The sequence below is a fragment of the Drosophila gunungcola genome, unplaced genomic scaffold, assembly GCF_025200985.1.
Source record: "Drosophila gunungcola strain Sukarami unplaced genomic scaffold, Dgunungcola_SK_2 000001F, whole genome shotgun sequence".
NCBI classification, from domain to species: domain Eukaryota; kingdom Metazoa; phylum Arthropoda; class Insecta; order Diptera; family Drosophilidae; genus Drosophila; species Drosophila gunungcola.
The window spans coordinates 11,259,601-11,331,397 of record NW_026453197.1 but is presented as its reverse complement, the minus strand read 5'-3'; the positions used below and the strand labels follow the sequence as shown (position 1 = coordinate 11,331,397).

The following is a 71,797-nucleotide window of genomic DNA, read 5'->3' as shown; positions in this document are numbered from 1 at the left end:
TTTTTTTTTAGCCTCGTAACGAAGGCGAGCCAGGAAAACTTGGAGCAGAGCACTTCTCATTAGAATGCTTCACAGCGCAGATTTGACAAGACGTCCGCCTAAATACAGCCAGCATTTTTCCTCCCGAAAACCACACCGCACCTCGCATCCATTCCCCTGCTTATTATACCCTTGCGAGAGGTCTTGTAATTTCGATAACAAGTTTGCTGTCTTAAGAAAACGTTGAATAAACATTTACATTTTTGGTATTTTTTTTTAGTGTGGAGACAAAGATTAGTTGTAAATCATCTTGCAATCTTTCATTCTGAGACGTTAACAACCCAAAACATATATTTTTTAAAATAAAAAGTAATATATTGAGATTAATCAGAATTTATTCATATATTATATTTAAAGGTTTTTAATTTGGCAAGAAAATTATGCTTTAAAGAGTATTTAAGTCTTCGAACTCTTAGGTATATCCTTTCTTTGAATTTAAGTCAGTTGCCTCACCTCAGCACGCAAGCACGCATTTCTCGTCGCTGTCGTTGTTGTTACAGCTGCGCATTTTTAAACAAGATTAAAGCGCGCACGTCGTCAACATTTTAGAGTGTGAGCCAAATGGGTGCTGCGAAAATGCGGATGGCGGTTGAGTGGTGCGAGGTGGTTCGTGGTGGTGCGGGGAGTGGTGGGATTGCTGCCGGCAATTTGTTGACTTGACTGCAAATGTGTCGCATCTTAATGCGCTGTTATTAAATATGCCACAGCAAATGGAAACAAGAATACAGAAACAGCACCAACGAGGAAGCGTAGGAAAAATTGTACAATGTTGAATCAAAGCGGAGACTTCTCCATTTTGCGTTCTGCATGATGGCCGGGATGATATGATCGGAACCAAAATATATTTTATGAAGCTTCATTTAAGCCCGAATTATTAAAAGCATTAAATATAATAATTGGTTTTACAAATTAGATCATCTGTTATTTTTTTTAAGCAAAGCACTTCAAAAAGGTTACGAAGTTCTACAAAATAATTTATATTTTTCATATGACCTAAGTTATTTATAGTTTCAGCTTAACCTTTTTTTAAATTTATTCAGCCCGATGTGTTTTCTGTTTTTTTTCTCTACCAATTAGTTAATTATACCAAAGTAAATTATACTACTAGCCCAATGAAAAATGGCTTAAACTTTCGCTTTGGTCTTCAGCTCCATTGTGCAACACAGTACGACAGCAAATGGAAAATATAATTGTGTTAACCGCATTTCGAGTCCCCTTTTATAATTTGTTCGAATACCGTTTCTGTGATGATTATTTTCGTATGCTGATTTTATTGAAATAATTAAGCGCGGAAAATGCCGAAGGTGCGCAATTCATTGATGACCCAAAAGTGACACTTGCACATTCATTTGTTGCACTTTTATTCGATTTTATTTTTTTTTTTGTGGGCGTGTGCGCTGGATTTAAATTGCATTCTGTTCGAAAGTGTCCGATGGCCGATGCCTGCTTGTAATAAATTCGCTTAATGAAGTTTTAAAAAATGCCAACTGCTTGTGGGCACGGTCAGTGCAATCCACGTGTTATGTAGGAAATGCATTTAATGTAATTATTTCTTTAATTAAAATATTTAGCGCAACAGCAGGAGCAACAACAACAACAACAACAATGTCGCGAGGAGCGCCGACGTTAACAATTTGCACAAAAGTCACGTCGTTGCTGTTATTATTGTTAATGTTGTTATAATGCCTCGAATCGACCATTCAGCTTAATTGAAACCATTAAAAATATCGTTGCAATCGGCTGAAAGTTGCATACTTCTGAGGGATCACGTGATTAAAATTGAATTCCATTAAGAAAACATGCATACATTTTTTTTAATTTCCTACTCTATAAAAGCTTTGTTATCTGTTGATTTGAATACATTTCAAGCTTATTGGATAACCCTTTACCTGCTGATATTCAACTACTTGAAAATTCCATTCACAACTTCAATTGCATCATGGCAGACATAAGGGGGACCCTGCTGCTAAAAAAACCTCCCCAAATACCCATTCAGTTGGACGAGTGCCAGGCAAAGGTTAATTTACTTGAAAAATTCCAGAAAGCTTACTTTTAACAAATATGCGAGCAATTGCTTAGCTTACTTTTCAGGCGAATTGAATTGGCTTGGGGTACAAAAGAAACTGAGATGGAATGAAGGCAGGGGCAAAAAATAGCTACGTAGCACTAACAACTGCGCTGATTTATCTGCACAAATTGCCAACTGAAATTAATAAGAGAAATCAGTTTACCATTTCCTGTCGACTACGACGATGAGGACGAGGACGACAAAAATACTAGAAAAATGCCAACTAATAGTCCATTGTCGACGTCGTTGCTAGAATTCTTGAGAGTGGGGAGTGGAAATGAATAGACATTCCAATAACTGTACAACATCCGGTTGCATATACACACACACACACACACATACACATACAAGGCCAAAACACAATGGCGAAAACGTTTCCATTTTCAATGGGAAAATATTTCTACTTCAACATGAAAATATTTTTTAGCAGCCTTTTGTGTGGGATATCTAAACGACTCTTCACCTGACGAAGACCAGATAAAAATTTCTGCTTCAGCAGAAAAAACTGATCACAAGTAATATACAAAAAAAAAAAATAAATAAAACCAAAAAACCAAGAAAAATTCAATCTTAATCCAGTGGCTCAGCAGGATATTTTTTATAGACAGAAAAGTAACTAACAAGAGTAGAGCAACGAGAAAAGTAGGAAAAAAACCGAAATGGATGCCATGCACTTAGACCTTAGGTATGGCTTTTCTGAATGGAACCAGTGACGTATGCACTTGACTTGACTTGCACATTTGCGGTGGCAGAAAGCCTCTGGAACTCAATTCGAGCCACAGCCCAAGCCAAATCCGAAGAAAAATAGTTATTGTTAGAGCAACGAGGACATCGCCTGCGACGAAGGCAGTAAGTAGCTTTATTATGGGATTTTAAGTTATTACACCGGTGGTTCGATGGCAAAGGGGATGCTCGGGGCGCAGGGAAAGAGGATCTGGCAGCGATGATAATCGGGGTGCCATTGCGAACACTCACATATGCGACTCCTTGCACTTGAATGCAGGACTTGGCCCATGTGGTGACGTGATGCCTTCTGGCCTACAGGCGAGTTTGTCATCATGAATTGTAAGAAATTCAATTCGTCTTACTTTCCTTTATTTGGTATTTGGTATTTGCATTGATATGCGGATAAGATTGCGGAGTTCTTTTTATTTGAAGCTAATTTAAAAAGTAGTTTCTTGTGAACTTACAAAGAGTAGATAAAATCACCACAGTTTTGAAAAGGTGATCAAATATATGCAATAACCAAATTAACATCATCTTTCGAAATAAACCTTTAGGTCTACTAGACTTAAAATACTTATAATTTATATTTATTATATTTTTAAAGAAACCTTGTTTAAATTTCCTGGTTATACTTGGAATGTACCGAATCAACTTTAAAGATAATTTATAAATATTTGTTCTTATAAAGTTTTTAGTTTTTCAAGTTTTATTTTTACAACGTTCAGTCACTTATTGTTATTTTAATGCATGTTGGACATTTCTTTACGCCCTAAATAATTTGAAATTCATTTACAATATTCCCTAGAGTATACAAATGGTTCGTTTTGCTAGCCAAACACTCCAAACCCCCAAAGTACCCTTAAAAGCCAACTGCCAGTCTTTTGACAGTTTGTTTCATAAGATTCGGATACTGATACTTTTTATGTGTCCTCCCGCCTTGACCCAGTTAATAATTCAGTACAATACATTAGGCGACAACGAGTGTCCTGTCCGCCCCTTGGCACATCAGTTTGGGTGTCAGTATTTGACACTAAGACTAATTTAATGGAAAATTTCCGAGTGGAGAACTTGAAATTTGTGTTTATCGCGACACGCAATGGACGCGTTTTTGCCGCGAGCCAACATTCAACGTTTCGAAATACAGGATATGGCACCCGGCTCATGTGGTTCATATTTTAGCTGACATATCCATTTATCTATTTATATGCAAATGCCACACCTCCCGTGATGCGAAGTGAAACCCCTCACCTGTCGCCTGAACTACTCATCCTGTGTGCGTGCCGTGCCAAAGTCAAAGTCGAGGAATGTTCCTTTGTTGTTTCGGCATTCTGCAACAATAAATCACGGCACCTATGCTGATGGCGCGGGGGCACGGCGGGGTAAAAACTAATAAATCTAGGGCCAATTAATTGACTTAACTGCTGCTGGCAAAGGCAGAGACCAAAGATGAGGCAGCGGCAAAGCCAATGGCAAAGGCAAAGACTCCAAAGGGTCGCAATTTATGGGCCCACCATCAACTTGAACCCGCACATAATAAATCATAACATTTTACAGATAATAGAAAACCTCACACATGTCCAAACAATCGGAATCCCTTAGCCCTTCTCCCCCACGAAAATTCGTAGCCTCAACGAGTTTGTTAGCCCGGCGGCTAGAAATTTTAATAAACCGCAAAGAGTTTGCACGAGCAGTAGTGGGAATAAAAATTGTTTCACATAATTTATGCCGCCTTAGAGGAAAACTTAACACGAGGCAACACGGGGGCGGACCCAAGGAACAGAAGGATGCTTCCCAGGATGCGTATCCGCCGGCGTCTTTTCGATCAAATCTAACTTTATTCCGTTCAGTTTGTGTGGGATTTCTAATAGTGTGAGTGCTCACTCGACCTGGCAGTCAGTTTTGTTGAACTTCATATATACCCTAATCAGTTCACATTCTAAATTCTGCGTATAAGTTGTAAGCTTAGTTTATCAGTGAAATAAGTGAATAAGTGTGTGTTTTTATAATACCATTACCAAAAAGGTAAGTGTAACGAAAACATTTATAAAGAATTTACTTTTCTTTTTAATTTTTTTTTAATATTCTGATTTTTTCCATGGATGCTTTCTTATACCATAATAAATTAATAAGCAATGGCTTTAAGCATTTGTGTGACGAATTTATCCAAATAACAATGCTTTTCAATTAAAACGGGTTTCTTATATGTATGACGTAATTTTTTACATTATAAATCAAAAGTAATCGAATTTTTTGACAGTCGTCCAACATTTTTCAGATCTAGTAATCCTTGACTATGCAATCGTGTTAATTCATAGCATAACTTGCTTTTCGAATCAGTAATCGTCAACCCGTAGAAAAGCGAACACCTTCGAGTCTCCATAAATTTTTCGGTAGTGTGTAAAATTTCAAGTTTTCAAGTGGCAAGTGGAAGTTGCAAGTTTACTAAAGAAAAAAATAACAGACGCAGTAAGTCAAAGTGAAAAGCGAGGTTGTGGGGCGTGTTGCACAAAAGTGTTGCAAGTCGGAACGGAAACTCACCGGCCACGCCTCTTTTTGGCGGTCCGCGTGTTTGTCTAGATGTCGAATGGATGTGGAAGTGGATGTGGCCCTCCTATCTGGCCTTAAGCTAATGCCGGGGGCAGCCCGTCGACAGGCGAAGGCCGACCACCTTGCCACGCCCCACGCCTTGTAATGACGTCATTTACATGCTGCTGCAACAAGACTGGCAATTACATAACTCATAGTGTGGGGCTTCGCCGGAAGATAGTTAATCTAGGGCCGTCACTCTTGATTTCTTTCTTTGGCTTTCAAGGAATCGTAAATAAATTACACACTCCTGATTGATCAACTTTTGGTCCGATGACAACCATAAAGGGGCAGCAGGCAAAGTGGGGGCACTGTCGTTGTGGCCGAAAACGTCGAGGCAGCCGCTCGTAAACATAAATCCAAGTGACGCTAATTGTTTGTTGCAATTACTGCTGCAGTTGTTGCCACCATTCAGTTACGTGTGCAGTCAGCAGCCAGCAGCCTGCAGCCTGTAGCCAAAATGGGGGCAATAAGGGGTTAAACGACAGTGAGGGGGGACTGTGTTTGCATGCAAATTTTAGTTGCATCTGCAGTTGCTGCCGCTGTTGATGCTGCAGCAACGGCAAACAATTACTCAAACATTGTTGCAACTGCTGCTGCTGATGCTGCTGATGCTCATGTTGCTGGCGTGCATCTCGTTGTGCGTGCTAAATGGCAACTACTCTGGCGGCTAATAATAATCACTCGACGCCCTCGGTTCTCCTGCTTTGCTTTGGCCTTTATGGCCATTTTACCTCTTTGTCAATGGCCTAATAAAAATGGTTTTTCTTCAGTCAAGAGATCCGGTTGATAGCGCATTGATTAAAAGCGATTTTAGGGCTCTTTGCATTATTCCCACTTGGGTGGGGAATGCATAAATAAGTGGTCTTACCTCTCAAGTTGTCATCTCTCGATTGCCCCAGCACATCTCCTGCCAGGCGGAGAATAATGCCATTTAATATTCCATATAATTGGCTATCCAGAAGATGAATTTGAAGTTTGCATGCTGAGGCACGGGCAGCCTAGCTCTCAACAAATGAGGTATAAACAAAGGAGATGTGGTTTGCAAGTGGCTGCTTAGTGGGGTTGTTCGGTTCGAGAAACATCAACAGGGATTGGGATCCTATAGCGCACAGCTGGTTAGAAATTTGAGTTTATGCTTAACCACAAGAATTCCAAATTAATAGTTCAAATTAATATTTTTGATGCAACCAATTTCAGATTTGAAGTGGCACAGAAGGCAAGCAGAAATGGCACAACTAATTATAAAGAATTAGTGCCTTTAACCGATTTGATAAATTCGCTTAGCTTTTGTTTCTTAAGTTTCCAAACCAATTTTAAATATTTAAATTCCATACCCAATTGCGGTTAAACATAAAAAAACAACGTTTAAATGCCGTTTTTCTATGCTGATTTTTCGCACACCCCTAACCATTTGCTGACGGTGACTAATTTGGGCTACAAAACCATAAGAGGACATGAAAATTTTGCCGACAATTAAATAAACAGTACTTAATACCCCCTGGTCTTGGGTCTCAACCGACACTTCTAGACCCCCGCATACACATGGTGACTAAACTGTCGGCTGTCGAGTGGCAGTTTGCAACTGCAAAGTGATATTAATTATGGGCTTTGTTGCAGTTGCAACCGCCTGTCGCCTGCACTCCAGGTTTTGGTCCTGGTCCGGGCTTATACGCTTTTGGGTAGGGATGAGGCGCTCCTCTTCTGGTTCCGTTCTCGGGCTCCTCGCTGATTAAGTGACTTTTCGACAGGACACAACTCTGCGGTCTCTGGGGCAGGCACCCACTACATCAGTTACCCTTCATGCAGGACAAACTAATTTTATTGCACTTAATAGTGGACATAGTACACAAATGGGCAGTTGAGAGGGAAGCGCCAAAAACGTTATATTCAAAGTTGTTACTTGCTACATTTATATATACAATATATTTCTATATTTTTCATACTCAGATTGAAGATGTCCTTCACCAAGTCAGAAGAAGTGGGTGAAAACCAGAGCATGAGTAACGGATCGTTGGTAAAGAATGGATTTTTTAATTATTTGCGCGACTTCTGTCAACGCAATAGTGCCATGAGCTGGCCGGAAATCGCAAGGGAAGGTGCCCGGTCCTGGAGACACCTAAGCGAAGAGGAAAAGAGTCACTACCAAATCATGTCCAGCACCGACACGGCCATCGTTGCCATGCATATGGACAATGAGATGTGCAACCATCCAATGGGCAGAATGGGCGGCGGCATGAAGGAAGGCAAATCTTGCGCCAAGCCCTCAACGGCCCGTGCTAGGCAAAAGAAGTCCTGTTCCATGCAGCGAAGAAAGATGGCCTGTGGCAAGCCCAAAATAAGGGCGGTCTGTTTCAAGCCCAGAAAGGCGGCCTGTGCTAAGCCCAGGAAGTCGGCTTGTGCCAAGCCCAGAAAGGCGGCCTGTTCTAAGCCCAGGAAGTCGGCTTGTGCCAGGCCAAGAAAGTCGGAATGCGAGAGCAATTGCACCAAGCCGGGTCCAGTCACCAACAACGGGTATCTGAACTTTGTGCGTGAGTTCCGCAAAAGGAACTGTGACCTCAAGCCCCAGGAACTGATCGCGAAGGCCGCCCGAGCTTGGCAGAATTTATCCGAGGAGAATAAGAATCGCTATCGCCGCATGGTAAGTCGTTTTTGTAAGCTTGGACTTAAATATAGGTTTTATTTCGCACCCTTATAGGCCTGCAGGGTGACTACCAGTTCGCGTCATAAGCGTCGCCGTGTTTGCAAGATCCGCTGAAATTCCCTCGATCGATCGAGTCATGCCATAAAATCCATGGAAGTCCACGTATCCTGTTTGATAAGTTGATCATGCGACTTCTGTCTGTAACTAGAAATAATTTTTAGAAACATAATATTTCGATAATAAATGCGCGATAGAGAGACGAACCTTAAGTCCATCTTATAACTACAAGGTTATATACATGCCAATTATGTGACTTTATTCTGTTATATTTAACTTAAATAATTGTTTTATTAATAACAATTTGATTATTTTTTGTGGTATTGAAAAGAAAGCAGTTAGGGTTGAGGGATTTAAAGAATGCTTTAATAAAATATACTTTTAATGGCTTTAGAACAAGGAGTATGGTTCAAAGGCATGTAATAAAAAATAAATCAGTGAAAACAAACAATCCCACAAAGTTCCAATTTTGGTTTAATGCAGTGTAATTGAAGAATGTAAGATGAAATTAAATAGTATTAAAAATGCAGCATAAATAATGAGTTTTTGTAAAACAGCATGGCTCCACGAATACCGAGCATTAGATAGATTTGTACCTCTCGGTTCGGTTAAAATAGCACGTGTAACTGTTTATGCAGCTGAACCGGCTCGTGCAGGAAATTCAATTTATTATTCCACTATATGAGCTTTCGCACTTAACTTGCATGAATAGATAATGAGCTATCCGCCGTGTAAGTGGAACGGGGGTGGCTGCCATCGCTGAACAGTAAATGGGAATGGGAATGGGAATGGAAATGGTAATGGGGTTTTCGACGGCAGAAGATTGGAGCCGAAGGTATCGCAGTTGCGTGCTGGAAGCTTTCCCTGAGTTCTCTGACCCGGCGCCTGTTGTGAGACGGCTAAATTGAATTATTAATAACACGCAGCGCGCGCAATGGAACGGATGCTATAACCCCGTTTTCTGCGAATATATATGAGTATATAATGCATTTTGTGGTTTTGTGGAGACAACCTTGGGACAGTTGGCCAAATAATAACAACGAAAAGGGCGAAGGGAACGGACTAATCGCACCACTTACGACCATAATTTGTCAATTTTCGAAACAATTCCCCAAACTGGCATAAATTGTCTGCTGGCCTCCTGTCTCCTTTTCCCTGTCGCTGGCTTTTGGCACCCATTACAGCTCATTTCTCTTACTCAGAGGGACATTGCGCAGTGAAAAATGAAAGTGAACCCGAAACAGCACTGACGAACTGAAGCGGCCTTGTTTCGTAAAAAAAAGACGAAAAAAAAGGCATTTAAATGCCGCTGTGTGCATAAATTACTCAGGAGTTGACATTTTCCCACATAAATGTGTAAATGAGTCTCAGTTTTCGCGGTTTTTCCAGTTCTGTTGTGAACAAAAAATTGAAATGCATTCGGGTATCGAGTCGGAGTCCTTGGGTTTTTTCGGCTGTAACTTGTTGCTTTCGCTGATTGAAGATGTGGCTGATATATGAATTTCAACGCAGGGCCAAAAACGGAAATTGTATATTCTGAAAAAATGCGGGCATTAACATGTCGACATACACACTATATTTTTTGGGCTGTTTAAATCACATTGGTTCTCTTAGATTAAAGTAAATTTGTAATGAAATCAAACATGTGTCACTCAATATAGTCCCCAATCGAATAAGTTTAATGGGCACTTACTAAAAGCCATGTTAAATAAAAATTCACTTAGCTAACAAGAAAGGAAAACGAAAAAAAAACGCCAGTCTTTTGTTTTTTTCGGGCAAAAAGGAAATGAACGGAAAATTACCGCCCCTTTGTGCATTTGGCCCCAAGATAACTGCCGGCCAAAATGACACACATTAGGGCCAAGGTGTACCATATTTGGAGAGAGGCTGGGTCGGCCTATGTGTGCGAAATCAATTCAAGCTCGATTTCCTTTGATGAAATGGTAAGTGAGCGTGTGCATGTGTTCAGGCCGTGGCAGTCGTACGTGACAGTTATTCTTAAATGGCCCAAACACGAACAAATTACTAAAAATAAAAAGGTAGCTACACTGAAATGTGGAAAGTGTGGCATGAGTGTGGGCGCAGCTCTCAAACGCGAGCTGTAGAATATTGATCCGAAAATCGTTCAATTAATAACGAAAATCCTTTATGGTCAGTTACCAGGAACAGTTGGCCGTTAATTAATGCACTTGTCTGTGCCAGCCCCCGATCGCCTTATCTCACCCTTCCCGCCTGCTGCTATGATTAATGCTTAATTAAGTTTGCAGCATTTAAAAAAAAAAATTCCAGAATCGGCAGCCCTGCCGAAGGATTACATCATATTGAATCAGAGTCATTATTTATAATGATACCGCTTGCATGAGGCATTATAGTTAGTGCTCCTGAAATATGCCACAAGTTATCAAAAGCCTGAAGTAAGCCCCATTTCATATAAGCGTCAATAAGTGAATTTCATGGAAGCCCCGTAGTTGTTCTGAAAATTAATTTCATGGGAGATTTGAGTTTGCATGTTATTAAAGTGAATATGTCTTACTCTTTATTTATCTCAATAAATAATTTCGTAATGATATGACTAGACTAGTTCGTTTATGGGGTTAACTCCTACAGAAGTTTCATAAGTGGTTGATTTTACTTTAAATATTTTATTGTCATATTGAAATTAAATTAATCACTAACGAAGACTATTCAAGAATTGGGAATACCTTTCCATGAAACTCGTGCATGCAGAAAAGCTAAAGCCATCCTTATCGCTGGAGTAGGCCAAAGTGCAGTTTTCCGTTCGAGTTGAAGTAAATTAATTAACAATGTTTATTGTTTGTTTAATATGCGAATATTCCCCTGCAGTTGCCATTGTGTGGTCGTTGTTTTCGTAACTCTTATTGCTGCTGCTGTAGTTGTTCAGAAGTTGTTGCAGTTGTCGCTGCAGTTTCTGATGTTTGTGGCCGCTTTGCCTGACTGACAGTCAATTTACAGCCGCACTTCAAATGTGCAGAAATGTTTTACATTATTTGCACATGCTGGAAATTTAAATTAAATTATTTTGTTTTGCCTCAACTATTGCACAGCTTTGATTCTGGCGTGCATCTTCATCAAGCACTTTGGTCAATGGAATAATCTGTTAATTGGTAATTGTAGGCCATTAGCCTGTGAATACCTGCGGCCAGATACTCTTAATTATAAGCATAATAATTGACGTGACCCCGAGGAAAATCTGGGCTGCTCCTTGATGAATGATGACCTTGCCAGAGATACTGTAAGTTAAAGGGATTCCATTCAATAGAAAGCTGGGAAGGCAATTTTGAATTAAATCAAACAGTTAAAGTGTAATTTTGCTTTGACTCTGGGCAAATATGTGAATTCTAATTATTCTGAGTTTACAAAGGTCACTAAATTTATGTTTATGGCATGAAAGTGCACCTACGCTGTGTGTCAACACATTCAAATTATTTAAATCAACTCAATGATTTTCTTGTCTATCAATCTAAATTTTGTGTTAGAAAACCGTTCCAAAATTAGAAATATTTTTCAGGCCAGCCAGTTACTATGACCGATGTGCATGAGTTAGTGGTGACTTGCATAATTTTTCTTTACCAAATACTCTTAGTTTTCGTAAGCCATAATATCTGCTTTATTTTGGGAATCTAATCTTAAGTTAACGCTTACAACTAGCGATCCATTCATCCCTTGAAAAAAGACGCCCTGCTGATTATCCTGCACAATTTCCTGCTGTACTATGTGATCAATATGTTCAAGCACCTGGCTCAGGGTGTGTTTTTATATAACTACCGGTTGGCATAACCTTCTGATCCTTTTTATAAACAGCTTCCGTTGACTCGGACGGACCGGTGAACACCTTCTACTATGTACCTCTGGTTTACGAAGAGAGCGTTGCTGTGGGATCCCAACGGAGGTGGCATGAGGTCCTCAGGTCAACCAGCTGGCAGTTCTTTGAGGTCCTTTTCCGACATCATTTGGCCCTGCTGTTGCCGTTTAATTTGGCTCTCCTGGTGCCGGTAAGATGTGGTTATTCTTTGTCTTTGTGGCCACTCTCCTTCGATTTCGTTGCAGCGCTGCAAGTTGGCCTTCATTAGCACCTTGGTGCTGGTGTCGAACTTCCTGATGTTCGTCTGTTTTGTCTCGGCCATTTGTCAGCTGGTGGTGGCCCATGGCCACGCCCACAGCCTGCGCCTCCTCACGATCCTGGCCTTAGGTCCCGCATGCCAAGTGCTTGTGGTGTGCCGCCTCTTGTGCCGAATGTGGGTGAGTCCTTACCATCCGCATTCCCATGTGACCACCCCATCTTTAATTTGGCCATGTTCCTTTAGCTCAGTCGGTGGATTGTTGTTTGAGGCATGAAATTTGATTTGCCGGCACTGATTGCTGGCCAAAAGCGACCGAAAACACACAGCGTAATCAGCAGCCAAGAAGTTATGAGCAGCAAATCAAAGCAATAAACCAACTGAACCCATCTGAAAATCACTTTCACTGCACAAACTGCCAAACTGCAGGCATTTATGACAGGCCATTCGGTCGGTAGAAAGCGGGGGAGGGGGCCAAAATCGCATAACAAAATTGTTGCTGAAAAGTTGAACAAATATTGAGGTCAGCAGAATGTCGAGCAGAGTCTCGAGCCGAATCGACTGGGCATTGTTGGTGGTGCAAACTGTTTGCTAGCCTTTGGCACAAACTCCCGACACATTGCGTCCCGCTGTCTGGAAGCCATGACTCTGACTGGGGCTCCAAAATTCCTCGTTCGGGGCCTCTCCAGGCCCAGCTCCAAAAATATTCAATGAAAATCGGCAGTCGACAGTCGGTAGTCGGCAGTCCCCTCTTTGTCAATAATACAAAATGGGAAAAAATGAGTTGTTGCTGCCGCAGCTCGAGTTTGCATGGCGCAATGCAGACGTCGACGTTGCCCGGGGGTCCGGTTGCGATGCCGTCTGCCCTGACAGCCCACCACCGTCCCTGCCCTTGCCCCGCCCCCTTTTGGCGCTTCTGGGCCACCCTCCAAGCACCCAAGCCCCCCGAAATGCCAGCTGCCTCCACTTCGAATTGAGAAATTGCCGCAAATGCTTTTCGATTTTTCGTTTTCCTCGGACAAGCCTTGGCTTTTCATATTGCATAATTGATTGTGGGTGTGCGAGCGAGCGGGTGTGTGAGTTGCATAAATACCAAGCAGACGGCATTGTCACCACCCGGCAACCTCCTTCTCCGCCCCCTTCAACCAGGCCTGCCAGCATTTATGCACACTTTCAATATGCATTCAGATTCAGATGCATTCCCATTGCATGCCCATTGATTTCCGAAGAGGGCCAGAAAAGAGCATTGCCAAGTTGGCGTGTTGTGTTTACGCTTTCTTTGGTAATAATTAAATTGCGGAACTTTTAAATGAATTTCTACGAATATCAACAAGTTCTTTTGCAACTGACTTTAGTGGAAAAAAACTTTATTTTTCATTTCTTTAGCTTTGACAGACTTTTACATTGAATTCAAAGGCTTTTTTTTAGTTTTTAAATAACTTTAAATTGCAATTCTTAAATTTTCAGTTCATTTTTTTTATTTAAGGAGGACTTTTTGCAGCGATACAGATGGACTTTTTCACCGTTTGACGTATAGGTTAACATAGCTTCACATTCAACGCAAACGAAGAAATTTAATTGAACAATCGAATTGTGTAAAAAAAATGTAATGTTTTTATATAAATGCATGCAGATTATCAATACAAAATTGCAATATATTTTTAACGGGTCCGTTTATATGTCTGCAACTTCGAATATAGGTTGACATGAACGTGACACATAAGTTGTGACAATATTGTGGATTTCTCTGCCAAAATTCACAATGTTTAAAATTTAAATGCAATAACATGTTGCTGGAATTTGGTAGAACAACTATATATAAGCATCAGCAAATTACATATGCAACCCACTCTAACGAGATATCCATATAATGAACCCCGCCAAGTATATACAAATGTGCATATATGCTCATTTGATTTACACACTAAATATATACGAAATGCGGTGGCAAGAAGGAAAGATTGCAAATTGCATGCGGAATTCCCAAGAGTCTAATAACATCAAAACAAAGCAAAAAACTTGTCATTATGAGGCATAAGGAAGTGGAGATACTCTTTCACTTTTCCTTGAACCTAAATATAATATGGAACTGCAATTTACCTGGTGCTTTGAATTTTAAGTAGTTAACAAGGTGTTTGATAATATAAATTTTAATTTCTTTGTATGTACTCTGTTTTATTGCTTATATTTAATTTTAATGTACGATATGGAAAACATTCCTAGTTAGGACCTACGTCTGTCGGTATTTTCCCAGATCGCTATAAGTTACCTTAATACAAGTTTATTTCGCCAAAGCGAGTTTTTGCACCCTTTGCACTTTTGTGCTCTTTATCACATAGTTAGTTTGCCCAGCTTGAGTGATGTACTAGAGCTGGGAGAGCTCTCGACGGATCTCAAGTCGTGATATAGCCACGCAGTAACGAGCCACAGACCGTGTCCGTATTCGTCTTCGAGCCCCTGCCACGTGAGTATATATAGTACTTGTAATAATGAGGAACGGCACAGGTCCACGGTCTCTAAGCATGAGAAATTTAATTTTAAACCAGCCCACACATCGGCGCTCCACACACCACCCAAAGCACACCCTGCCACACAATTGTGTATTCAAGTAAGAGATATGGGAGCTGAAAGAAGCTCTATCAACAGAAGGGAAGCGGTAAGGGAAAGGTTGGGGCAGGGACCGCCTTAAATTAAGATAATGACACGTGAGGTATCGCCTCCTGGAGCGGCAGAGTGGTTGGTAAATTGCGATAACATAGAAATGGCCTGAATGGCGGCTCACTTTAAAACACTTAACCCTTGACACAGACACCCTGCCCACCCTGCCACCTCGAACCACATTGGCATCGTCGTGGTAGCACGCATTTTTAAAGCGCAACTTGATGGCAAACTGCCAAAGAGTTGACTTCCTTGGGTGGAAGAATGTAGGACACGGCCTGCCGCTGGAAAATTTAATTTTCCTCCAAGCTTATATAGCTCAATTGAGCACCTCACTTCCCCAGTTTGACTGTGAGTAATGCTTTGATCAAAATCTGTATACCATTTTCCATACCCAACCCCAAACGCTGATAGTGTCGACAACGTTTATACATACGTATAATAACTTATGATTCGTATTAAAGTCGGGTATTTTGAACAAACAAACTTTGATTGTTCCTTACGTATTGATTATTTTGATGAATATTAATAAAGCTATAATTAGCACAATATTATTGCATGTATGTTTATTTTCGTAAGTAAGAGTATATTTTAGGCACATGAAAGAAAAAAAGCCTAAGCAAACAAATAATTTCATACTTCCGATAACCAATGAGCAGAAAAATTCGCTATGTAAAGTAAAATGGGTTATTTGAATAGATAATATATGGGGGCTTATAAAAACTTGCAACCCATTCAACACAATTTCCTGTCCTCACGTCAAGACGAAGACGATTTCTTTTTGATTGATGTGGAACTCAGCCAATCAATTGGAAAAAACTGGGAGCAGAAACCACAACAGAAAAGTGAAACAACTGAGTGTAAATTTTCTGGCAAAATCGACTGACTGAATGTAGCCAACAAGGAAATTATCATATTAAATGGCCGCAAGCTGGGCATGGCTGTCAAATGTAGATTCTAATGTAAGCCTATTTATATGTGATCCAATTGACGTTATTTTCGCCAAGATATGCATACGAAGAAGAAGCAATATAGACATCAGGGAAAATATGGAGAAAAGAGTGAGAAAGACAGAAAAAAGGGAAAAATTCCCTAAGGAAACCCAAGAGAGCGGTAACTACTAGACTCACAGACACTCACACTTTTTCCACAAAAAAGAAACGCCAAGGGGTCCACATCACCGCCAAGAGCTGGCAAGAATCTTAAAATCCTTGCTTCGGAATTTATTTAGCAAAGCGGTACTGTGGTTTAATAGTACATCAAAAACCATTTATTAAGGAATTTAAAAAACAACTAGTTATAGGCAAAATTTTTTTTTAATTAAAATATATTTGCTATCATCAATAAAATATTTTAAAAATAGTGATGTTTTAAGTATGATGGTTAATTTGATAAGTCTTAAAAATAAGTTTTTGTTTAAGCTACTTATTTTATATACATTTAGAAGAGAGCATTGTGAAGGTAAGACATTTTTTTTTTCTATCTAAAATTAAATCTCCACATAAAGCGTTTATATGACACTGTGCAGCTGCTGCTTTATTTTCACAAGTAATGGCATTTTAATTGCACGCTACAGCTCAGCCAAGTGTCTCTCAATTAAAAGTGTCTGCTTGGCTCAAAACGACATCCGGCCCGTTCTTCCTTCGGTCCCCGGTCCCCGGTTTCATTTCACCCACCCGTAATCTTTGAATGGCTGCGGAAGGAAAATGATGTCAGCCACATGTCGTAATTTGCGTGAGACGAGGGGACATGGGTTTCCCCCGGTCCGGGAACCAGGAGACCAACGCACACACCGCGAACCCAACTGAATCGCATATATAGTATCTGTTCATTATGCAGGGCGAAACGCGTGCTCGGCGAGATAAGAAGTCCGGGGGAATATGCCGTGGGTTAATTGCCGACGGGAAGTCGGAGTCCAACGGAGGCCTTGAACTTTAAGTCATCTATCTGTTGATCTCCAAACGATACGAAGTGAAATTAACAAATTAATTGCATTAACATAAAATGGTTTTATGAATGTGGCGCTTGAGGGCTGGAATCGAGCCAGAATCTTCGAGCGGCTTTCGGCAAAAACCCTTGAGTCTGAGTGAGGAGTTCCGCTGGCAAAGATTTGGCCTAAAACATCATTCACCCCACGACTTTCTACGATCGCAGGTTGGTAGATATTTAATTTTAAACTGTATGATTTAATTCAAGTTTGAATTTTAGTGGCAGTCGAAACCGAAATCTCCATATTTTCTAACCTATCGCTGGCTTTTAGTCGGCTTCTTTGGCACTGGCGTGATTAGTTATACAATTAAGTATTATCACAACGGCCTTTGTTTCATCTATTTGACCAACTGGGGATTTATCTTGTGCGGCATTACGAGCCTTACTGGTGCCATACTAGTGTCAGTCTATCACTGCAAGCCGGAAACGTGGGGTAAGACCATAATTCCAAGTCTTTTAAATAATTAAATATTATTTTTCTTACGTAGTTCCACCCAGCTGTTTGATCAAGACTTATTGGGCCTGCTACTGGACTAATTTGCCACTGGCTTGTTTGATTGCAATTACTTACTGGCGAGCCATTTATCCCAACGATCGGTTGCCAACCAATTTGGCTAGGGTATCCGGTCTCTATAACATATGGACACACTTATTGCCGCCTACTTTCTTCACAATCGATCATTTTGTAGTAGCGCAGCCAGCACGTCTGCTGCACTTTGTCTATCCAGTGGCCTTCGGCTTGTCTTACGGCGTGTTCACTTTAATATATTATTCACTGGGTGGCCGTAACATGTAGGCACTGCATTTGCCTACTCCTTCAAAGGAAAATTAATTAATTTATTTATGTTTCAGAAACGGAAGGCACTATATATATTCTTTCCTGGACTATGAAAAGCCGAAAATAGTTTGTGGAACCGTGGCCGGACTGAGCTTGATGATGGTGTCCTTGTGCACCCTGCAATATGGAGGCTATCGGCTAAGAACTTTCATAGCACGCAAGTGGGGAAAACTTCAGTGAATGTTAGTATAAGGCGTGCAAAAAATTTAAAAATACAAATAAAAGCAATGTAGAGTCTGAACATCGTTGTTAGTATTCACACTATAAGATACCCTTTAAAAAAACGTTATATTTCTAATTCAGTCATGCCTATGCTATCTGTGAAATATTTTGAGTTAAAAATGTGTTCCGGCTGAAGAAAAAGCGGGACGAGCCTGGGGTATAATAAAGACCACAGAAAACGAGAAGAGATATCAAAACAAATTTTGCTTATTTGTCCTCTGATATGTCGGACTTGTTTTGTTGTTTACGCCGTTCGCACGTGTCTGGAAAATTAAAAGCACTGCTTCTGCTGCTGCAACTCTAGTTCGTCCTGCTGTCCCATCGTTTTATTCCCATGGGTTGGCCACATCATGTCGCCTGTATCTGTATCTGCTTGTATCTATCTTGAATGGTGTATCTCGTTTGTTTCTATATGTCCCAGGCTCTCATAATTTGTTTTGATAAAGTTTCCTCTGAGTTTTTCTAACCCATCTTTATAATATTTGATTAGTTTTGGTATTTATTTATTATTTTGCTTTGCTCTGCGTGACTTTAGGGAATGCATGTTGCTTAAAATGTGACAAACAAGTTTTGTTTTATGTTAATTAAGTTGTATTCTATATGCTTTAAACAAATTCCCATTTAAATATTAAACCTACCTATGAGTTGTACCTGCAATTACAGTTGTAAATAATGTTGGCACGACAGCAACAATGAGTTGACTCATTGCTGCATTTTTCCATCCAGCCAACCCGCCACCGCATCAACTTCTGCTTCGATAAATAAACAAGTTGAGCTACTTAAGATTTAAGTTGTTGTTGCTGTTGTGGCTGTTGTTCCAGTCCTCGTTCGCCCGTTGTTGTTGCAAGTGGTGCGCACACAAAATTTATAGTGAATACTTTTCCCCTCATAAACCGGAGCCACCCCTTCGGCGCCCGTGGCCACCCCTTAACTGCATTAACCCCTTCAGTCCGTTACAAAATTGCACATTACGTATACGCTACGTATGCTCACTTGAAGCATGAAACTCTTCTGCACAGTGCACACCAGCAGCTGCGCTGCCTGCGTGTGCGTTGGATAATAATATAAGCATATAAATGTTTATGTTAAATTAAATTGAATGCAAAAAGGCGGAAATGTTACGAAAATTGTGAAAATAAAAAATGAAAGAAAAACAGTGAATACAAATATACTTTTCGCCTTGTTGGCTGTGAAGTCAGGAAACGGTCGATATAATTGCCCCATGAATTGCGAAAATTGACTGAAATTTAAGATGTCCCTTTTAAGTTATGTTGGCTTAAACTGCCATTGCCACCCACTTTCTATGCCAATGCAGTTGGCGGCTGTCAGGCTGAGTGCAGCCATAAATACGGTAACGTTCGATGTTTTAAGCGATGCCAGCTGCAACTATAGAGCCCTGCTAAGTGGCTGCACTTTAGCAGTTCCCACAGGATCCTGTCCCACAAGGCACTAAGCAAGGAGACTTTATGGGGACGCTCTTTTTCAGTCTTCACATGTGGGGAAGTCAATATCTTTATTGGTGTATTAGCTTTCCGAAATAGGAATCACTAAAGTAGCTTGATGATGCATGGAACAACTACCAACTTTACAAACACCTAAAGTTTGCCTTTAGCATTAATTTTTAATATAATAACTATTATATCTATTGGTTTTTGAAACCAATTCTTCCGTTTTGTAGGCGTGTCAGTACCATTAAACTATAAAGAGTTTTTAAGCTTGACCATGCAGGCCTATAGATTATTTGCTGATAATTTAAAATTAAAACGTAAAATATTCATTTAAACTGGCAAGGCCTTCAAATAACAATATAATGCTGAACTATTCCACAATCCGAGCTCAATGGTTATTGTATTCTGTGGAATGTTTCGGCTGCCGCCCGAGGCCTCAACCCAAGCGGCATTGGAATTTTATTCTTTACCAACGCATTCAAGTGTTAAAATATGTATATGAAATTGATTGGCTGATTAAGCACACACTTTACACAGCCCGCCCACACACAGTCGCTCTTTTTTTCCGCCCATTATTTATTTTTTTGCTGTACAATGTCTGGCCTCCGAATTTTTCCCCTTTTGATTTGCTTCGGAAATGACGCAAATAACGCAACAAATTTAAGCCAGTCACAAAAATGTACAAAACCCACTCAGACGAGCTCACACACTGATAAACGCAACACAAACATTAAACATACCTTCAGGACGGGTTATTTATGACAATAGGCATGTGAGAGGCAACAACAGGATGTTTTATATTATGCCAGGACAAAATAAAGGAAAACACACACACATCCGCTCACGTAGGTACAGTCCCAAATTTGCATAAATTTCATTTAATGTATAGAGAACAACGGCTACTCGTGAATTGAAATTCGAAGAGATAATCGATTGGAAAAGTATTGATTTAAACAAAAATAAGCCCAACCAAAAAAAACATAAGAAAAATAATAATCCATATCATACTTGAACTAAGTGTCTAGAATAAGTATAAGCTGTATATTTTAATTGCACAAACAAATCAAAAAGGGCAATGACAAGTCTACCTGTTGTTTATCAATTTCTTGTTCATCCTTTCGAGTAATTTTGAGAGTGAAATTTAATTGTGCTGCTCATTAATAGCATGTTGAATGGCCTAGAGCTCACCGGAAATATGTGATTTCCTGAAATAAATACATATTTGTTTCATATTCAATAGTATTTCACGTGGGCTGGTAAATCAACAAATAATTACCCAAAGAAAAAGTATTCAGGGAATGAAAAACTGATCTACAAAAGAATTTATTTGATTGAATTTTAATTTATTACTTGATTATCATTTTCGGATTCGATGAATGGAGGTGGGCTGGATTTTATTCCTCCGTCAGCGCTATAAGGGTATAAATGGGATAACAATAAACAATCATTTGAGCATAGGGTCATAAATCCAAGAAAGTCAATAATCGGAATCCCTTAAAAAATACGCAAGAGGGAAAACATTTGGGAGAAAAGCCCAAATAAGCAGCAAGCTGATGTTTCGAAAAATAACATGGTATTGCAGTTAACTGTCAACTATTGCATGATTGCTTATTATTTTCCTTAATTTGCAAAAACAACAACAAAAAATTGTTTTGACAGCCAGACATTCTCAGAAACAACTTCGTACTTATCTCTCAGTCACACTCATTTTGGCTTTAAGCTAATAAAATTTATTCTGTTAAGGCATATGCATATATTCTCTGGCAAAAGTAGAGAAGAGAGAAAGCAAGTAAGGAGCAAAGCCAAAGCCAATCAAAGGCGAAACAATAAACAAGCATGACATCAAATAAATAAGCAAATAAATGCCCAGACAAAAGACTTGAATGGAGGAGTCTCTGGCCAGGATACGGGCTCCAAGATCCAGAGCCAGGGAAGTGCCAGAATGAGGTCCTGCCTGGCAGACACGTTTTGTTTGCGAGAAACGATAATGACGCGTTCGTTTCCCGCTGGATTCTCTTCACTGGCAAATGCAAGCGACAATATTGAAAAGGAGGGACATCGACAGGATAAGGCTGCCCGGCACACAGGCATCATTGGTTCGAAGTTGCGGTGTAGAAATTGATTGAATGGCGTATTAAACTTAAGCCACACAAACACACGCGCTGGCATAAGCAAACATTTATCTTTCCCCCTTTTTGGCTCTGTTATTTTCTCTCTTACTCACTTCAATTTAACGGCTACTTAAGTCCATCATTTTGAATAATGCTGTGTATACCGAAAGGAATTCCGATGGAAGTCAATTGCACTGCAGATATTTGCGATATGTGTATAAATATTTGATAATTTTTTATTTGTTCGCTTGGGGAATGTTTGTGTGCCCTAAAAATGGCATACTTTTGATAAATTGCTATTCTATTTTTAGACTCATCTGAAGGAATGCTGCAATTTAAATAGACTAATGAATTCTCTACCTGTTGGTTAGTGAAAAGAAGTCTTTTTATTACTTAAATTAAAGAATTAAAATTGTATGGCAAAATGAAAATATACACATTTGAATTTGTCAATGAAAATTCATTTTTAACAGGTAAGTACATTTTTAAATCTAACATAGCTACAATTACACTGCTTGCCAGGTTCTTTAAGTGCCTACTTATTTGACAGGCCTAACAATGCGCTTCTATTTCACACTTTTCAATTCCGAAGGACCAGCAGAGTCCCCTTCTGTTTAGCTTACCTCCTTCAATTTAACGGCTACTTTAATCCATCATTTCAAATTATTATCTTCTCGCCCGGTGGCAAAGTTGGCAAGTTCCCGTGAACGCTCTGTTGGCCACGCATCAAATGGGCCCTCCATGGGCATTAAAAGGAGCCTTGGCGGTGCTGCCTGAAAATCGAGCTGCTGATGGACGTCGAAGGGGAGTGAAAGGCCCATTAAAAGGCCACCGCACAGAACTGCTGACATCACGACCGACGCCGTCGATGTTGCCGGCCACTTGGGTGGCGAATTAAAAAGTTGCCTTGATAATCCTTTTGCAAAATAGAAGGGATTAAGTAAAATGCTGAGCCAGAGCCAGCAATTTATGCAGCCCAGGTGGAGCATTGGCTGCTGGCCAGGTGTTGACCATCAAGCTGGACGGGCCGAATGAAAAGTTCGCCGCGAGAGCACTTAAAATGTGCCACAGTGTTGCAATAATTACCGTTAAATGGTCACAGTTAAGAGCACTTACGACGGATAAAGGTAGAATTCAATCTTGTGCAGCAGGTTGTCTGTTATTATCCTTGCAGCAGGGCAGCATCGCCATGTCCTTGGTGTCCCGCTGATGGCGGTAATTTGTAATTTCAAGCGGCGTATGATTAACTTTACGGCTAAGACGGAGATTAAGTGAAGTAAGGGAACATAATGTTTCCATTGCTCAAGACCTGACTACTTAGAGCTTTGCAATATGAATTTAACTAGGTTTTTGATAATTATAAAAATGATTACTTATAACAATATATATAAATTGAAACTGATTTTAATGAAAGATCTTTTTTAAACATTTAACACAGCTAAAATAATTTTGAATTCTTCAAATTAATATACTCTGTTCAGTCTTAAATTTTAAACGCATTGAATTGTGTCAAATAAACAAATAATAAAATTCAAATACAAAAACTATTCTGTAGGGACGAACAAAAAGTTTTGTAGGTACAACGAAATACTTATCTGCTGTCAGAGATTTCTTGAATAATTTTCGCTGTCAGGCATCTTAAAAACAGCTCATCAGACTTGAAAATAAAACGCTTTACTTTCAACATTTTACCAAGGACACCACTGGCTGCAGACAAAAACTAATGACTTGCCATTAAATTGGCTAGCCAAACACTGCATTTAAATTAATGCGCAGACAATCGGGAGGAGTTTGGTGTAGCTGGAGGATGCTGGGGGTCCTGAAGGCAATCGCCAGCGGAGCGTTAAGCCCAATCCGACCTCAACCCACTCAAAATGCCTGGGTCGTACTCGTTTTTGGTGCCAGACAAGTGTGCACTTGTACTCATAGTTTAGCCGGCGTAAAAACATATAAATAAATATGAAAATGAAAATCGCATAGAAAAACCAACAGCAGCCGGCAGCAGCAACACCAACAATAGCATCAGACACCAAAAATGGTCCTTGTTGGTGTTGTTAATGTTTTTCCACTTGCTGTCAGAGGGAGCACGAGATGTGGCTGTCTCTGAACTAAAGTGCCATGCATTTGAAATTTTTAAGCACAACACTGCGTATGATCAACGTGTGTGGGAGGGCGGGTGTTTGAGCCAGGGCAAAGTCGGTGGCCAGGGTTGTGCCGGGGGCGTGACTATGTGGCACTGCACATGAAATAATGACAACAGCTATAAAATTTTGTTGGCTTTTTGCGACACAAGCTGAGTCACAAAAGTGAGCAATGTTCCTGGAATCGCTTTGAGTAACAAAATTGAAATTGCATTCCAAATATTTGGTTTGTGAGTTTGTAGTAATCGGAAGCCAAATTTTTAGGACCTATATACATACTCATAACTGCTTATTTTGAATGGTAAAACATAATTGTAAAAATAATTATAAATTTTGTTTGCCCTTAAATTGGTTAATATTCGTGTTTGTTATTATAATATTTATTCAGACGTTCGATGCCATCTTAAACCATATTTAAAGCTAGGTGTCACATATAAATAAAACTATTTTAAATTTTATTGTTGTCATACTAAAAAACGAAATATATTATAACAAAGATAATGGTGTTCAAGCGTTTAATACATATTTATTTTCTGTTGGTAATGATTTTGGTCAAATTAGATTTACTACTTACGGTGGCGAATTAACGAGTTTTGTTGGCGAAATATGAATTCAGGAACACACGACGTACGCATTTACTCAAGTGGCTCTTTGATACTGTGCGTTTGCTTTTCCTGCTTTTCCAGTTGTTTTTGTTGCTGCCGCTGTTGCTGTGGGTTATTTCCCTTGCTCTACTGCCTTGAATTATTATTCATGAGAGCTTTAATTTATGCTGCAGTTAGAATTAGTGCGCTTTGCATTTTTCGCTATCTCGCTTACTTGTTCACATCCATATGCATATGTATGTACATTCTATGGTATATGTGTGTGCTTAGTTTTCGGTGCGGAAGTACTTAAAACGGCATTAATACTTTTATGACTTGTGGCCCAGGAAATCTGCGGTCAGGTGGTGCCACCAAATATTCCCATTAAATATTCATATCCCTTTCATTCGAGATTCACTTGAATTTATTCGTGTAATTGGCTAGCATATGTAATGAACTGATGTGATGTTGAAATGGAAATTTCATTGAAATCTATTTTACCAATTTAATCAAATTTGTGGTTATCTATATAATTTAGTTAAATCAAGCCTAAACTTGTTTCCCTTATTTTAAAAGTTTAGTTGACAACCTATTGCTTAATTTATTTTAGTCGATTTGAAATAATTTCCTTAGGACAATGCTCATTGTTTTTTAAATTGTTTGGCCTCCCCACCTATTTACATGTTCAATTAGCTTAATGGGCACTAAAAAATAGGCGAGTCGAGCCTGCGGCAATTGTCAGTTTTTTCGACTTGTGACGTTCAAGAGTTCAAAACGTTCTTTGCTTCACTTACACTCTGTATTTCATTGCGCCTTTGGATTGCAATCTCTTCCGAATTTTTGGTAGCTGCTTATGGCCATTTGCTTGTAGCCAATTTCCATTTTAGTTTGAGTGGCAATCTGAGCTGGGACTTGTTTATGGTATTTTCATGCTTATTTTTATTTCCATTATCTTCCCTTTTATTTGTTTGTTTTGCTCTTGCCACTATAAATGAGCAGTGAGCTGGCTCCCCATTTGCCATAGTAATATATTGAAATTTGCATACCCCTCACTCCCCTCTCAATCAAAAATAACAATAATAAGTTCAGAGATCTGCAGAAATTCGCTTGCATATATGTATGTATCATAGCGCTTTCCGTTCTGATGGGGAATTTTCTTTAGCCATGCCTTTGCCGACTTCGTTTTGCATTTTTGCGCTGCTTGTTTGAAAACTAATTAAAAGTTTAAATGTTTGTAATTAGCGTCGAAATAAATGTCTGCCACATTATAAAATTAGTAAATTTCATGCCAAACTTCTGCTGTAGTCAAAATATACGTATTGAAAAAACAAAAGCCAACGCAATTTTGGCTGTTCTTTCTGCCAGCGATGCGGTAGTTTTAATTTTCCAATTTTCAGTTTGGTGTGGTTCGGTTGCGTTGGTCTTATTCATATATAAGTGTGCTGTGATTTGGTACCATTACGAAACCAATATTTTGGTAATTGATATTTATTAAGGACACATAAAAAAGAGGCTTAACCAACATACAATATTGTACAATTTGTTAATATGAACAATTAGAACTATGAATAAAAGAAAATGTTTACATAACATTTTTGCGTAAAATAATATAATACATTATACAAAATATAATTTTATAAATCTTTCGAATCAGCTTTTAGCTGCAAGCCCTGGTTTCCCAAGTTTAATCAATGCAAAATTACACAAGTATTTGCCCAAATCAGGGGTAATAGCAGGCAACTTAGCAATAAGTCAATACGTTTGTACAACAAAAATACAAACAACCTATTGTGAGGGGCGGGTTGAATGACCACGCCTCTTGCCGGGGCATTCAAACAACAATAAAAACGCACACGCTTAATTAATTTAACCCGAAAAGTCATCCACGCGAAACGTTGACGAATGACAACGGCAGGACAACAAACTCGAAATGCCCAACAATGCCATCCTCATCCACCCAAGTTTGGCCATCAAGACCCTCCCTTCAAGAATCTTGTCACAATACCAGACATCGATAACAAGTTGAATTTGATTTTTTGTCGACATTAAAATACAAAAAAAAAACAAATTTACAAGGACAAAGAACACAATCAGGCCTTTGTCTGTTTTCTGGTCTGGAAAGGATTTTAAAAATATAACATTGCTTTTCTCTGTTTGTATATACAGCGTTCCTATCAAAAACTTTTCGGTAAAATATAAATCATCAAGCAACAATCTATACTTCTAAAATAACCTACAGATTAATTATTTATTCCCTTTTTCAATTTTTTAAATAGAAAAGATGCTGCTAAGAGCACATGATATATTGATGTTTGGTCTAAATTTAGAATATATATTTTTGATAAGCAGCTATTTATAAAAAATAAATAAAGCAGCTTGAGCCACTAATATCATTTTTGCGTGACGATAAATAACGAGTGGGCGTGCCAGAAAATACAATGGGATATGAACTTCAACATATTAGTTATTATGTCTTATTTTTTACACCTGGATAATGGTTTCTAAAAGCCACTTAATCCTAATTGCGCAGTTTGAGATTAAAGCGGCCACAAAGATTCAATCACGTTTTCAATGAGCTTAAGTTTTGTGTGCATACGCATGGACCACGTTGTAAATGCAGGTTGGCAAACATAAACTCATTAGCCCAAAATCAGCTCTTATTGGAGGTGCCCAATTGGTCAAATATTCAATATGCGCCCACTGAGTGAGCGACCAACGCAACATCAGATAAGCGCCATACATCGTCGCTTAATTAAGGCTTGGTAGTCAGCCTTCGCTTACAATAATCCCACCCCGTTCTATTCTTCCCCAAGCCCCCATTTCAGCTCAGTGGACTGATGCACACATTCCCATGTACGCAGACAATTCAATGAAATTATGTGCTAAGTAACAGAGCCACAGCCCGAAATTCATTCAACTCGACGTAGAATTGGTGTACAACACCCAGAAAAAAACCGCATAGTAATATTATACATTAAAATATTTTAATGTAGCTTTGTTTTTCAAAATATAAACATATTTAAAATAAACAAAAAAAAAATGATAATGTAATTTCTAACATATTTAATTGGTTTGTATAATAGTAAAATTGTAAATCTCATTGTTTTTTTAATTTAAAACTAAAGTTTCCATACATAAAAATAAAAATGAAAGTGAAAAACACTTTGATTTAAACGAAACAGCCCTTGGGGCTACATCAGTACCAAAAATATTTAATTCAAAGTGAATATACTTGGATTTACCATGATTATCTCTGGGTGTAGCACCAAACAACTCACAGTCATGTGTTCTTGATTAATACCCAGCTCGAAAACTATGTTCATGAATAACAGTTTGCTTCAATCATGAAACATCTACTCTAACCGCGAATTCTCAAGCACAAAAGGTGTTTTGATGTCGTTCGAAGTCTTTTTTTTTTATTAAATCGTTAAGTCTTTGTCGTGTTGTCCCCTTATTGCGTTATCTGAATATCTGTTTAATGAAACTTATTTTCTTTAAAGGGCACTCCACCCACCAGTAACTATACACTGCCACCCGTGAAGTTTTGCTGGCTCAGCAGGAGCCGATGTCCAGCGAGCTGCGGGCGGGTTAAATGTCGTCGCCGTCGCCGCCGCCGTCGCTTGTGCCGTGTTGACCGGAAAAACGCGGGAAATTAAGGATAATGTAATTTATTGATGTACTGTAAAAGTTAAGCTCCAGCCGGCGGTGTCGGAGCCTCTGCGTTCCAGTATAAATTACAATTTGACAGAGAAGACAAGATAAGGGAAAAGTCTGTGCTGGTCGCTGGGATACATGCGGGCTCAAGCGTGCTCATAACATTTTATAAGCCCAATTAAACGCACAATAGTTGAAAATTAAATATGCACCACTCACAAAATACAAACGCAACACTCGCCTTAAAAAAGGCACTTTAAACCCTTTGTGAGTACGATGATATTTGTACTGCACTAGACCACGGTGGGCCGTTAAGTTCAAAAACAAACAAAAACCGCGACATGAGCTGAATTTTTACGTTCAGTTTTGTATATAAATTAGTTAAATTAATATATCAGGTAATATTCAGATTTTTTATTTATTTTATTTTATTTATTTGGTTGATAAAATTTGATATAACAATCGCCAAAAACCAAATTTAATAATGTTATGTTAACAATTTATTTTAGCCCTAATAGGTGAAACTATAAATTGCTTCTTACACAATAAATTTCTTGTTACGCACCAAAATAATTCTTATATTAAAATTAATGGCGAATGCAATATATTTTGTAACTTTGCGTTTCTTGGCTGCTTTCAAAGAAACTTAATTGTGGCAATTAAAGCTCACTCAGTGAAGAAAGTCAAACGTTTTCTGTGACTACAGCAGAAATTCTTTCTGACCAAACAATCAACACTTGTCAGGAACTACATACTATACTCACCCGCACACAGGCGAAAGTGTGCAAATATTCCATGGCTTTCGGCTTTGACCAAACAAACATATTTGCCAAATGCCTTTGGCTTTAATTTTGGGCGACGTCTTTGGCGTTGAAGGCGTTGGAGCTTATTTTGTCTATTTATACCCCAAGTTCCCGTCCATATATATCCCGTATCCTCGACACACACCCACACACTCACACACCAGCGCACACACATAAGGAATGCCAGCAGCTAGTGGCAAGTGTAAGTGTGGCGCATTCCAAGCGTGTTGAAACTGTAAAATAGATGCTGCCATCCCCATTTCCGCCGTCCACCCAAGATGCAATTGCAGTTGGATACATACTTTAGGACATACAGATAGCTACAGTGCGGCTCATAAGGATAACACAAGATTTTAAAATCAAAGTAAAAACACGTTTTTTTAATTTGAAAAGCTTACTGATCATATAATTGTAAAAAATGCGGGAAACATTCAACAACAAGCAGCTAAAAGTTTACTCTATCCCAAACATAAAGTTAAAGTGAATTTTTTTGATGCTCCACTTTAGTGCAATTGTAAAAGTTTATATTTTAAAAACATTTCATGGTTAAGGTTTTAAAATTAACAAGTTAAATTGGTTGAATATTTACATATTTCAGTTATGTAATAGCCTGCCAACTCTGGGACTGAAACACTCCTAGTCAGCAATAGAAGTAAACAGCTTACAGGGTAAATATATTAAGCTGTCTTTTCTTATCTCATCTACCTCATTTAAAAGGATTTGCCACTTTCATACATTTTTGAAACTTAGTGTACTACTTCGCCAAATGCTTAATCTGGAAATCCTTTTTGGCCCGCTCGCACAAACATCATATAACTAACAAGGAGAAGACGTCGGCGAGGAGTCCTCCCTTCTCGTATTTTAGGTTCTATATGTGAGCTAGCTTAGCTGGAGGAGATTTATGGAGGAATTCCTAAAAGAAATCCAAGTCAATTACTTGCTTAATTATTTCCTTTGAAATTTATTGATTTCTTTCCCTTTCCGCTTGGAGGGCGCAAGGAATTTTCGCTCAGCACGCTTCGTTTGCTATTTGTTTTGTCTTGGAAATCGACAACTGTACGATTTTTCCAGCAGCCGGAGGAAATGTGAAATGGAATGAGAAAAGCAAGTGAGTTTTGCTTTTGGCGTTTGACTTTAGTTAGGTGTGACTGAGCTGTAGTCTAAGTGCAATTTGTGACTGTCAATTTTTGCTTGAAGCCACTACAAACATTTGCACAGAAAAAATATTTATTAAATATAACCCAAATATTAACTGGCAATTTCAATGTAAAGTCATCATATCGGGCATTCAATTTGCTATTTTATCATCAATTAGGCAAATTGATTTCAATGGTTTCCAGTGAATTAACTTTAATTAATAAAACCAGGAGCAGAAATTTGATAGTGTAACTTTTAGATCTCTTTGTCTTAAACAAAAGCTAATTTTTGGGTTGCTTAACTGGGCGTATTAGTTGTATGAATATTGACGTACTTACAGTTCAATGCGTTTAAGTTGTTCAAAACAATTTGAGTGTAAGCTGATGCTGATTTTTGTAGTAGTTTTTACCAAGTTTGTTTGGCTGTGTTTGATGCCGGTTTTATGCATGATTGTGGACTTTAAATTGTTTTTCTGGCATTGGATGGCTCTCGAGAATACGTGAAGTCCACTTGGGGCCCTTTTCAGGGCAATTTAAATAATCTGCAGTGCTGATACAATAAATGTTTTTGCTTTCAAAGTTTTTTAATGCATGCAGGTTTTTGTATAAAAGCATTTTAGGGCAATATAGCTTACTGTTCTCATATTATTAACAACAAATAAGTCAATTAATTATAGCAAATAAAGATAAAATACTTCTGGATGCCAATAAATCTTTTCATATTGTAAGCCTCTTTTGTTAGTTAAATTAAATAAATTTAATTCAGTTCATGAGAAAAAGCTTCACAAAATGTACCTAAAAGGTCTGTTAAATATAATTGTATAATACTTAAATTCATAGCATGTTTTATTAGATCTGCTTTTATTATTTTAGTTAGTTTTGTTCTATGGCTTAACTAAACATTTCTTTACTTGGCCGGGCGCCGAAATCTAAATCGTCACATGTATTTAATGCTGGAAAAATCACTTTCCTCCAACGTTTGTAAATTTCGTCGTCGAGAGTCGCCTCAATTGTTTTCACACATACAGACACATTTTTTTTTTTGGCTTGGTGTGTCCCAGTGGAATTTTTTTCTTTTATTTTTAGCGATTTTTTGTGTGCACCCTACGGCAGAAGCCACAACGAAAATCTCTTTATTGGATTATCCTGCAAAATTTACGCGGCATTAAAAGCGGCCAAACGAAACCCACTACCCGCGGCCCCTGGGGAAATACCAATAGGTGTATATGTGTGCGGGCTTCAAGGGGTTAAGCACAAGGTAGCCAACTCGCAAACAACAAAACGAGAGAAACATTTATTTACATTTTTAAGGTCGCCGTCGGCGCTTCCATTAGTCCACAACAACAACGAGCACCCAATACCCCGCCAAAAAAGGGAAAATACAGAAAAAAGAATCCATTAGCCCGGCGCATATTTCGCAGGCATTCCCTACTTAGGCCACTTAAAGTTTTAAGACCGAAACGGAGCTTTGAGTTTTCTGCAGCGCACTGAAATTCAAAAGGCATTAAAATGTTTAAGCCCTTGTGGTTGATTATCAATTAATCGGAATGTGGCTTGGCTTAGTTTTGAAGTATATTAAAGTCTGAAAACTGAATGCTTACGAAATATGTGAATTGAATTTAAATTTGCTTCTCGAAGTGAATGGTGTCACAAACATTCTTGTCAATCGATTTTCAGGTCGATTGGATCAATATGACATATCGGAAAACAACAGAGCACTGCTGTTCCAATCAAACTAGCTCAATGTACATTTTTACAGCTTTGATCTGGGTCCCTTCCTCCATGACCCAAAAGGCGAAAAGCGAGAAGAATGCACCATACAAATTGCTGAGAAACCCCAGCGACGGCAGTTACGCTTCTGACTCCCAGAAACAGGACCATTTCTGGTTTATTCGCAGAAAAATAACAGGAAAAGTTTCTGAAAACATGCGTATGGATGGTGGGTGTGAGTGTATGTGGGCAACGTTTGTTTGGCTGCACCAAATTGGAAATTTCAACCCGACAAAGTTCCCTGCAAAGAACACTTCATAAATTATGTGTTCAAAGAAATTAACCGCTAGCATCCCAGTCAAGGCAATTTAATTTCCCCTCAAAGAAATATATTTTAAGTCTAAACTAAAAAAAACACGATTTTTGACAAATTTTTTTTTCAAAATGTTAGTTCTTACTGTCACAAAGGGAAAATTATCTTTAAGAATTTGTGCTAAAGGAGTACAGCTTTCTCTGTCTTATAATTATATTTCTTAATTAAAACTTGTACTAAATATAAATATGGAATAAGTCCACTACTAATTATCATAAAAGAAAAATATATATTCTCTCAACTGATCATGTTACTCCTTACTCGCAGCTAGAACTGTTTGACATTTCAGACCCAACGGCAGCGTTGACATAGCAACAATAATTGAATATAATTTGGCAGGGAAATCAAACAAATGCAAAAAATAAATCATATATGTCAAATTGAAGAGGAATGATGTAGACGTGTGGGAAGTTTTCATTCAAATTTTTTCTCTAGAATAGAAATACATGTATGAGTGAGTTTTGATCTATATAAAAGGGCCGCATATACCTATACAAAATACAAAAATAAGTATACAGCTATGAATGCTGTGGGAAAATCAAAATGCAAATGCAGGCTGGCATATTTATTACGTGACTGAGAAAAAACGTTAGCAATGAGTTTCGAATCGATATTTTGGCTACCCTAAAAACGAGGCTTTTGAAATGTCCTTTAACATTGTACGATGTATTTTTAAAACAATATTATTTATATATTTTTTGTATATATTCGTAGTCAAAACAAAATTAAAATATTACCGACTCCCGAAATTTCTTCATATATACATTCACAAATACACCCTAGCAAACGCACAAAAATACAACTTAAATACAAATAAATAGGAAAAAATATACAAAAGCCGTTGTTGCCCCCAGTTGCATCAACACAATAGAGAAAACTACGCCCGCCCCGCAAAAGCCCTTATTTTTCTCCTGAGCCACCAACCTAAAAATCACGCATGACAAAATGCCAAAGTGCCAACAACAACCGTATTTACAGCAGCAGCAGTAGCAGCAACCAAATATTCGAAGAAATTTTGAACGGGTTTCTCCCCTTTTTTTGGCCGCAGCAGCAATGACTTTTTACAATTTTCATATGAAATGAACCATTAAATTGAATTGGCATTAAAATTATGTGCATGCTGGTGAACGAAACAGAAAATACAGAGAAGAGGGAGATATTTTCGTAGCTTTTGGCACTTTGCATACGACTAGCCAAACCCATTCGAGTTGGAGTTATTTGCATTTTTATTACAACAACTGCGAAAGCAGTTGGAGCTGCAAATAATAAAAGAAGACGTAGAGGAAAAAACTCAAATAAATGTTTGTTAAGTATTTTTGAATTGAGTTTCATGCACACTCGCCCAAACATTCATACACGCATTAGGCCAAAGTGAATAGAAAACCGTTTAGATCCATGCACCTGCTGCTTCACAGCTACAACAGCGCAAACGGCAATAACAGCAAAACCCCCGTGGCAACGACAACGACAGATGTGGGCACAACTTGGGCTGAGAAATATTGGGGGGCATCTTATTGTATGGCTCAAGATATAGATTCCCTCTCTGGGTCAAATAAACTACCTAGACCGAATCTTTATTGTTAAGGAAAAATATTAATGCTTATCATATTTGCTTTAAGAATAAGGCAGTTCAAAACTGTGCGGCATTCGGTAACAATTGGTTCTACTATATTTACTTCCGCTTTTCCTACGCATTTTCCTGACCATCGATTGCGGTATTTGCGATTCTCCCTTCGGCTCATTTGCCCCGGCAGCCAGACTTTTGGGTTTCGCTTCCACAACTTCCTCGCACTAGTTGCAGGCATCGCGTGTCTCTAATGACCCGCGACAATGGACGTTTACGAAATTTTGGGACACCGCCTCCTTTTGCATATTGTACTGCAGCTAACATAAAATTGCCATCGCAGTACGGACAAAACAGCAAGCCACTTGCTGGGGCATTCGAAAGCCAGTTTACAGTCGGGCATTGCAGTTTATTGGTTCGCTGCTCTAATTCGCAAAGGGGCAGCGCAAGTTGGTCACTCAAACGCAGACGTTGGTGTCTTTTCCAGTCAAGTGGCTGAAGTTTTCAGTTTGACTTGGAGAAAATATAATTATAAACGTTTAAGCTTATTTCCTTTACAACAGAAGGGTCAGAAGGGTTAGGGAAAAATGTTTGCTTACTGCAATTCAATATCAATAGATATCAGGCACATAAGAAGCTCAACAGTAGACCACTCTGCGCATGCTTAATTTAAAAGGGTCTTTTTCTAAAATTTCAAGTAGGGAAATGCATTAGTTTACCTCTATTAGAACAATTTAAATGAATAATTTTTGAATTAAATATAAAATCTTGTATGTCACCATTAGCATAAGGTGAACAAAATGTTAAGATTTTCCTTCAAGGAAGTTTTACCTACAAACTATAGCCCATATTTAAATTTTGAGATGTTATATCTACAAAACCAATATTTAGAGAAGCTTATTCGTAATATACATTAAATAGTAAGTAAGAAATGTTAAGATGTCGAACCTGGTCATTGCAGACTACACTTTTATTTGGTTTCTCTTCAATCAATCAAAGAAGACTTAAAAATAATATATAAAGGTGCCTTGCCTTTTTTCGATTTTCCCATTGCCTGCCAATAAATGATTTTCAAGGAGGATTCCCATCGTTTAGCCAGCTGCAAACTGATTTCACTCCCCTTCCATTTGAGTCTTGAGTGGCTGTCAATGGGCTCGATGCCACTTGAATCATTTTGCGAGAAAGAAACTACAAAAAGGCGAAATCCTTTTCATGTTTTAACGTTATTTAATTAACAAGCAATTTGTTTCGGCCCATTGCTAATTAGGCGCGCCCCATCAAAGGCAGCAGAAGACAAAAGTCGTCGTCTGGCGGTGCATCGAAGCGAGCTCGGATTTCGCCCAGCGCCTTAACCCTTGACAACTTGAACGTCTTTCAGACACATTTCCATTTTCACACTCAACGTGCCGAAAACAATTAAACGAAACGGAGCCCTAAAAAGAAGCAGTCAAAAAAAAAAAGAAAAAGGAGCGTAAAACGATTGCTTTGTCTTAGGGAATCCTTTTAACTTTTGGCAGCAGGGGTCGTTAGGGAAGGTGAGACATGGCGGCGCACCAATTTATGGGTGTGTATCCACCGAAAAGGTTCGCAATACCAGTGAACACTTTCTGGAGCCAAGTCTAATTTGACAGAGTCCCTGTCCGAGAATTTTAAACACGCCCATTTCGAAGCGGCAAACTTGCGAACTGCACGCACCACAAGAGTCAGCTAACTATAACAACTTGCATTGCATGCCTCTTTGAGTCGAACAACAGCTATTACAACTAGCACAGCATTAGTGGCTGGGCGACTATGGTTCCCATTCAGCCTTGCACAGAGCAAATTTCCTCTACTTCTTAGAGATATTCTTTCGATTTATGTCGATTTCACTAAGGTTTAGCTCTCTTTAAATATTATAGTCCAATCCAATTACAAATTTAATACAAATTATTAGAAATTAAAGAACGTTTAATTTTAGTTAGGGGGCCTCTACCAAAAAAAAGTAAATTTTCCAAGGCCACACTACGTATGAGTTATAAGTGCTTATAGCATACCGCTTATATGGCCTGCAGTTGTTTCATAAGTTTCTTTTTCTTTTAGGTCAAATAAATATGAAAAGTATTACAACATAAAAATGTAATAAAATGGTGAATTTTACTCACTTTTCAATTTTTAACAATTCCTGGAACTTTTGATTATATGGATGGTTATCTAAACCTCTTTCTAGCAGTGCATGACGGGAATCGTTGTCATGGTCACGTTCAGCATCTGGTGCAGCTTCCGGCTGGCGCTCCGCACGAACGGACGATGAATGGCGGCCATGTTCCGAGTTCCATGCTCCATGCTCCGTGCTGCAACCGCAACAATTGTCAAACAAGCCAGAAAAATGGCGGCTTTCTGCTGCAACTCCTCCTGCCTCTTGTACTGCTCCTTCGAAAGCCGCCGGCAATTGTGATGCAGTGGTTATTATCCTCTGATAATTCTTTTTGTGGCCTGCTACTTGTGGCTGTCTAAATTATGACAATATTTCCATCTTGACGAATATAGATAGTAAGAAAGTTAAAACTTTAGATCTTTCAGGCTATTTACATTTTACGGAACACAGTAAATTAACCTCACAAATAAGTGGCCCAGAATCATTTTCAATTAGCGCCCAGCTTGGAACATTTATGGGATTTGTCCAATATATAATTTGGGGCAAACTTTGTTTTATGACTCCGTGGCTTTTTGAGCCCCCCGCAAATAAACATTTGCGTAATGCTCACAGTTTCTCTCATTGCCTGTCATGCAAAAGTTGTATACGAAAACGACGGTGGAGAAACGGCCGGCGCAGTTTTTGGAACTCCTGTTTTATGCCCAACGCCCCCTCGGCCGCAGCCCCTCGCCAAAGTTGCCGCAGTAATAAAGGAGATTACCTTGCACATAACATGTGAGTAGCCGGAGTCGAGTCGAGCAGACATAGAAAGAGATTGGGCAAGGACTCATATGATTTCTGGCTCGGCCACAAAAGCCAAAGGAGCCTTTGAGGCGGTCGGAAATGGGCTTCTGCCCGCAAAAGAAAGTAGAGCAGTTAAAGCGACGACTGCAGAGAAAAGGCATTTAAATGTACCAAAAAATTGCAAATGAAGCATTGGCCTTTTTTTTTATCTAAACGTTTAGGAGAATGGCGTATCAAAAGGGTTATACCTTAATATGCTATAATAAAATTATTATATTAAGTTTATGCAGTGATTGTCTAGCTAAAAGATAAGCTTGAGAAATATGTATATAATTTAGTCACTCTGTTGTTGTTGGAAAGAACAAAGGTGTTAACTAAGAAACCACACCTCACTTTTCCATTTTGTCATTTTTGCAATTTAAAGATCTGTTTTTATTTTATGCATTGGGAACCACATCAAACTTAATGTGCAACATAAGTGCATTATGTTTTTTTTTAGCCTGCTCTTAATCTCCTAACTACGTCTACCTGAGATATTCAAGCTTGTGATTTTGTCAACACCTTCATTCTTGCCTTTCAATATTTAAGATATAGTCAAAGTGAAAATTGGAATGTGAAAGTTTTCGGACTCAGCTACCGTCATTTAATTTGAAAACAACAACAGCAAGCGGATCAGCAACTAAGCCAGGGAGTTAGCAATTTCTTGGCAAAGACTTTTGCTTAGTTTTTAATTGCAATTAAAAAGTTGTGTGCCTGTGAGAGATGGAGGGAGATCACACATAGCGACGGCCATTTGGTTGTGCACTACGGACTGGACAGTTTGGCTTAGATCCACTTTTGTCACCCCCAAGGTCCCAGTCATAATGACAAAAACCGAGACCCATTGAGACGACAACCGAAGAAAAAGAAGGACACTGGATGCTGCAGCCGAGAAAGGCGTGTGGAAATCCCTTAGTGGCTCTGAGTGAACCGCAAAATGGCCATGCAACCAATTTTCTAGCATAAAACAAGCCAACTTCTTCCTCACTCCGTCCCTTGCATCGGCAAAATCCTCTGTGCAGACTTAATGATTTTTGGCTTAAAGTTTTACCAGTTAGCAGTATTTTTGCAAGTAGTTAACATTTTATGAGACAAACCGCCCCACACACCACCTTCTCGGACCGAATGCCCTGCGGGCTTTGTTTTATGCATTTTCCAGCTAGCCAACGAAGAACTTGCCCTTCCATCTCGCTCGCTCGCCGGCGCTTTTCCTATCTTATGGGGGAAATCAACGGCAGAGCAAGACCAAGACCAAGACCAAGACGATGACGACACACAAAAACGAAGCGAAACTTGATAAAAACTTTTATCATAACAATTTGTGTTGTTTTGCTTAGCTGCTGCTCCTCGTGCTCCTACTGCCCAAATAGGAACAATGGTTCTATGTGTGTATTTGGTGTGCGTAATGAGAAAAGTGTAAGTGCATAGCCCGGGGCTGAAAGAAAGCCAGAACCCGGCACTTTAAGCTCGCAATTTCGGATCAGACATCGAAATACTTTAAAAGGAAAGCAATGTGGTGAAAGGCTCAACGCTTTTTTATACTTTTGCACTTATTAATAACTAAAATTTAATTGAGCCAGTTTTCGTATTGCCATTGGAGAGACAATACATTATAATTATTTTATTTAAAAAAAATGTAATAAATATATGCGTAATTAAATTGCCTTTTTACATTGTAAATGTATATCTAAGACAAGAACCCGTGACACAAACGAGGAGTTAGCAAGGTTAACCACCACAATTGTGCCGAAGATCGTTTAGGAGAGACGCGAACCCAATAGCCATTAAACTGTAGGTTAAGCTTTCACCTATATTGCTGGCTCTAACGACGGCTCTAGATTCAAGTTCACAATAAAACCATCCAAACCTTGCCCTGGCCCGATCAGTTGGCTGCTGGCACTCGACTTGGCTTTTTGGCTCACGTGATCGGGAAACGCGGTAAAAGGCTCTTGCAATAACAATAATAACGGGTTTCTCGGATGAGAACCTCTCGGCTTGGAAGCTTTTCCAAAAATCGTGTGTGTGCAGATGACCAACAGTTGTAACCGTATAGTCACCAAAACAATAGCATTAAAACAAAAAGTATTTTTAGCATTTGTAAGAAATACAGCCTTGGTTTGGCCAAAGAGTTTTGATCGAACAACTGCACAACTCCAGCTGGTTCAAAGCAGTTTTAGCCGCCTGGTACCTTACCAACATCAACAACAACCATTACACTAACCACCAACGACAACAACACCTGGAAATCAGCATAATCTCAATTGTCGCCTAGTGGATTGAACCGAAGTGAAGGTGTTTAAACTCAGAGTGTACGAAGAATACCTACAATAAAAAGCCGCCAAAAACAAAACCGGGTAAGACACCATTAATCAGTTCAAGGAAGCGGAGATCATGCAAAATAAGGTATGCGTGTCGTGTCTATAAATAAAAAAAACAAATGAAATAACTTTCTGGCTTAAAATTAGCCTATTAATTTAGGAGTAATCAATTTTTAAATGATTAAATAAGAATATATGCAGTCCAAAGCTTCAACTATATTAATGCTTGATACTTTTATTAATTCTGAAAATCTTTTTATAAACATGCGATGTAAGAAATTAAGTCAACTTAAATTTTCCGTTCCTATTTATGTAAATACAATACTGTAACTTGTTTCAACAGAGTGATCCATCGCTTAAGCGCATTAATTTTGTACATTTCGGTTTGTACAACTTTGTTTGACCTTTTCCACCGTTACCACTATGTCAATAATGACGTATACGCAACGTGGATACCAAAATCATAACACTGAATGCATACATAGTTAATAGTGATTCCGTCCATCGATCGTTACCGTCCGTTTATTTTGGCAGAGAGCGCAACAAGTGACCATATAAAAACACGTTTTTGCATGCTAATGCTCTGACGGTAGTCAATTGAAGTGTTTGAAATCCAAACTGGGTATATTTAAATATGTTTTATACCACTATTCATTCGAGTATTCGTGTAAAACTGTTTGCTTTGCAAACAAATAATAACAAACAAATAAAATTAAATATTGACTTGGATAGCGGAAAGTTATAAAAACATTTGACTATATGTTCAGTGATTTTTTAGCTTTTTTGAGTTATCTCAAAATTTTTTTAATTGAGATGAAACCAGAAATATCTGCTTATAACTCACCGCGGCTCCCTGAAATTAATGACAGTCACTGAAGCCATTCGCTATTTTTCATTCAAAGAAGTCAAATACAAGCAACAGAAAAGAGTTGTTATGATGTGACTCATCTGGCGAGGAAATCACTTGACTGCGAGAACAGAATATTTTTAGAATATTTTTAGGCAGAATTCAAAACCAGTTTGATAATGAGCAATAATAAATTGAATGCAAATGTTTAATGGCGGATTCGGACGTCAATTAAAAATAATTAATTCGGATCGTTTTAGAGTGTTCTTTAAAGGGATATTGTTTTTGTTAAGAAGCTGATGACTGTTAATGGTCCTTTAATTTATAGATTAATTTCTTCTGCATAAATTCACTGTTTATATCTTTGTTGTCAAAATCAGTAATTTTTATAGGAATCTTTTTAACGGTTGCCAGCTACAACATTCCTATGAGTTATAAAGATGCTGTAATCTTAACGTTTCACTTTATCCCTGTATTTTTATAGAATTTTTATAATTACACAATTTGTTTTGTAATTTGTATTGAAGAAATAAAAGGAAACATTTCTTATAGAATCAATTGGAATTGGACTGACCAGCCAAATTGCGATCATAAAAACGTGCCCCTCAGACAAATTAATAATTTGAATGAATGCAAACAAGGCGTGTCAATATTTCACCCTTCTGTCAACCGGATAGCAAAGTACATATTCTCTGTGTGCATACGAACGTAGACAAACAAATATCAAATATAAATTTGTATATCACTAAGCAGCTAAGCAGTTTTATTACCCACACCAATTAACGGCTTGGCACCGTAAATCCAACAAGGTGTAAATTGTTTAAATTATTCAGCAAATAAAAGTCTTTATCTTTAATTCACTCAAATAACTTGAGCAGATTCCGAAGACTTAACAAATATTTATTTATTCAATAAAAGTAATTTATTACGCAAACTCACGGACTGGGTTATAGCTGCTAATACATAGATAACATAATTTGATGCACTTTTATTTGAATAATGGTTAAACTACTTTGTCTGAAAACTCCATTAGTAAAGGGTCAGAGCTTCTCAATCAATCAATGTTTCAATTAAAGAAACTTTATTTGTTTAAAATTATGGAGCTGGCATAAATTAGTAAATTTTAATTTTAATTTAAGTACTTTTGCATGATTAGTAGGTCACCTCCTATTCTTCAAAACTGAAAAAAAGGCTATTCAATTTGAAAATTCATTTACGATTTGTAAACTTTCCAGGGAATTAGCTTTTCAAAAATTCTCTTATCAAGGCCAGACAAGTGCCATAATTTCAGTATCTAAAGGGCAATGCAGCCAACCTCTCTCTTTCTGTATCTGTATCAGTCTAATCATCTAAGTTTATCTGGCTCGTGACAGTGACATCATTTCTTATCTCCAAGATCAGTTGGGTTACTCAGATTGTCAGTTATACAGCTTCAACAAAGAACATCCCGAAAAGAGCCGACATATACTAGTACTAGTCCACAACTCGATGCTAACAGAGCGAATAATTCCAGCTGGATTTTCTCTTACAAAATGGAAACGTCGCTTAGAAACCACCAAAATCCGGGCTTCGTGGGCGACGATGGACGCAGTACGGCCAGCACAGTGGAGATTTCGGTACGATAATGGTCGTGGACCACCTGAAACGGTTCCCACATAATCCATGAGCCAACTAATCACCGTTCCACAGGCCAACAATCCCGCCATGCGCGATAATACCGATGACCAGGAGGCGGCCAAATTGCCCGAGGAGCGGGCCACCTGGGGCAAGGGCGTCGAGTTCCTGATGTCCTGCATCGCCATGTCCGTTGGCCTGGGCAACGTGTGGCGGTTTCCCTTCACCGCCCTCGACAATGGCGGCGGCGCCTTCCTCATTCCATATCTCATTGTCCTGTTCCTGATTGGCAAACCGATTTACTATCTGGAAATGGTAATTGGCCAGTTTTCCAGTCGCGGCTCGGTGAAGGTGTTCGATTTGTGTCCGGCCATGAAAGGTAAGAGTCCATGATTTCATTAAAGTTAGCTCGAAGTTGTCATACTCTTGTGGTGAGCAAGTTGTTAGAATTTATCTGCTAAAAATCATTAATACAATTAATACAATTTTCAAAGAATTAATTTGAAAAGTTCCAAGCCTGACTACCCTTCAAAATCCGATCCAAATAATTATTTTACAATTCAATCTTGATATGAATTTTTAAAAATGCTGGAAAGATAGTTTAATATTAATGTACTTAATATTTGATGCTTAAATGTGGTATATATCTTGGTTAAGAAAATTAAAATTTGAGGAGCTAGTGTTAGTCGCTTCAGACTTAATGATAAAATGTAAATAATACTTTAACTTATAACTTTAAATCCTAATTGCTTAAAGGAAATTTGGAAATAAGTACTTTTGGTTATTTTCTCTTAAATTAAATTATGTACACTAGCCCTGATTTTTCCTTTAAAACCTCTGAGCTTGGCTAAAAAAGGCAACTACCCCTTGCCGTCAAGAGTATTGACAATAGCGAACTGCCGAAAGTACATCGTCATTTTGTTCATCAACCCGCCTGCCTGTCTCGAATACGCGACCGCATCCATAGGTGTTGGAGTCGGCCAGGTGATATCCATATCCATGGTGACCACCTATTATGTGGCCATAATGGGCATAACCCTGCGCTATCTGTACGATTCGTTCCGCAATCCGCTGCCCTGGTCCGAGTGTCGCCCGGAATGGCAGTCCTTCTGCGTGTCCTCCAGTCTGGGCAACACCTCCCAGCTGGGCAGCACCAGTCCAGTACCGGTGGACATGGCTCAGCAGCAGCCCGTGGCATCCGCCGAGCTGTACTTTCTGTAAGTGGTTTGTTCTCGTTCTGTGGTCCTTGCGCCGAAACCTCCGTGATTGTGGGTTATTTGGCTGGTTGGTTGGTTGGTGGTTGGTTGGTTGGTGGTATTGCAGCGGCATGTTTTTTGGTGTTATGTGTGGGTGATTGTGCACTGTGGGTAATCTTATCGCGGTTCGGAACTCGAAACCACAGCGGCGGACTCAAGTTTATGGCCTGGCCGACAAAGGCGCAGAATGTCCGCTTTATTACGCGACTAATTGAATGAGTACCCGCATCCCTCTGTCGGCAATTATGGCGGCTATTGCCATCAATTCTGGGGCATTGGCTCTGGCACTGCAATAGAGCGATGCGATTGCAACAGCCAAATAGAAAGTGATTCCATCCGCTGACAGTTCAATTGACTGCCATCAGGAACGTCAATATCTGCATCCAATTTCCGAGATTGAATCACTCAATCACAACATTGTGTAGCCTTGACCTAAACTGGAATTATGTGATATCACATGTGATAAGATATGTATACGAACTCACACATTCACACCATTATTTAAGGCAAATAAAATGTGAAATTAAAAAAAAAAAACACCAAGCCATTTAACATTTTTAATTAATATTTAATTTCCTTAAAATTCCCTTATTAAACTGTCATGTGTGTTTAATAACTACATAATATATATATACGTTTTTTGATCAATTTGTTTTTAAATGAAATGTTTTCTTTAAGAATTCTAAGCACATACAATTTTGTAACTGCCTGCAACTCCTACAAAAAACTATTCCCCACACAAACCATTTTATGGCTTAAGTAAACTATGTATTAAGCTTTCCCTTCCAAATCATTAATAATCATACCCCAATTAATCGGAATGCTCTCATAATTCTTATCTATCTCATTTGAATTGTGTTTAAACTCTTTCTTTCCGTAACTCGTTTGTAATCGATTCGAAAAAGGTGTTGGAGCCGGCCAGGCGTTCCAGGTGTTTATGCTCAGCACTTACTATGCCGCCCTGGTAGCGATAATTGGCCGATATTTCATTGAATCATTCCGCAACCCATTGCCCTGGGCCACATGCCGAGCGGAATGGGGTATCCACTGCATTAACTCAGCCCCCGATGCTGGCAATTGGTCTCAAGCGGAAAGCGATGATCTGGGCCCGAAAAATTACACAATGAAATCACAAAACGATCGGGTCATCACCAGTTCGGAATGGTACTTTGTGTAAGTGCTAAGTGTCTGGGACAATGTGGTTGTGGGAATTCACTAAATGACTGTATTGATGACTTATGTCAGCTACTAGTTTTGAATTTCAAAATTTCTTACTGTTTTAAGAACATTGTACATCTAAATGTTTATATCAATTTGTTATGTTTTATTAAACAACTTGACGATACATTTCTATTTCCAATTAAATATCTTCAATATTTTATAATTATATTTCTGAAATAGTTTAATTTAAACAGTCAATTAGTGAACTTAAAAGAACGTGTCATAGCCGTAAGCGAATGAAATTGGTGATGGTTTTTGGCTAACTGTTATTAATTGGTGGTGGCTTATTCTCACTGATCGTTTCGCTAATTAAATATTATCTTTTCTCTCCAGTAAGGAAGTGCTGCACGAGACTCCGAATATCGAGCATGGAATTGGCCTGCCTAATTGGGAGCTGGTCATTGGACTTTTTGTCGCCTGGGCATGTGTATTTTTAATTATTCGACGCGGAGTGAAGAGTTCGGGAAAGGCATCCTACTTTCTGGCCCTCTTTCCGTACGTCATCATGGGTGTCCTTTTGGTGAGAGCTGTGACACTGCCGGGATCTCTAGATGGCATTTACTACTTTATTAAGCCGCAATGGGGCAAGATCCTGGACCCAAAGGTCTGGTATGCGGCTGTAACTCAGTGCTTTTACTCGCTGTCTGTGTGTTTTGGCAACATCATCATGTACTCCTCGTTCAACAAGTTCGGACACAACGTGCATAGGGATGCAGCTATTGTGACGGGTTTGGATACCATGACCTCACTGCTGGCGGGATTCACGATTTTCGGTATCCTCGGACATCTGGCCCACGAAATCGGCACCGACGACATTGGTTCGGTGGTGAAAGGTGGCGCCGGACTGGCCTTCATCTCATATCCGGATGCCATTGCCAAGTTTAAGCAGCTGCCACAGATCTTTCGGTGCTGTTCTTCCTCATGCTCTTCGTTTTGGGCATAGGATCGAATATTGCCATGACCTCCTGCTCGGTGACCGCCATCCGGGATCGATTCCCAAACTTCAAGCAATGGCAGTGCTCGCTGCTCATAGCAGTTGTCAGCTTTTTGATCGGCCTGATGTACATAACGCCGGTAAGTTGCAGAACATATATATATATATATCCAAAATATCTATTATCTTTTCTATAACTTTCCTGTATTTGTTATTTGCCCAGGGCGGCCAATATATGCTGACTCTAGTGGACTTCTTTGGCGCCTCGATGATTGCTCTTGTGTTGGGAATCGCCGAACTCTACACCATTGGATGGATCTATGGAACCGATCGTCTGTGCAAGGACATAGAGTTCATGTTGGGTCGCAAAGTGGGCCTCTACTGGAGGCTCTGCTGGAGCGTCTTCACCCCACTGATCATGACTGTTATTTTGATCTATTTCTACGCGACCTACGAACCCCTGACCTACAACAACATCATCTACCCAAATTGGGCTTACAGTAGGTCTAATTGGTGATTTGAGAAGCCCAATGACTAACCAAGGTCTACTTTTAGGCATCGGATGGTGTATCACCGCCTTTGGCATACTTCAACTGCCCATTTGGATGATTGTGGCCATTATTCGAGATCCAGGCCAAAGTGTGGGTGAGAAAATCCGGGGCGCTTTCACGCCAAAGAAGAATTGGGGACCCATTGACCCACTGCTTCGAGAGCAGTACAACAAGGAAATCGAAAACGAATTGACCCCTAAACGTGGCCAGGGTATTTGGGCTGCCATCAAGCAAAACATATTTGGTTGATCCATTTTAAATGGGTAACACTAACAGCAAACGCCCTTGTAAATAATCAGTTGTAGTTTAAGTCAAATGAATTTAAAAGATCTTGTATAATCGTTAAGTCTGCCAATAAACTTGATAAGTATGTGTCAAAATCTCACATTCACTTATAAATTAAATTGAAAAACGTCTGTAGTCATGTAAGTGGTTTTCTTTTTCATCCCTCTAATCTTATAAATTAAACTTTATTCACCTCGCTCAACACCTTGATTAACTCAGAGCACAAATCAAGCGTACTTCGAGTTATCTCGAAAGGGAAGGATTAGGGATTAAGGATTTACCGGTCTCCGGCAGCCACCATTAAATAACCTCGCTTCGCTCCACTTCTCTTTTTGACCCCACAAATTGACCGCAACATTTGACAATTTTCGGCATTGGCCAAATCCGCCGTAAAAATGGTGGCCCAGAAAGAGATAGGGCAAATCAAGAGAAATGTTATGTACTTTGTCTCCGTTACTGTTCCAAATCAAACAAAGGCAGCGGCAAGCCAAACACTGGAGGGTCGCATTCACAAAAGCAGACGACGGTCAGTGTCATTGTCGGCATTTTACAGTGGGGGAAAAAAACATACTCCACTAAAAAAAAAAAAAATTAAAAGTACAGAAATCTTTATTGGTGATTCAAAAGCAACTGGATTAGAATTTTCTATACTTAAATAGTTTATATTTTGGACGAAAACCAAATGAAAAAAAATACATTTTTATGATATAATATATTTTTTAGAGTATTGTTTATTTTTTAATAATAACAGTTTGACTTTGGAACCATTTATGTGTGTCACTTAAACTCTGATTTTATTATCATTATATTTATTCTTTGAAAACTTTGTCTGGTTGTTGTTTAATTAGATTTATAAATCTGCTTCACTGTGCGATGTGGCTGTTGGTAAAAAAAAGAGTGGGTGGGCAGGTCGACGACGAGTCATCTTAGAGATAATTGCTTTGATAAGGCTTCGCGTTCGGTCAAAAAGAAGAGCTCGGGGCTGTCCGAAAATTTTTTTTATTAATGTCGCCAAATATTTACATGTCGCGCAGCATTGTGAAGCGGCCCAGCAGATTTTTTTCCGAGGCTTTTCCTTTCGCCTATTTACCCCAAGTTTCAGCCCGGCCCGCATTGGGCCTGCGGCTTGACTTTGCCAACTGGCCGAAGTGGCTTCCTGGCCGGCGATTCCGGATGACGGTGGCCACCGTCGCGTTGCTGGAAACCGCATAAAAGTCATTGTCACAGCAAATGGATTAATTTTCGCGGCACGCTGACATATACACCTCTCTTTCGCGCTCACTCTATGGTAAAGCACCCACTCAGTCCGTTTGTCTTTCCGACTCTCGTTTGGTACCGCTTAATGTTGGGGTTATATGGAATTTTTAATGAGTAGATATTATATATAGCTTTCCATCAATCAATTTTCTTTTTATTAGATTTTCATATAAATTAAATACATTTAGCATCAGCTTTGCTGTAATATTATATGCAACTTGGCCAAGACTTTTTACATATACATATTTATAAGTCAAAGCCTTGACGTTTCTATTTTTATTTGAAATATACAATTTTGTTGGAACGGATATATGTATATATTCATTTATAAATATTTTTCAGAAGTGTTATAAGCCAAAAGGATTCAAAAACTTTATTTTCCTTATATATAACATATTTTTTAAAATTATAATTTATATAGGGTATTATTTAGTTGAAAAATATACCTATTTTGCTTTTACTTGTTTTTTATTTTGTGTAAAGAAATTAAACAGCCTGGTCTGTGGTCGAGCTGGTCGAGGGCGTGGGCGGGGAGCGGCAGAGGGGGTGTGGCATTTACCGCAACAATAATTACGTTTTGGGTGGGTTTTTCAGATCCTGATGCTGGCACGGAAGTGTATAATGTTGCTAAGTAGTTGCGGTTTTTGTTGTTGTTGTTGGGTGACATTTTTCTCTTCCCTCTTCTTCTTTATGTTGTTGCTGTTGTTGTTTCGTGTTCCGTAATTATCCTGAGAGGCAACAGGAGGTTTATTTCACGCTATAAATGCTTCATAATTAAGTTTTGTGGCTCTTCAAAACAAGAAAAAAAATCATTTTGTTGATTCTTTTGCTTTGTATGCAAAACACTTTTTTGAGAAAAAAACTGATTAACTAAAAAATTTTGACATGCAAAATGAGCAACAAAGATAAAGGAATCGATTTTGGATTGAAGTATCATAAGCTGACAACTGGAAAAGCTTAGACTTTATTTTTTTTCTAAATTTAGAGGTATTTCTTAACTTTTAACCTATTAATTTTTCTTCATCTTCATCTTCATTTTGTATAACGATCGAAATGGAAACAGGTAAGAGTTTCAAAGCTGGCTTAGTAGTATCTAGGACTTTTGTAGTAGCTGGCATAGTAATATCTTGGACTTTGGTGTTGACCGAAGTAGTTGTTCGTTTCCAGCCTGTCTTATCAGTTTTCTTTGTTCTATACTTTTTAGTTCTTCGATTTCTTTGAAACGATTCCACAATCTTAAATATATCCTCAAGAAGCTTAATAGCATGGTTGTTGTTATGTTTCGAGTGGCCGTAGCACCACTGCTCGCAATCCGTTCGGTAATCAAAGCCATGCCAACAAGTGATTCTCTGGGAGCACACGGATCTCTTAGGATTGAAAAACCACTTTAGTTTTCGTGTTTGGCAATCACTGTTGAAACGTTTCATGCACATGTCTAAAAAACAGATAGTTAACAAAGCTGTTTTTCTTCATTTGTCAGCCTTGTTCTTAAATCACAAATTTCAAATGGGAACTGATTCAATTCATTGGCACAGTCTTTTTGCCCAAAACAGAGCTTTGTTTAATTCATTTAATATAATTAAAAGAAAAGATGTTTTATTTCTCAGAGGTTATCATAGCCAATACATATGATAAAGGTAAGACACCTCTAGGTTTCAGGTAATAAAGCAAGTTTTAAAATTAAGAACAATGCTTTCTCTTTATAATATATTTGACTCACTTGCACCTACATTTTTTCCTTCCACCAAAATTAATAAAGAGAAAAGGCTCAAGACTAAAAGCATTATGTGTCAGTCATCAAATGAAATCGAAAATTGTAAAGCTTTGGCTCGTCCAAATGCAATTAGCGAAACCAATTCTCCACCAAGTCGAAACGATTTCGAATATTTTTCTTTGCCACACTAGCACTAGCTCTAGCGTTTGGAAAGCTAACATGTTGCCAATCAGTTGTGCCAAAATCTTCGGCAAACTACATATGTATACTCCTAAATCCCGAGCCGAATTTTATTCCCAATGAGGTAAAAAAACTTGTATGTTATAAGTTATTATTATTGTATAATACAAATTCTTGAAACCGATTTGCTGAGATAAGGTCAGAGAGTCTTTCAAACTTAAATGAACTTAGAAAAAACAACTGATTAACTAAAAAATATTGTGATCACAAATAAAATACCGTAAGTTGACATATGGAGAGCTGGCATATATTTAAAAAAATAGGGAAAATAAATTGTTGATCATTTCGTATTTAAATTTTTTTAAAAATATTCATTTTAATTAACGTTTTCCAAGAAGGTCAAGTATACCTCCCTTTCTTTTTTTTCTTGGTGGGGGCTTAAAGCGGTTATTATAATAATATTTTGTTGTTGTTTCCGTATTTTCCTCCGTATTTTGTGTACTAGTCGTAGTTGTTATAGGTGCTGGTGAATTAAGTTGCGGTGTACTTGTCGTGCCTGGTGTTAATGGTAATGGTTCCGGTGTCTTATCCACAGCAATAACGATCGAAATGATAACCGTTGAAGAGGGTTTCAAAGTTGGCTTAGTAGTATCTTCGACTTTTGTGGTCAACAAAATAGTTGGCTTAGTAGTATCTGGTAGTTTTGCAGTCGACGATGTAGTTGGCTTAGTAGTATCTTGGACATTTGTAGTAGTAGTAGTAGTAGTAGTAGTAGTAGTAGTAGTAGTAGTAGTAGTAGTAGTAGTAGTAGCTGTAGTGGTAGTAGTAGTAGTAGTTGTTCGTTTTCGGCTTGTCTTATCAGTCCTCGTTGTTCTGTGCTTTTTAGTTCTACGATTGTTCTGATACGAGTCCACAATATCAAAAATGTCCTCAAGTAGCTTTAAGGAGTCTTTGCTTCTCTTTTTCTTAGGGTCATGGCACTTGCGTTCGCAATCCGTTCGGTAATCAAAGCCATTCCGACAAGTGAGTCTCTGGATGCATACGAATTTCTTTGGATTGTAAAACCATTTTATTTTTCGTATTGGGCAATCACTGTTGAAACGTTTCATGCATATGTCTGAAAACAAACGATTTAAAAAAAAAAAAAAACAAATATCTCTCAGTCTTGTTCTCATGGTTTTATTCAGTCTTTCTGCCCCTGACTGAGGTCGAATTTAAACTAATTATGGTAAAGGTCAGAATTTTCTTTTTTGTATATACAATGGAAATTGTAAATATTTTAGCTTAAATGAACAAGGCTATATTTTGTATAATTCAGTTGACTCACTTGCACAATCACTTTTTCCTTCCATCAACATCAGTAAAGAGAAAACGCCGTAGACAAGGAGCATGACATCTACGATAAGTGCTTCATTAAGATGTGTCAATTCTCAAATTAAATCGAAATGTGTTAAATTTTGGACCGTCCAAATGCAATTAGCCAAGCCAATACTGCACCAAGTCGAACCGATTTTCAAATATCTATCTTTGCCTCAGTAGACTTAGCTCTTTTCGGTGCGTTTCGAAAGCTGACATGTTGCCAATCAGTCCAAGTGCCAAAAACTTCGGCAAACTGTGCGCCAAAGTACACTCGCAGTCTTGTATATAACGCGGTAGCATCGCAGACTCCAAACACAGTTCTATTTAGCTAAAAGCTAAAAAGCACAGACAGAAGCCAGTCAGCGCTGAAATCGTGTTTCTTGCCTATACTCACAAATGCATTTGTCTGGCCGAAAAACCCGCAGCCATGCTGTACAGCAAAAAAGGATAAACAGGACTCGAAACTAATCCCCAATTGGGGACGGCAGTGTAGTAACTGTAGCAACTGCATTTTATCATTTTTTTTTTTTGTTTTAATTAATTAAAATCAATCAATAACAATTGGGACCGATTTATTAAGAAAAGGTCAGAGGGTCTCTTAAAATTGATTTTTTATTTCAGAATGCATACGTCAGCAATAAAATTGAATAAAATTCATTTAAATGCTGAAGTGGAAACTATTAGAGGAACTAAAACAGCATATATACAGAGGTTTTCAACCAATACATTTCTTCTCACGCACCCATCTCCAACCGCTGGTTTGGCCAACTCATTCGCACTCCGGCTCGCAGATAACCTGGGACAAAAAAGATTTTCAGCTAAAAGCAAACCGAAAAAAGGAGACTGAAAAACGAATTCGGTGTGTTCTTGGGAGTTGTTGGCAAGTAAAGTTGCGCGCTCATGCGAAGACCCGCAAATGTGTGCAATGGGCACAAGTTGCGAAATGGGCCAGAGAAGGTTTTCCTTTTTTTGCCTTTTTCAAATGAGCTCTCTGCCATTTCTTTCGGCAACGGGTGAAAATTTCTATGTAATTTCGCGGGCGTGCAAAAAAAGCTTGGAAATGTTTGGTGTTTAGAGCATCTGACAGGTGCACCCCGTTTGTACGAATATGTGTGCTTGGGCTGGGCTGGGAAGTGGGTGGGTGGTTTGGTTTGTTTGTTCTGTGGCCGGCACATGGCGAACAAACATATGGGCGTGGGGCGAAAATCGGATGAGGGTACTGCAAAATAAAGTAATTGAATTTTCATAGTGCTCGGAGCAGACAAAACTTCGTGCTCTGTTGTTGTTTGCATTGTTCACTGCATTGCTTTTAATTCGCTGATTGTCTTTTTGTATCCACCAGAGGCTCTCTAAAAGCCAAATAAATTTCCTTTAGAAAGCTTTTGTAAACTATACAAAAATTAAGGGAAATCCATTTAATATACAAGAAATGATAGTCAGCATGTAAAGTAGTCGTTGAGCTATAATCAAAATTATAAATGATATAATCAAATTATAAATAAACTTTGAACAAAACTAGATCTCGTACAAATTTATATTTATCGTACTGTGGCAAAATCTTGATGACTTCGAATTTGCAAAGGATTATGAACTTCCTTTCTTAAGCCCGTCTTATATTTGGCAATTATTAACACATACACACTTAACCAAAATTTTAAAACATGGGAATTAAGTTCATTTTTTCACGTTGTTCATTATGACATTTGTGTTGCAATTTTCGTGGTCCAAAAAAACACATATGGCTGCCACGCCAGTTACAATTTGCCAGAAAAAAGAGATTGCATAAAGAGATTAAAAGACCTAGAGCTCTGGTGGGTGGTATGCGACGTAAATATTTCTTTGTATTAACTTTTTAAGCACACTGAACTGATTTAGGTGACACATAAATCCTTTTTTTCTAACGGATTACCCCACTGATAATTACGAAACAAACAACAGGCGGCCCGGAATGCCTGTTAAAATCATTGCTTTGATGGTCTGATAAATATGATTGCCCGTGGTTATTGACATTTCCGTTTTTTTTTCTTTTTCGTCGACCCGAACCGATAACAAAGACAATCCAGTAATAAATCCATGGGCGTGCCCAAAATCGCGAGCCTACCAAGTAGCCGCAGCGTTTGTGGTGCACCACAAGCGGATGTGCGGCCTCTGGCCAAAATGCCAAAATGCCAATAGCCATCCCGAGTCCCGAATCCCGCACACATATCTATATATCCCACGCCTCGCAGGATGTGCGTTAAATTGGGGTAAATGTTTATAAATAGGCTGTGGTGGCCTGGCCGTCGAAATTTAGCACTGAGCCCGGCTCCATTGGACGGTGCATAAACCACTTCTGGCAGTGGCGAGGCTCTCGTGGTTTGGTGTTCATTTAATCTAAATTGTTAGATTTTAATTACATATAGATACTGCATATGTTCACTTATTTGCATACCATTTAAAGAGCAGTTCTCGTATTGGTTTGATTCCTATTTATTAACAAAAGGGATTTTCAAAATGGCTAATAATTTTAAACAATATACATTTAAAATTTCTGATATCAATACTAACCAGAAAAAAGGTCTTCAACATTCTCTTCTAACTTAACTTACCAATTTGTTTATATATTAGACTAGCAAATAAAATTAAATGTCTTGAAATTAATGCACATTATTATTTTTGTTAAATTTTATCTGGTTCAGGTCCACGCCCCGTCAATTTTTCGAGACCCAGTCTTGGACCGAATTCGACACCAATCGTACAGCACCAGAAACTTTGCCGAAATAAACAAAACTAAACCCAACCAATGGCGACCACATTGAAACAAATAACGGCGGCAACAACAACGGCAACTGGCTATAACTGCAACATCTGTTTGAACAAATAAGTAAAACACGAAATTGAGGATTCCACGCCCCTCATAAATTGTTGTTGATGGTCTGTTTGAAGGTTCTACCTTAAAGCCCACTTTCACTACAAATGAACGAAAAAATAAACTAAGTTATTACATTTAATTTAAAATCCTCATTAAAATTTTTTAATTAATCCGTTTATTAAATATCATCATATTACAAACGGCATTAAAGTTCCTTTTTATTTTTAAATTTTATGCAATAGCACATCTAAAAACAATAAACAATATTAAATATATAATAAAAATCCCACATAATCTAAAAAATAAATATATACATAGAATTGTTCAATGTTTTTTTAAGTTTTGTTCTTAATACTCATTTCTCTCATAGCAAAGGTGTAATATTTTTTTTCCCACCCAATCAATTTAAGCCCATGCATATTTTAATATTTGAAGCCCACTGAGCACTGGGACAATTATTTGTTCAGGGTCGGAAATCTCATTTAGGTTGTAATAACAAAATGCCACGTGAAAATCAATTAAATTCATTTCCCATTAAAATTGTCCATTGCAGAGCAGAAGCGTCATCTACCAGTGGGTGGTGGGTGGTGGGTGGTAGGTTATTCACTTTCCGATGGATCCACCACCTACCCACACCAACCTCATTTGGCATCTGTTGCCACCGATGTCATTTCGGTCGCAATTCACGTGTCTCCGCAGATCCCGCCCCGCCACCAATCCTCCCTAGAACCGGCCCCAACAATGTTGTTTTACATTTCCGGTAATAAATATACATTTGACAAAATAATAGAGAAAGCTGTGGAACGGAGAGCGTGTGTACCCCATACAGGTGGCACTTGGCAGTTTGCCCGACATTTTTGAGGGGCGTGGGAAATTGGAATTTTGAAAATTCGCTCGCTAGGTGAGAAACTTTGCGGCATTTCATTTCCTATAATTAATTAATTATTACTTTGAGTCGTGCTGATAGCTTTTAAACTGTTCAACATACATACAAACTGCAGATATTGGAAAAACAGTAATGGGTGCTCTAATACAATAATTTATATTATAAGTGAATATATACATAATAGCGAGGATTTAGGAAATGGCTATTTAATTTAGACAATACATTTAAAAACAAAACACAAAGAATTTGAATTACAATTATAACATTATTATAGATAAATAATAATTTAAATCTAAAACTGGAAAAATATCAATGGGCTTGGCTCATAATTTATTTCTGGGTAAGCATATATATAATTTCTGATTGAAAATAAGAATGACCTACTTTGTGCCGATAATCTTCAGCTTTAGTAATTTTTAGCTGTTACAAGTTCAACTGATCCCAGAGTTTGCAAATTATTATAGTTCCACACATCCTGGTGACATTTAACTGACACCGCGGCTGAACAAAGGGACAATCCGTGTCCGTTGTGCAAATAGAAAGGGAATGGCATCTAATGGAGGCACTCGAGGGAGAGGTGAAGGCAGGCGTCCGGGGCACACACCTGAGACGGAGTCAGGAGTCATAACCATGACCAAAGTCACACGAACATGGAACTTTCACACACACACACCCACACACACACGACTAGGTCCACATCCGGTGACATCCTGTACTTCCTGCTAGTCACAATCCTGCCATCTCTATCGCACTAACTCGCCAACAATATGACGACGCAGCGGTCCTGCGGCCTTGTCGCACGTTATCCTGGCCACCAACAACCGCCTAGTGAAAGTAGCAACAACAAGCATTCGAGCACCAGCCATCTTACTTTATGAGAAATGGAGATGTTTAGTTGGCAGATGCAGTGCAGGATACCCTCTGATTTTTTTTAATAAGGAATCTTTTTCAAAACCAATTCAACTCTGCAGATAAAATTGCACTATGCTGATTAAATTCTGTGTACAAAAAAATTACTTAAGAAAATATCAAAATGATGCAGAAAAATTGTATTAACCTTATAAAGTTCCTAATATTATAACAATTATATATAATAGTCTTTGGTTATTATATCGTTCAAATGCGTTCATTGGCTTATAAACTTACCAATAAAATAACATGGATCATGACAATTTTAATTTGGAAACTGAAATTGTATATTTTCTTTAAGATATAGGTTGGAGTAATGCCTTAGCATTGGTAATATTAATGTTAATTAATCGAAAATTTGTGGTTTCCGCAGCAATTTGTAATATGAACAAAGTAGTTATTTAACTCCAATAGCAACCAGTGTATCAGAGGGGTGCCTGATTTGCTTCCATTGTTCTTGGCTACACAAAGAGTGTACGAAGGGCTGCCTGGCAAGCGTGATTTGATATGAACGGCTTACTTCTTGAAGTTAGCTGCTGGAGCCGCTTCTCGTCTCCTTGTCTGTCATGCATCCGTTTGCAGGACGCACGGAATAATTCCATTTGTGTGTGCGGCCCTCGCCCCCGATGGATGTCCTGGCACCCTGGCACCCTGGCATCCATGCATCCTGGCATCCTGGCATCCTGCATCCCGGCATACTTGGCTCCTGAGTGTGCGTGCTTTCATCGGGCGTGGGTGCACGCTGCATAGTGCTGCACCGATCCCAGTTGCACAGCTCTACCCGCCCCACTGGCTGGCTGACTTATTCCACTGCCCTCGTGGGAGCCGAGCCACTGCAGCCCCGGATCTCTCACGCTTGATGTAGTTGGTGGTTTACTACTAATTTGCAACCACATCGTTTGTTTTGTGTGAGCCGCCCCATTCCGCTGGCAAAAGCAGCGGCAGCAGCAGCCAGGGTCCTTTGTGTGTGACAGGAGCTCCAATTCAGACCCTTCTTCCCCTGCTGCGACACGTCTGGTGCATTAATTCTTGCATCACAATAGCAGCAGGAGGATGTGGGGGAGTAGAAGGCTTCTCTGCTCAGCACACTTTCTGTCAGCTCGCTTTGTTATAAATGGTCCTCGTCCTGGCTGCCGCTTTGGTGCTAGTAGTACGCTTGGTCTCCATGAGAAGTCGTCTTTTCGGAATGTTCGCCGCTTATCAGTCCAAGTTGCATATTTTGTGGCGCCATTGACATGGCTAACGGCCAAATTTCTAGAGCAGTTTCCCTCAAAGCAAGCCATTTGTCTCATTTCGGGATCTTTGTAATTATGAATACATTGTGCAGAGCGTACATTGTTGAGAACGCAACACTACATCTTGAAGATCTCGAAGTTTTCAGTTACATTCAAATTCTTAATAGTCTCAAATACGTATAACTAGGTAAAACAGAAATTATTGTCCCATTTTGGGACTCATATATTTTCAAGGATGTTCTTCTTGTGAACTATAATTTAGAAATGCATTTTCTTTTACCCCGAACCTGAGCTGTTTTATTAGCCAACTGTACGTGCTTTCATTTAATTTGAATATTTTACCCATCAGATGAAGTTACTTCAACCTTTCAAACGAATGGCTCATAAATTGGCATTAAAAAGTATTTAGCATGTTAACAAGGCAACTCAAGAGCAAGGCTTCAATATTGGTTGCAGGGCGAAATTCAGAAATAATAAAAATAAAATTGACAGAAGCCAGAGTTCATATGTGAAGCCAACACACAACATAAACACACCATATACACACACACTCTAAAGGGCCTTGAATATGATATAGAAATTGTCTTTATAATCGGCTTATGATTTTGATATGGGAAAAACAGAGAAATGCCAGCACACAAACAAGCTTAAATTGACTTTGCTACGCAAACAACATTAAACATATATGTACAAAGTACATATAGTATAGACCTCCTTAAGGGGACGGGGCCTTTTCAGCTATTTTTTAAGCTTCTTTTACGGGCCTTCGTTTAATTTCATCTTGACAATCGTACTCATATGCTTAGATTGTGACTTAAATATTTTGCAAACTATTAAATTAGCCTATAGAATTTTCACTGTACTAACAAGCACTTATTATTGGCTTCAATGAATTTTAAATGCTTTTCATTGTAAATTATAGTTGTAGCTTTAGAGAAAAATATAAATTATGTTTCTAGCAACAGAACTGTTTTTTAGCTGAAGGAAAAAAAGTTAAATTACCGATGTAAATAACACATATTGTATATAGTAAATATATAAATAAATTACTATGCGTTGCTTAGGGAACAAAACTCGCGAAAAAACATTAAAAGCCCGTTCTATTTGTCTTTATAAATTTTCTGCTTCAACGCGCTAATATAAAAGCAAAAATCGCCCTTTCTACTTCCTTTGGAATAACAAAGTTTCACCAACTTTCAATCTCCCGAACACCTTAAATGCTCTGAATGCGTTATTCACGCTTCACTTATTTAATTGTAAGAAATTTATAGATAACCATTTCAGATACAATGCTTTGCTTTTGCTGCTTAAGGAATCTTAAATGGTTTCAATTGCATTCCTTTGCTGGTAATTTGATTTAACTACTCCTTAAGATATTTGATTTTAATTTGACGTTAGAGTAACGTATGAAGGATGTATTAATGTTCGTGAGCCCCCTTTGACTCGAAAGGTTTAAGGTTTCTTGTAATTGAACGCCCCGGCTTAATCCCTTTGTCAAACCCTTACTTCATTTGTATAATCCCCCATTGAAACTAATTAAATATTTTCAGTCATTTTCAGCATTTGTCTTCAGTTACATTGTTGTGTCATTTCCTTTCTTTTGTCTATTTAGTGTCTTAACAGGCATCAGCACATTGAGCTGCCCTTTTGCTGGGTAAAATGGATGTTTAGGGAGAGATGAATTTGACCTACCTACGAAGCACAGTAATACACATCAGATTTTATTGGACACGAAATAATATGGTGATGTGAAATGAATAAAGACGTAAATAAATTAAATTGGCCAATAAGGTGAGGGCTAAGAAAACTCTTAAAATTTAAAGTATATTATTAAGATATCAAATTTCATCGATAAAACAAAACCTCATATAAGATTTACAATATACCTACTATGAGTAAAGCAAAAAACTGTTCAAATATTTTAAAATTTTTAATTAATTTTGCACAAACTTTAAGTTCTTATGCAGATGATTTATTATTTTTTGCTTATTTTACTATTAATCAGTTATAAGTCTGACAATTGTGGAAGTCCAAAGATTTGTAGATTTTAGATAAAATCTTAGATCTTTCAACTTAATGTATACTTTTTAAAATGTTCTTTTTGAGCACTCCCGCCCATCAATCTCGAGCTATCATTTTTCTCGTGTAGGACTCTCGTTGAGTCCAATCAGCTGGCTTGGGGCACTTTAATGCGCAATTGCTCGGGCTTAACCCACGATGCCCCCACTGGCCATCCTTCCCCCCTGTATCCCCATCCTTACATGTGGGTTTTGTCTTGCTGACGCCGTTGTTCTTGTCGCCTTTGTTGTTGTCGTCTAGTCACGTCTGCCGTTGACAAGCGTCTGTTGTGCACAGTACACCCCATATTGAATGTCCTCTGGTCCCTGGTCCCTGGTCTCCTTTCCAGGACAGCTCCTTGCCACCACCTCCACCCCCTATTTACCCTATTTACCACCCCCGGGCTGCACTGCATGGCGCATTTTCCGACGCCATTGTCCTGCTGGAGGTACTATTTTTGTGTCGCACAATTTACTGCACTTCCTGGCCCGGGCAAACAGCAAAAAACAACGTACACCATACACCAGATCCAGAGCCAGAAGGAGCTGAGGAGGAAAAGGGGCGCGACCATTGTCTCGATAATTACCCATGTCCCCTGGTGTGGCCCCGACGGCTCCCCACTCCCCACTCCCAACTCCCAACTGCTGACTGCTGACCCTTGGCCCCGTTTACTATCTATCAACAACTTCTCGAACAAAAGTTGGGCACGTTCGCCACAGACGGAGTGACAGGTTGCGAAAAGTGGGGGCCGGAAAAACCTCTGCTCTGTCATCGGGAATCGGCAAGCGTATTTTCCAGCCAGGACTTGTCAAAAATACATTCACTTGTGCCCACTTCAAACCGCTTAAAGAGAGGCTCTGGCTGAGACTCGAAAATGTTGGGACACTCAAGGGCTGCGACATCTTGAAGAGTTGCACTTTAAATTGAAAATACATATTAAATAAGTTTTGAGGAAGGTTCTTAGAAAAGCATTCAAGATATAGGGAAATAATAGAGGTGCAGCATAGGACATATAAGATAAAAACAATTTAAAGAACTATTACTGAATTAATAATTAGATTGGAATCGGTTCTTAAGCCCCACTCGAATTTGTTTGAAAGAGTTTTTCTTACATTTTAATATTTACGGGGATTTCAATTTAAAACACAAAAAAATCAATATTGAAAGCAACACAGATAAAAATTTTAATTTAAGGTCTAGTTCCACTAAAAACGCGTTTTAAATATCTTTGTTTTGTTAGCAGTATATTGGAAGCTGTATAGATCAAGTGGATATAAGATGTGACTATTTAATAATTTAATAATAATAACACTTATGTTCCATTCCGATGTTCCAATAATGTAGAATAAGTAGTAAGGACTATGTGAAGATCAGAATAGGGTAACACTTGAATTGAGAGAGACAATTGGAAGCAGACGTGAAAAAGCTAAGCTGAACAGAAATTAAATAAAATAAAACCTCAAGAATTGAAATAAATAATATAAACCTGCGTCAACAACTTCAGAAGTGGGATAGTCCCATTAATACATTCGCCTACATAGCCATACCTGAGAGCACACATTTTTTTTCCGCTTTTATAATTACGACGCCATTCTGAAATGGACAAGACATTGGAAGAAGAAGAAGCACTGCTTGACGCCGCCATAAGGGTTGCTGAGAAGAAGAAAATATTGGCCGGATTGATGAAAAACGTCGACAAAACGACAGATGACCTCCAAATGGTGATGCACCTCGTGAGCCCGTTTTCTGCCACTGAAAATGAGGAAGCCCTTAAGTGGATTTTGAATTTTGAGAGAGTCTGCAGAGATATCAACACATGTACAAATTTTCAACTGCGCTGCGTACGAATGTTGATGAAATCGGGTACAGATGCCGACTTGTTTGTGAGTGTTGATCGATCGAACACTTACGACGAATTTAAGACAAATTTCATAAAAACATTCGGTCGTGGAAGCTCAACTGCTGATATTGTATTGCTACTTAAGGAAACCATGTTCAACCCCGCGAAGAACACCGTTATGGGATACATACTTCTGATGGAGGAAATTGCTATGCGTGCAAATATTGACGAAAAATTGACAGTGCAGTTCGTCATTGATGGTTTTCGCGATCGTTCAGCCAATATCGCTATATTGTACACAGCAACAACAATCGCACAATTGAAGGAATTGGCTTGGAAGTATGGCAATCTAAGGAAGAAGTCACACAATTTTCCTCAGCGCATGGAAAATACTGGAGGAGATCGGAAAACAGTCCGGTGCTACAATTGCTCTGCTTATGGGCACTACGCTTCGTCGTGCACTGCGCCGAAACGCGAGAAGGGATCTTGTTTCCGTTGTGGATCCCTCCAACATATGCTAAAGGATTGTCAGCAGAAGCCAGCAAGTGATCCGAGAGTGGTGGGAGCAGCCAACAACCAGCCGATACGAGATGACGAAGAGGAGCCTAATATGTTTATTCCGATTTTTAACCAGGTAGGAGTATATTTTTACACTGATTGCCAACATAAGCCTAACGTAACTCTTCTGTCTGCCATGTTCGATACGGGAAGCGCCATTAATTTAATTCAGCACTCTGCGATTCCTTATAAAAACTTTAGCGATATACTGGTCCCGACGAATTACTATGGAGTTAATGGATTTAAAATTAAAACATTCGGAAAAATTTTTGTCAGGCTCGTTTTTCAAAACATAGAAGAAGAAATTTCATTTTTTGTTGTACCCAATAATTATGTTTCAACTAATGTTCTGTTAGGCCGTAAGTTTTTTGAGAAATTTGGAATAAAATTGATTTCTAAGGATAAGGTAAAAGAAATTGTAGAAGTGAATTTATTTAAGGATAGTGAACCATTGAAAATAGTGAGTATTGAACCAATAAATAGACTTCAGAATAGTGAAACATATAGAGACAGTGACCATTTAGAAAGCAGTAGAGATTTTGAAGAGTTGTGTATAGAAAATGAAATAGTTAGTGACGACAGCATTCCGTATATATATAGTATCGATGTATTTCAGGATGATGAAAGTTTTGACATTGACCCGAAGTTAAGTGATGAAGATCGAAGCGAACTCAGTGAAATAATAAGATTGAATTACTTATGTTTATCTAACATCCCAGCGATCCAACATAGTTATGAAATGAGGCTAAGACTTAAGTCTGAAGAACCGGTACGCACTGTACCAAGAAGACTTTCGTATCAGGAAAAGAAAGAAGTAGATTCAAAAATTGATGAGTTATTGAAAAAAGGATTTATAAGAGAAAGCAATTCACCCTATAGTTCCGCTATCGTTCTTGTTAAGAAAAAATCTGGAGAAAAGCGTATGTGTGTAGATTATAGACAACTTAATAAGATAACCGTTCGAGACGGATACCCCCTTCCCCTCATAGATGACTGCTTAGAGAGATTAGAAGGAAATAAGTATTTTACATTGTTAGATTTGAAAAATGGATACCATCAAGTGAAAGTAGCAGAAAGTTCCGTGCAGTATACAGCATTTGTAACACCTTCCGGTCAATATGAATATACAAGAATGCCTTTCGGACTCATGAATGCACCCGCAGTATTTATGAGATTTATTAACTTTATTCTTCAACCTTTGATTCGCGAAGGAAATGTAGTAGTTTATATAGACGATATTGCTATAGGCTCGAAAACATTGAACGAACATTTTAAGATTGTAGGAAGAGTATTACGAATTTTAGCAGAGTACCGATTGGAAATTAAAATAAATAAGTGCCAGTTCGCTTACAAAAGCATTGAATTTTTAGGGTATACACTGAGTGAAAAAGGAATAAGTCCGAATTATGAGCACACATCAACTATTAAACATCTTCCGATACCAAAAGATCGCCATGGAATGCAGAAATGTTTAGGACTATTTTCTTACTTTAGGAGGTTTATTCCGGCATACTCAAAAATAGCAAAGCCATTGCAAGAGCTCACAAAAGCAGGTGTTAAGTATGAACTTAGTGAGGATTGTATAAAAACTTTTGAATATCTTCGTGACAAATTAATTTCATCTCCCATATTATCCTTGTACAACCCAAATCGAGAGACTGAATTGCATTGCGACGCAAGTAGCGAGGGATTTGGAGGAATTTTGTTGCAAAAGCAGAATGATAATAAGTTTCACCCAATAGCCTATTTTTCACAAAGAGCAACAAAACTAGAAGCTAGATATGAAAGCTTTAAATTGGAAACATTAGCTGTAGTTTATTCATTACGAAAATTCAGAATATATTTAGAAGGAATTCCGTTTAACATAGTAACAGATTGTAATGCAGTAGTTTTGTGCCTAGGGAAAGGACGCCTTAACTCGAGCATTGCCAGATGGGCTTTAGAATTGGCTAATTACAATTATACCCTTAAGCATCGTAGTGGAAAGTATATGACTCATGTTGATTCATTAAGTAGATACCCTTCAGCCTTAAATGAGAGTTTTGAATATGAACCAGTAGTGAATATCCAAAATAGTGACAACAAAGATCAAATAGTTTCAGTAATTGACAGTGACGACATCAACCTTCAGCTTCAGATAACGCAAAATAGAGATAGTATTATAGTGAAATTGAAAGAACAATTAGAACAAGGAAGTGTGAAGAACTTTATATTAAGCGATGGAATTGTTTATAGATTAGGTGAGAATGAAATTGAATTGCTATATGTACCAGCTGAAATGGAATCCCATATAATTAGGAGGGTTCATGAAAATTTATGTCATTTAGGTTCCGAGAAGTGCTTAAAAGAAATAATGAGACACTATTGGTTTCCAAACATGAAAGCTAAAATAGATGCATTTATTGGAAATTGCTTAAAGTGTATCATGTTTACGGTACCCACACATGCGAATAATCGAACACTTCATAATATACCTAAGCGACCAATTCCGTTTGATACATTACACATAGACCATTTTGGACCTTTACCTTCAGTTATATCGAAAAAGAAACATTTGCTAGTAATTATTGATGGATTTACCAAATTTGTTAAGTTGTATCCAGTGAATTCAACGAGTACAAAAGAAGTCAACATGTGTTTTACGAAATATTTTCAATACTATAGTCGACCACGTAGAGTTGTAAGTGATAGAGGTACATGTTTTACGTCATTAGAATTTGCCAAATTTTTATTAGAAAATAATATCGAACACGTTAAGGTAGCAACTGCGTCACCTCAAGCGAACGGACAGGTGGAGAGAGTAAATAGGACAATAAAAGCGATGCTGGCCAAGATAACTGAACCAATTAAGCATGAAGACTGGAGCAAACTTTTAGATAGGGCCGAATATGCCATTAATAATTCAATGCATTCAACTACAAAGGAATTACCCTCAGTATTATTATTTGGAGTTCAGCAGAGAGGTTGCAATATTGACGCATTATCAGAATACTTAGATGATAGAAATGATATACCACAGAGTGATTTAGAAAATGTGCGTAAGAATTCTTCAGATAAAATAGAACAGTGCCAGAAAAGGAGCAAAGAATATTTTCAGAAAAATCATAAAGACCATATAGAATTTGAGGAAGGCGATTTTGTTGTAATGCGAAACATTGACACCACAATTGGTACAAACAAAAAGTTTGTACCAAAGTACAAAGGACCATATATCGTTAAAAAGATATTGCCAAACGATAGATATGTCATCAGTGATATTGAAAATTGTCAAATTAGTCAAATTCCCTATGAAGGAATTGTAGAAGCATGTCGGATACGAAAATGGGCAGATTGGCGTAATCAGTGTGAAATTAACTCCTAATATATGCTAAATTAATTTAATTATATATCATAACTAGTCAAAATTATTACTAACTCAAACATATAATATTAAGAAAAACTTTTATAATATTAGAAACCCACGATCGAGGACGATCTAATTGTCAGGATGGCCGAGCTGTTAGCAGTATATTGGAAGCTGTATAGATCAAGTGGATATAAGATGTGACTATTTAATAATTTAATAATAATAACACTTATGTTCCATTCCGATGTTCCAATAATGTAGAATAAGTAGTAAGGACTATGTGAAGATCAGAATAGGGTAACACTTGAATTGAGAGAGACAATTGGAAGCAGACGTGAAAAAGCTAAGCTGAACAGAAATTAAATAAAATAAAACCTCAAGAATTGAAATAAATAATATAAACCTGCGTCAACAGTTTAAATGATTTAAAAGATGAAAAAGAATATCACTTGCAATTTAATTTAAAATAATAAAATTCCTTTAATAAAAAGAAAAATATCTATAAAAATATCAGCATTACTAAGCTCTACACCACACTTCCAAATCAGAATGAAAACTAAACGAGAATAGAATATGGCAGAGCCAAAAGTCTAGCGCAGACCACCACATGTGAAGTAAAAACACCCACGCACATGAGCAGAGCAGAAACTGACGTGCCGCAACCATAAACATAAATCTCTGGCATTTAGCTCGGGCTAAAATAAAATCAGGCAGCACACAAACCCACTAACCGTCTAAACGTTACGGATTCTGCTTTTGAGGGCGGGAAAACCTCTGATGACGGAACACGGCACGATATTCAATTGTTTTTGCAGCAGGAGAATTTAATTTGACACGTACTTTTAATGTAGGGCTCTATGCCCTCGGCACTCGCCGGGTAATGCCAGGACATGGGCTTGGAGAACCCAGGAGCGACGACCCAGGATTCAGGACCAAAAGCATACACATGTGCGTGGGGTAGTCACAAATTGAATTTAGATACAATTTCCTGTGACTGCGTGACTCCGAGCCTAAGCCGTCCCTGGTCTCGTTCGACGCTCTATTCGGCGCCATTTTCCTTGGCAATTAAAAAAAATTGCTGCCCCTTCGGATCGGCGGAGGGTATTGGGAAAATTTGCTGTCACCAAACAATAAATAAGCAATTTATATGCACAAATGCATTTATCGAGCGTGAAAAGATGCCATGAATGAACGGTTGGAACAACGCATGTTGAGGGCAGGAGGCTCAATATTGTTGGACCTTTAAAGACCAGAACAATTTTATTTACTACATGCTCGTTTCGTTGCCAGCTGCCGCTATTAATTATATTTGTGAATTCCATAAGAAAAAATTTTCAAAAAAATTTTAACCAACAGCCATTTTTTACATGCCGAATCTATATATTAATAAAAGAAGTTCCAATTTCGGGAGATTTATGCATATGAAATGCCCTACAAAGGAATGCAAAGATTTCGGGAACTGTCAGGGTATCATATTGGGCAAAACTGTTTATTTCAAATATTAATCAAATTAAATTTAAAGGTGGTTACTTTTGAGCTAAAAAGCTTCAATAGGAGTTGCACTATTATCTTATCAAATGTACTAACCATAAGGGTATACAGCTTTTTATAAACTTTTCCATAGTTATAGTTTTTTTGCTGTAATTTTTTCTTACACATCCACAAAAAATCCTTTTCGTCCTTCATTCATTTTTTGGCCCGACATCCATTCAATATTTGCCTAAAAAATTTACGAGGCGGAGGTTCCGCGTGCAAATGCCGCGCATTGCGTGAATAATTCTCTCACTGAGTGGCCGTTGAGTCGCCAACGTCCTCATGCCAGTTCTTTTGCCCGCTTCGCAAATATGGAGGCGAAAAAATACCGAGCGAACTCTACAAATTGCCCTCAAAGGCAGCCGCCCTGGCTTAAACGTGGAAGGGGTAAATGTATGCAAAAATAATGAAAACTGGTAATGAAAATATTATTCCGCATTCTGTGTGTGCTTGTGTTTTTTTCCATTGAAAGGTGTGGTGAGAAATATTTGATTCTGAATCGCGTTTACTTAATCGCATTTATAAGTGACGGTTTTCGAGATGTCATTGTTTGTACTAAATTAATATATATTTTTTGGGAGTAACTTTTTGTATCTTTCCTAATTAATAAGTTAATCTGAGGGTAATATGTAAAAAAAGAATATCACGCTAGGCTTTAAAGTTTGCCAAGACTCAACTCATTGTAAAATGAACCAGTATTTACAATATTTTAAGTAACAAAACAAAGTTAAGCTTAAGTTTCTTGTTGCGGCAAACAGAGTCCAAACAAATAATAGATTTTTTAATAAAAAGTAGCGATCTGTGTGGGCTCATAGGATGGAAGTAAGTTAAATATTAGTTTTTGTTTTGCCTTTGGATGATTCTGGCCTTGCTGGCGGTGGACCAGCTGTTTCGCTGCTTCTCGATGCAAAATTAATCACGGTCGGCACTTTGGAGTTGTTTGGACAGCAGCATTATGACAAACGGCGGCGGCAGATGGCGCCAGCATGCATGTCATGCAAATTATGAAAGTTTTATTCTCGGCCCCAACCCCAACCCCAACCCAAACCCAAACACGCTCACGTTCGGATGCTCGTGTGCGTGATATTATTGAAATTGGCCGGGAAACAGTTCTACTAATAAAGTGTAACAAGTTCAAGTTGCGGTCTCACTTGCCCACTGTTTCGTTCTTTTGCTGGTTTCATTTTTCAAACTTGTCAAAATAAGTTTTATTGTTTATGATACACAAACAATGAGAATTGCATTCAGAGGCAGTCAAACCGAAATATTTATTTCTGCAACGTAACCCGTGACACCGAAAAAGTTGCTCTACTTTCGTTTTCAAAACACCCCGACTATCTCTCCCCTACGAGAAAGTTTTAATTTTCCAAACACGTTTTGGTCAAATGAAAATAGCAGCCATCTCTATGCTTTTTCTTGTCGCTTCCTTTATGTCCTACAACATGTAGACTGCAAGGGTGTATTATTTAATATAAGCCAATAGTAATATTCTTATATAGTCTCTTATAATAAGTATATATAATATGGGCCGAACTGAAATTATATTTTATATTCTAGCTTATTAACTAATTCTAAAAGAATTTTTTTAATATTTTACTAAAGTGAATTTTCTTATTGCCATAGTATTTAACAGTCGAATCCAAAAACTATTTGTATTAAATTCACTTGTTTTCTATACAAGTAGCTGATGTGGAAGAGAGCGTGAGATGGCTGGGTGGGGAAAAAAGTTCCAAGTGGACTGCCCAGTTTTAGTTTCGGGGGTATCGAATTCGCAGGACATCAGCCAGGCTCACTTGGCCGAATTGTCTGTGCAAACATATGGAATGGAATTGGAGAATCGGATACGTGGAATTGCGACCAGCGCCCGCACCTAAACATCTCCTTACCAAAATGAGCGCACGACTTCACCTTCCATCTTCCGCCGGTTTTTTTAGGGGGCCATCCCAACGGATGGTTAAAGTGTCCGAAACGATTTAGTGGATGCTCCCTGCTTCTGAGGTTATGTGTTTCCTGCGTGAAGTACTCACTAGGAATAATGAAGTGTCTCTGCCTGCGATTGCTCTTGTTTCAGGGTGAAAGTGTCGCCGGAAAGGTCAGCAAAGTGATTGGATATACAATGTAGCACATTCCAGTCCAGTAAATACTAATGCTCTAGTGAAACTTATCGATTAAATTTCACAAACTAGTTACTCCAGTATCAAAAGCTACTTATTTATTTAAATTATGCTTAACTTAACTTAAACAAATGTGGACCAAAAAGATATTTCAAATTGGATGGCCGAGCCGTAGCAATTGTTTAGTTTTATAATTAAGTTAACCTGTCATTTAATATATTTTGTATTTTAAAAATTATATCTAATATCGTGGGCAAATTTTGTAAATATTAACTATCTTTGACCTGACCAATAGCATTTGATTAGTTCTAAATCCAATATCTACCGCAATATAATATTTGTACGCCCAATGGCAACTGAAAAATCTAGCAATTTGCATTGCGCTGAGCAGCAGCGACGACCGCTTTCAAAAACAAACACGCCCACGCCCACGCCCGCGCCCGGGTAAACATTTAGAGAGAGAACGCCCAAAGTTCCGGCCCTTCCTCATGTGGCAGGTGTATTTGTGGATGTGTACGCCGTTGTGTACAGAACGCAATATGCTCAACATGTTGGCAAACTTTCACAACTGTTAGTGTAAATATTGCATGCAACAAAACGATGCCTTAAAATAACAAAGCACCTACGCCAATAGAGCGAAGGACGCGAGGTAACAAGGATGGGAAGTGGGTGTTGAGAGGTGCTGAGCACCGCAGGTTGCTCTGTGGGCTTAAAATTTGTATTAACAGCAATTGAACTTAACGCTTTTGGTATTTTTGAGAGCAGTCTATTACATCAATTTACAATTGGTCGGCTTCTGTACAAGATAGAAAATAGTGAAACTATACAGTTTTCGATTCATTTTTTGTCGGAATGTATTCCTGTTCCATTGTCGGATTTTCATTTGGCCACATGACGTCCTTGCTAATCACATAGCGTGGTCATGTCCAGAGGCACAGGGTAAAGCAATAACTGGGGATACAGCAGCCGTAATCGGTTCTTTGTAGCAATATCAATATCATTTAAACTCAAATGTGTGGAAAAACGGAAAGTTCAGAGCTCGAATACACTGAGATGAACAAGGAAATAATAATAGCATATAAAACCTGAAGATTAAGGCGGTATACCTTTTAAAACAATAGTAACTTTACTTGTCCTTGACAATGTATTTATTAAAATGGAACTTTGAATTCAAATTCATGACTTCGACTTTAGCAGTAGAATGGCTTAAACAAGACAAATATTTTTAAGTGCAATAAGCACGAAGACAACGGAGCAAACTTCAGGCTGGACTTCAATTGGCAACGGTTTTTTTCTTTTCCAATTTTCTTTCACGATTTTTGTTTTGCATTTTTTCCGATGCAAAATCCTTTCAAAGTCGAGGACGGTACGGGAAATGGAATTGGTATGGCACGGCATATTAGTAAAAGAACCAAGTTGGCAAAAACTGCGTGCCTGTGTGTGTTGGAAAATTGAAAATGCTTTTTAACAGAACGAAATCGGAACGAACGGCTTCGTCTGCTTGTAAGCCCGGAGACCCAGGGTCCAGAACTAGTTTCTGCTCTGGGTCCAATATCATAGCCCCTTCCGTAGCCCCGTGACCCCCGCACAATTCAGATTTGATGCATTTACATTTGCACCTGTGCCAGAAACACACACAGCTAGCCGGCTTGTAAGCTTAAGTGCCATTACATGCAATCGAGTCGAGTTTGAGTTGAGTTTTCTCCGCTCCACTCCGTTTTTGCTCACTCTTTCAATCGGTTTCCCTCTGCTCTGCTCCATTCAGGGATACCAACTGTAGCTTTGGCTAACTTAAAGTTATTTGAAAAGTTTATGAAGCTGTAGGCTTTACTCGGTTAATAATGGCTTAATGGCAAGAGTTTTTTTTTTTAATTTTAAATGTACCTTTTGTGAGAAATAATCTAAAGTATTAATGTTAGAACTAAAATTTCCCAAAAATTCAAGCTGACAAACTGAATAAATCCCGAACTTGACCCTCGAAAAAGGCTAGATTTACTGGCAACACTGCCCTCGAAAAGCGTTTCGGGTATTTGGCGTTTGGTCCATAAGAGCATAATGCATATTTAAGCATATTTTGTAGTCTACTTTTACGGGCAGTTGGCAAACATCGCTCGTCCCAGCACTCCGACTCCTGGCGTAAAGTGCACTTCATCAGACAATTTGTTGGGCGGTTGGTCTGGGTGCCCTTTCTGCTGGCTTTTTTTGGAATTTGTATGGCTTGTAAGTGGCTAGATTATGTGCTGGCAAAGTTGTGACAGCTTCGAGTGACTGCAGGTAAATATTATGAGCTTTGGGGAGCAGCTGTGGAGGCACTATTTGCTACAGGAATGGCGGTGAAATGAGAAACGTTTTTAATAATGTTTTAATGTAAAGGGTAGGTAAGTGAACAGTACAAAATATGATTAACAAGTTGGGAATTAACCAAAAAATGGAAAATCAAGTTTACGGGTTCTTTCCTTAATTTATATTGTAGACATATGTTAGAGCTAGAATTTGGTACACTCCTTATTTATATTTTTCTTTGTTTTATCGTACTTCTCTTGATCACAGGATAATTGCAGCACCTTTTTGTCACTAAGTAGTTCATACATATGTATTTCTTGGCCAAAATCAGGCCACCAGAGGACTAGGTGGTAGTGGAACCCCATGTTACCAGTAACATGACTGAATAAACACAATTTCCTCCTGTTTTGCCGCTCCGTTCGTATGTCAACAATTCAATTCATCAAGCGAAAGTTTCACCTGAAAGGGGAGAGGTATTCACATACAAGGGAGCGCAGATAGAGAATCGTTTCGTTACTTTCCTTTCTCTATTTTCTTTAACTAAAACCCCCTTGAGAGTTTTTCTTTATTTGATCATCTTAGCTGCCACTTGCAGCGAGCACAGACAGACAAACACTCGGCAGCAGGACGAAGGACGAAGGACGAAGGAAGTCGACCTCCTGACATCCTTGACTTGCTGCCTTCCATAGACTTTTACTTTTGGCTTCGGCATACATGTGGAGGTTCCATGAGGGCGTGTGCGGGCGTCTGAGGCACAAAAAGTTTGCCAACTTATATTGAAAAATGTTGTTAACACGCAAAAGTTTTTTGCAACGTTTACTCAGCCCCAAGAACAACAATGCCCCACAACAGCAACATGAAGCAAAACAAAATAAAGCTAAACAAGTGGAATTCAATAACTGGACACAGAGTGCAAACAAAATATCCAAAAAGCAGCTCAGCCCGTGTTAAAGTGCTCGGAAAGGTGCCCCGAACAGGAGATGAGCCATGTTGGGGCCTGATTTGAATAGAATTAGAATGTTCTCCCTACCTGAGACGTGTGCAAACGAGTGGAGCCGGATGGGTAAAAGTGGGTTCTCGGTAAATATTTACCATAGGTTAAGAGCAACGGCCATTTGAACGTAGCAACTTCTGAAGATCTGGCCAACTCAGTACGAATTGGGCTAAGCCCAATTTTGTATCTGCCCGCTAATTCAATTTGGGAAAAGTTTTTGGAAAGCATTCGAGCTGCTTTTTTCATGTTAATTTTCTTTACCTACATTCATTCAGTATATATTTGCTTTATTTGTATAAGTTTTTGATTAGCAGACTGCGGAAAAGTCGCAATCTAAATTAAAGAAAACACACAAATGGTCAAGTTGAACATTTATACTTGTACTTTATACTTTATACAAATATTATAAAACTATAAATAAATTGTTTTGGATAAATTTGTATTTTAAAATTAATTTAAGCTCTCGTCATACAAATTTAATCTTAAGCTCAAAAAAATGTCTTTGATATTACAAGACTTAAATAATGATTATTAAAACATATTTAAGGCACAATTTGAAAAAGGTTTTTTATTGATAATTATTTTTGCATAAGTCGTTGGTCACGTTTACAATAAACACCCGTATGACTGTATCGAAGAAATTGTTGCCCTGGAGTATGTAGACTCCCGTACAAAATAGGTGTTCGTAGGTACGTTCAAGTTGATGTAGCTTTTTTTATCTGAACGGTAAGGCAAATAATAAATATTAGTGTGCTATGAGTTAGCCCATTAAATCTTCTGTTATTTCTTATCATTTGAGGCAAGAAAGACAAGAAAGTTTGGCGTTATTAGTTACGATTGGGAAGTTTTTTGTATAGTTCATAGGTTGTGATAGTTATTTTTCGCTATTTTCTAAAATGCTAATTATGACTTACCCTTCTTGTAGGAAATGTCATAGAGATGATCATTGCAGGTTATGTAACCGGATATGAATTCAATGACACGAAAGGTGAATCCTCGTCTCGGGTGATATCTCATGTTCTCGAAAAACTTGGGGTTGCCTTCTATTTGACCCTTTGAACTGATTTTCCAGGTCTGATTTTAATGAAAAACAATTGTTAGATTAAAAGGTTTTAAAAAAAAATTTAAAAAAATTTAGATTACAATTACTTACAGAGTCCAGTGACTTCAGCACCAACTCTGTGTCTGGCGTTGAAGGCTTGCAGGGAATGACCAGGTCGGTGTACGGTTTAGCTATTAAATTAATATCGGAGCCGACCACCTTGTTA

At 38.4% G+C, this 71,797-nt stretch overlaps 6 protein-coding genes across 8 annotated transcripts in view; 5 read left to right on the top strand and 1 right to left on the bottom strand.

Annotated features, from left to right (window-relative positions):
- The first annotated feature begins 5,138 nt into the window (after positions 1–5,138).
- On the top strand, positions 5,139–8,327 carry LOC128262381 (histone-like protein 18C). The gene is made up of 3 exons (XM_052996587.1): positions 5,139–5,299; positions 7,370–8,060; positions 8,118–8,327. The coding sequence occupies exons 2-3, from the start codon at positions 7,377–7,379 to the stop codon at positions 8,175–8,177; spliced, it is 744 nt and encodes a 247-aa protein (XP_052852547.1). The 5' UTR covers positions 5,139–5,299; positions 7,370–7,376; the 3' UTR covers positions 8,178–8,327.
- A 3,227-nt stretch (positions 8,328–11,554) lies between these two features.
- LOC128261584 (uncharacterized) lies at positions 11,555–12,588 on the top strand. Of its 2 annotated transcripts, none has more exons than XM_052995356.1 (5): positions 11,555–11,729; positions 11,790–11,886; positions 11,943–12,133; positions 12,189–12,380; positions 12,451–12,588. In XM_052995356.1, exons 1-5 carry the CDS (start codon positions 11,664–11,666, stop codon positions 12,481–12,483), a joined length of 579 nt encoding a protein of 192 aa, XP_052851316.1. In that variant the 5' UTR covers positions 11,555–11,663; the 3' UTR covers positions 12,484–12,588. The 2 variants fall into 2 exon arrangements, with proteins under 2 accessions (XP_052851316.1, XP_052851317.1); XM_052995357.1 differs by having other exon boundaries at positions 11,556–11,729; positions 12,446–12,588.
- A 3,866-nt stretch (positions 12,589–16,454) lies between these two features.
- On the top strand, positions 16,455–17,912 carry LOC128261551 (protein rolling stone). Its single transcript, XM_052995295.1, has 4 exons — positions 16,455–17,011; positions 17,066–17,279; positions 17,335–17,638; positions 17,699–17,912. Exons 1-4 carry the CDS (start codon positions 16,874–16,876, stop codon positions 17,862–17,864), a joined length of 822 nt encoding a protein of 273 aa, XP_052851255.1. The 5' UTR covers positions 16,455–16,873; the 3' UTR covers positions 17,865–17,912.
- Positions 17,913–41,004: 23,092 nt separating this feature from the next.
- Positions 41,005–45,507, top strand: LOC128263038 (sodium-dependent nutrient amino acid transporter 1). Its single transcript, XM_052997690.1, is given in 7 exon segments — positions 41,005–41,167; positions 41,241–41,544; positions 42,133–42,382; positions 43,976–44,544; positions 44,547–44,716; positions 44,800–45,076; positions 45,132–45,507. Coding segments are annotated over 7 exon segments (1,899 nt in total). The 5' UTR covers positions 41,005–41,083; the 3' UTR covers positions 45,377–45,507.
- A 13,610-nt stretch (positions 45,508–59,117) lies between these two features.
- On the top strand, positions 59,118–60,526 carry LOC128263046 (uncharacterized). Its single transcript, XM_052997701.1, has 2 exons — positions 59,118–60,335; positions 60,413–60,526. Exons 1-2 carry the CDS (start codon positions 59,460–59,462, stop codon positions 60,419–60,421), a joined length of 885 nt encoding a protein of 294 aa, XP_052853661.1. The 5' UTR covers positions 59,118–59,459; the 3' UTR covers positions 60,422–60,526.
- Positions 60,527–71,078: 10,552 nt separating this feature from the next.
- LOC128263048 (platelet-derived growth factor receptor alpha-like) overlaps positions 71,079–71,797 on the bottom strand; it is a 1,832-nt gene continuing 1,113 nt past the window's right edge. For both annotated transcript variants that reach the window (XM_052997705.1, XM_052997704.1), the window contains 3 exons: positions 71,683–71,797; positions 71,444–71,603; positions 71,079–71,248 (listed from right to left, as the gene is read on the bottom strand). The exon at positions 71,683–71,797 is cut by the window's right edge and continues 343 nt beyond it. In XM_052997705.1, coding sequence (XP_052853665.1) covers positions 71,136–71,248; positions 71,444–71,603; positions 71,683–71,797 — 388 coding nt within the window. In that variant the 3' untranslated portion in view covers positions 71,079–71,135. The remainder of the gene's footprint in view (positions 71,249–71,443; positions 71,604–71,682) is intronic.

Coding starts and splice junctions, on each gene's coding strand:
- LOC128263046 (XM_052997701.1), top strand. CDS start 59,460: ATGGACAAGACATTGGAAGAAGAAGAAGCACTGCTTGACGCCGCCATA.
- LOC128261551 (XM_052995295.1), top strand. CDS start 16,874: ATGTGGCGCTTGAGGGCTGGAATCGAGCCAGAATCTTCGAGCGGCTTT. Junction 17,280..17,334: donor CTGCAAGCCGGAAACGTGGG/GTAAGACCATAA, acceptor TTTCTTACGTAG/TTCCACCCAGCTGTTTGATC. Junction 17,639..17,698: donor TCACTGGGTGGCCGTAACAT/GTAGGCACTGCA, acceptor TTTATGTTTCAG/AAACGGAAGGCACTATATAT.
- LOC128261584 (XM_052995356.1), top strand. CDS start 11,664: ATGACCGATGTGCATGAGTTAGTGGTGACTTGCATAATTTTTCTTTAC. Junction 11,730..11,789: donor ACCAAATACTCTTAGTTTTC/GTAAGCCATAAT, acceptor GCTTACAACTAG/CGATCCATTCATCCCTTGAA. Junction 12,134..12,188: donor ATTTGGCTCTCCTGGTGCCG/GTAAGATGTGGT, acceptor ATTTCGTTGCAG/CGCTGCAAGTTGGCCTTCAT.
- LOC128262381 (XM_052996587.1), top strand. CDS start 7,377: ATGTCCTTCACCAAGTCAGAAGAAGTGGGTGAAAACCAGAGCATGAGT. Junction 8,061..8,117: donor AGAATCGCTATCGCCGCATG/GTAAGTCGTTTT, acceptor GCACCCTTATAG/GCCTGCAGGGTGACTACCAG.